Source organism: Asparagus officinalis, chromosome 2 (assembly GCF_001876935.1).
Source record: "Asparagus officinalis chromosome 2, Aspof.V1, whole genome shotgun sequence".
Classification (NCBI taxonomy): domain Eukaryota; kingdom Viridiplantae; phylum Streptophyta; class Magnoliopsida; order Asparagales; family Asparagaceae; genus Asparagus; species Asparagus officinalis.
The window spans coordinates 8,922,873-8,985,083 of record NC_033795.1 but is presented as its reverse complement, the minus strand read 5'-3'; the positions used below and the strand labels follow the sequence as shown (position 1 = coordinate 8,985,083).

The 62,211-nt window shown below is 38.6% G+C and overlaps 4 protein-coding genes across 4 annotated transcripts; 2 read left to right on the top strand and 2 right to left on the bottom strand.

Moving 5' to 3' along the window:
- LOC109830159 (2-alkenal reductase (NADP(+)-dependent)-like) lies at positions 20,313-25,747 on the top strand. The gene is made up of 5 exons (XM_020397332.1): positions 20,313-21,371; positions 22,167-22,344; positions 23,186-23,352; positions 24,344-24,426; positions 25,159-25,747. The coding sequence occupies exons 1-5, from the start codon at positions 21,123-21,125 to the stop codon at positions 25,535-25,537; spliced, it is 1,056 nt and encodes a 351-aa protein (XP_020252921.1). The 5' UTR covers positions 20,313-21,122; the 3' UTR covers positions 25,538-25,747.
- Positions 30,417-32,245, top strand: LOC109829390. Its single transcript, XM_020396514.1, has 2 exons — positions 30,417-30,598; positions 31,712-32,245. The coding sequence occupies exons 1-2, from the start codon at positions 30,537-30,539 to the stop codon at positions 31,998-32,000; spliced, it is 351 nt and encodes a 116-aa protein (XP_020252103.1). The 5' UTR covers positions 30,417-30,536; the 3' UTR covers positions 32,001-32,245.
- Positions 33,504-47,139, bottom strand: LOC109830158 (LETM1 and EF-hand domain-containing protein 1, mitochondrial-like). The gene is made up of 15 exons (XM_020397331.1): positions 46,911-47,139; positions 45,663-46,283; positions 45,258-45,570; positions 44,742-44,888; positions 44,560-44,648; positions 44,354-44,446; positions 43,327-43,453; positions 42,365-42,429; positions 42,115-42,286; positions 40,643-40,840; positions 40,484-40,531; positions 40,191-40,328; positions 39,180-39,262; positions 34,152-34,267; positions 33,504-34,071 (listed from the first exon to the last, which is right to left on the bottom strand). The coding sequence occupies exons 2-15, from the start codon at positions 46,220-46,222 to the stop codon at positions 33,989-33,991; spliced, it is 2,232 nt and encodes a 743-aa protein (XP_020252920.1). The 5' UTR covers positions 46,223-46,283; positions 46,911-47,139; the 3' UTR covers positions 33,504-33,988.
- On the bottom strand, positions 49,591-55,736 carry LOC109830792 (formin-like protein 1; the record flags this gene model as incomplete). The annotated part of the gene is made up of 5 exons (XM_020398159.1): positions 49,591-50,584; positions 52,239-52,483; positions 54,389-54,582; positions 54,662-55,280; positions 55,325-55,736. Coding segments are annotated over 5 exons (2,253 nt in total), but the record flags the coding sequence as incomplete, so codon positions are not given.

The following is a 62,211-nucleotide window of genomic DNA, read 5'->3' as shown; positions in this document are numbered from 1 at the left end:
TCTGATTGTTGTTAAAGTTGGTGTGTAAGTTTCTGAACTTAGCTCGTGTTGTTGGGTTGACGTTGTACTGATTATCTTCGTCGGGAATTCATATCTGAATCATAACTGAACTCCTTGGAATCATCATTTAATCCGAATTTTTTTTCTTAGCCTTATTTTGGTGAAATCGTTGATGAAACAACCTCGACTTTTACTGTAATGCGTTGATCGGCGTTAACCTTTGCTGTAACGCATTGATCTACGTTAATATAGTTTATACTCATATGTTTGCTGGATTTTACACAGTTTAAACTCTTAAGGTATTGGAGCATGGCGATCCCAAATGTCGGGGCTGTAGGACTAACTATTAAAGCTGATTCATCTGCAGGTATGGATCTCATCCTGAGGTTGTCGGATCTTTGAGTCACGAGACTAATTAATAAAGCTGGTGCATCAATGACTCTTGTATTTATAGGATTTTTGGCAAACCCTCATCCATCAACAGGTTTGATGAGCCTTTACCGACTACCGTTTTGAGTCGGGCTAGCGTGCAAATTGTTTAAATCTGTTCTGCACTTAACGTTGTGCTAAAAGAGTTAACTCTTTTAGTGCTATGATATTGAATACGTAGACTTCATCTTTCTCCTGTGAAAAGACTAAACAATAACGCGTGTTAGACGTAGACTTAGGATTTTTGGCAAATCCTCAGCCTTCAACGGATTTGACGTGCCTTTACCGATTACCGTTTGAATCAGGCTTGCATGCAGATTATTTAAGTCTGTTTTGCATGTGACGTTGTGCTAAGAGAGTCTACTCTCTTGGTGCTATGATATTGAATACGTAGACTTCGTCTTTCTTACGAGAATAGACTACCCGGCAACATGTGTTAGGCACTAACATATCCCTACTTAGGTTTCGGGATAAAAGTCCCCAGACTCGGATTCTAGTGTTTTCTTTAATCGGTAAAAGACTAAACCGGCAATGCATGTTAGGCGTTGATTTATCCCTTCTTAGGTTTCGGGATAGAAGTCTCCAGACTTGGATTCTGATGACTTCTTCAATCGGTGAAAGCCTAAACCGGTAACGTGTGTTAGGCGCTGACTTATCCCTACTTAGGATTCAGGATAAAATTCCCCATACGTGTAAGGCACGGATTATGATGTTATTAATAACAACCTACTATAATGTTAAATATATGAGCTTTTGTCCTTTTAATGGTCAAAGACTAACCAGTAGCACGTGTTAGGCGCTGACTTATCCCTACTTAGGCTTCGGGATAAAAGTCCTCAGACTTGGATTCTGGTGTCTTCTTTAATCGGTGAAAGACTAAACCGACAACACGTATTAGGCGTTGGCTTATCTCTATTTAGGAGTCGAGATAAAGTTCCCCACGCATGTAAGGCACAGATTTTAGCGTTATTAATAACGACTTGCCATAATATCGAATATGTGGGCTTTTGTTCTTTTTACAGTCAAGAACTAACCGGCAACGTGTATTAGGTGCTGACTTATCCCTACTTAGGCTTCGGGATAAAAGTTCCCAGACTTAGATTCTGGTGTCTTCTTCAATCGGTGAAAGACTAAACCGATAATGCGTGTTAGGCGTTGACTTATTACTTCTTAGGATTCGAGATAAAATTCTTCATGCGTGTGAGGAACGGATTATCGGTAGTGTCTTCTCTTGGGGTAAAGATGAACCCGATACTGGAGAGGAAGAATTTTATATTCTATCTCCGGGCCTTCTCTTGGGGCAGAAGTGAACCCGATACCGGGGAGGAAGAATTTTATATTCTATCTCCGGTTACAAAAGAAACTCAAAGTGGGATCTCCATTTTGAGAATCTACGAGGTGAAACTAAGAGTGAGATCTCCACTCCGAGAATCGAAAAAATTCAAATAATCCTAACTTTTATAGGATTGGTTACCTGACTTAAAGATGAGTTTCCGACTTCAGCCCTAACTTTTATAGGAGGATTGGTTACCTGACTTAAAGATGAGTTTCCGACTTCAGCCCTAACTTTTATAGGATTGACTGAAGGGAAAAGGATGAGAGCTTTTCGTTTATCAGCCCTAACTTTTATAGGATTGACTGAAGGGAAAAGGATGAGAGCTTTTCGTTTATCGAAAAGGAATCACGACTTTGGCCATAACCGTTCGATGGTTTTGACTGAGAGGAGCTATTGAGATTACCCTAACTTTTATAGGTTTGGTCATTCAATTGCGGTGGAGGTCTTTCGTTTATCGAAAGAAAAGTCTGATTTGAAAGTGGGCCTCTCATTCATTGAAGGAATCGAGAGGAGAATTTGGTTTTGGTCCTGACTGCAGGAAGGTTTGACCAAGTGAGGAGTTTTGAGATAATCATAACATTTATAGGTTTGATCGCTCAATTTGTGGACCTCTAGTTCATTGAAAGAATCGAGAGGGGACATTGGTTGTGGTCCTAACTATAGGAAGGTTTGACCAAACGAACAACGAGAGTGGGAGCACAAATTACAGTGGGAGCTTTGATTCGTACAAATCACTCAAAGGGAGTTCCTGTTGTTAAGTGACAAATACTTAACACGGAGGGGTTTGACAATTGTCAATGATCAGGAGATTAAAATTCCGAGTACTATGCCCGGACTCTAACAATAGGAGTGTTGAGTGCACAGACACAGTGTGAGTTTGAATATTCCGAGTACTATGCCCGGACTCTAACAATAGGAGTGTTGAGTGCACAGACACAGTGTGAGTTTGAATGGATTAAACTAGAAAGAATTTTAGTGAACCCACTGTCAATTAATTTGATTAGTGAGGGACTTTATGGTGGAGAACTATGAATCACAACACCAGTGGGAGTTTTTTATGAGGGAAGATTGATCCAACGATGTGATCAACTCTCATCTCAGCAAAAGAGTGCTCGGAAGATGGTAGAATTGCTCCCAGCATTTAGAGTCCAAGTGGGAGTTTCTTATTCATCCTATTTTTGTAGCGACCAGGTTATCCCTAAGAACACAATATATAGCATTCTTTCGGGAACTTCCCGTTACATCCACCCCTAGCTTTCTTTGTAAAACTGGGTCTAACATTATACTCAGCTGAATGATCGGGTTATCTTTAAGAATATTATATACGATATTCTTTCAGGAACTTCCCGTTAAAATTAGGAAATAGTTTAGACTCATATACTTGTTGGAGTATTGAGAAGCAGTTTATAGTTAAAATTAGGAAATAGTTTAGACTCATATACTTGTTGGAGTATTGAGAAGCAGTTTATACTCGTATACTCTTCGGAGTAATAGTTTAGACTCATATACTTGTTGGAGTATTGAGAAGCAGTTTATACTCGTATACTCTTCGGAGTGTTCATTCGGCTTAATTTAACGTTATGACACCAGCTTCAACCAAGGTTTGGATGTTATTCTTAAGAACAAAGCAAGCCTTGGTGGGATGAAGGATTCTCCTGTGATACACACAGTACTTCGGATCCGAAATATTATCAGTTTCCTTTTGATTTACGATAGGTGGTAGCTTGATCTTATTGTTTTTGAGGAGGGACTCGAAGATGGCTGGAACGTCTTCGTCATTGAAGGAGTATTCTTTTTGGAGTCTCGGATATGAAGTCTTTTGCTGTCTTTGGGATTACTGCTGTGACGTCTGATTAGTATCTACCACAGTTGCAGGGCCCTTCCCTTTACCGCGGGAGGCAAAGTTTGAGCTCGGAGGGTTAGCCGTCAGTTGGCTTCTCTCGGCTTGCTTCCTTCTGAGGAAGCGTTTGGCCCGCTCCCCGTGCATCTTCAACTCTTTTCAGGTGTTGGACGGTGCTACTCCCATAACTTCTAATACGTCCAAAGAGAGATTGTTGTGATAGGTTTGGAGGATGAAGTCCTCTGTGATCGGATCTCGGTAGTTCATCGCCTTATTCCGGAAGTGCTTGACGAAGTCGTCGACCGTCTTGTCATCTTCTTGTTTCTCATCGAAGAGTGTCATGATGGATACCTCGACGTCATCATCAAAGAAATTGCCCAGAAATGAGCTCTCCATGTCGTCCTAGTTATTGATGCTTCCATGCTCAAGACGGCGGTACCAATCGAAGACGGGCCCACGAAGGGTGCCAACGAATGACCGGACCATTAATGCCTCATTGCCAGAGATCATGCCCAAGTGAGACTTAAAGTAGATCAGATGCTGAGTGGCGAACCCTTCCCATCAAACGGCGTGAAGTTGATCAGGTTAAGCTTCGTCGGGTATGCTATTGAGTCCCATGTTGGCCTTCTTGTTTTGATGATGTTTAACAAACAATTTACCACTAATGTTGTTTGTCTACTATTTTTGTTTTCTTATTTATTATAGACAAATAATGTAGTTGGAGGATGGATGGAATCGAGCCTTAACGATCATATCAAATGGAGGTTGGCAGAATTGTGGAGTGAAGCAACGTCAATTCAAGTTAAAGATCCAATTACAAGCTTCTTCCGCAAAGTTTACCAAGTCATGCTCATTGAAGACCTTCATCAAGCTTGAGTATATCTAGTTTAGGTTTTATATTATGTGTGTTAAGTACGCTAAGCTCAATATCATATACACACACAGTTATTGGTTTCTTCATATATCTATATAGTTATATAGATATACATAAGTTTTGGTTTCTATGCATATATATAGTTATATATATACATGCATAGTTTTTGAGTTTTCATGTTTATAATATGAAATCACATATTTCATATTTACTATTGTGTTTTTGAAAACATTGCATAGAATATGCAATTTTGTGAAAATTCTATATTCTTAGTTTTTGGACTTAACAATAATCATATACATATTTTATTAAGTCTATATAATCATTGTGCAAAGTTTCAAAACATGGTTTAGCCAAAATATCAAAATTCACATGTTTACATTTTCGTGTTTTGAACTATTTTGCAAAATGATGATTTTTCACAAATGGGAAATGCAATTTGGAAAATTCTTTTTGTAACATGTTCATTTACATGTTTATATATATTTCCCAAAGTTTTATTATTTTTGGACTTCATTTGTTATTTTTAACAATTTTCCAAAGTCTCAAAAATTAGCTTTAAAGCCTGTTTTTCTGTAGTATCAGCTTTTGGTCGACTGCACCAGTCGACCGCTCATATGTTCAGTCGTCAGTGGGCAGCAGAGAGTTTGTCGGTCGACCGGTGCGGTCGACCGTGAGCTCGAAATTTCCATCGGTCGACCGCACCGGTCGCTGTTTTCTGAGTTTGGGATCTGAATCGCGGTCGACCGCGAATATTTTCGGTCGACCGCCGCGGTGTCAGATCAATCTCAACGGCTATTTTCTTAGAGCCGTTGCAGAATGGTTTTTTAGTCTTTTTCTTGGCTTTCTCTTTCCTTTGGGGTTTCATATATATACCCCCTTACCTCAGATTTTATAAGTAAGTAAGAGAATGGTTTAAAAGATTTTAACAAGAGTTTAAGTTTGTTTTAAGCTTGTTTAAGGGTTTGGTTTAAAGCTGTTTTGGTTTTCACAAGTGGAGGAGATTATCTTCTTGTTTGGGCTTCAATCTCCATCTCTCCATCTTGTTATCAATTGAGAAGTTTTCTAAACTCAAACTCTAGCTTTACATTTATATACTTGTTTGATTATCATTGCTCTTAAGCTAGATTTTATATTTGAGTTTAGTTGATTTTATTTTATTTACTCATTGTTACACACACCCACATGAGCTTATTGTATTTTCATATATAGTATATTTAGGTTGGTGAGAGTTGTAACATTGAGTGTGAGCTTTCATTGTGTTCTCATCTATAGTTGAGAACAATCAATTATTGTAATTGTGCCTAATTGTGAGATACACTTTGTAATACATTTGTACACCGAGAAAAGTGTGTGGCGAGAGTCGGGGATCATCCCAAGAGGAGTGGCGTCGGTTGACGAACCTAGGGAGAGGTTGTAACCAAGTACTTGAGGGAGACACGTCTGAGGGAGACACGTCTAGTTAACACTTGTGTGGGTGTAGAGTGTGATTGCATAGTGTTTGTTGTGTGAGAGTTTTCGGTGAACTTGTAAACCGAGTGTGTAGAAGTTCCGGCTTCCAAACCGGGTTGTGTTAGTGGATTTCTCCCCGGGAGTGGGGAGCGGAGACGTAGGACGGAAGGTCCGAACTCCATGATCATATCTTATGTTTGAGTGTGCTTTGGCGTTTATTTATACTTGTGTTTATATTTCTTGTCGCCATTGTCATTAGCTCATTATTTATATGATCCACTATCTAGTTCATATTGTTTACCCCTTGTGTTAGTTTATATATCCTTGCATATATTATCATCATATAAGATATATATCTCATTGTTCATATTGCTTATCCTAGCTTATATAGTTGTTATATTTCATACTTGCTAGGATAACTTGTTAATTAATTTTAATTGGCATTTAATCGGATTAGATTAGCATAAGACCCTAATCACCCTCCCTCTAGGGTCTAACAATTTGTATCAGAGCTTGGTGCTCTTTGATTTATGGTCTAATCACCTTGAGTAAAGATCCAAGTTATCTTATTATGCTAATCTTGTTTTGATTACATTTGTATCTTGCTTGCATATTTTTACAAATTATGGATATGAACGATGCATCTTGTTTAGGTTATGCCATCAATATTGCTCCTAGATTAGATAATTTCTCCTATGCCCAATGGTGTGTTAGATTTAAACTTTTTGTTCAATCTAAACACTTTGATTTATGGAAAATTATAGATGATGCTTATATTGTGCCCACTATGAAGAAATCCAAGTGGAATAAGAATGATCATCGTATGTTTACAATGAACAACATTTTGTTAGAATATTTGCTAAATGCTTTTAATTCATCTATGTCTAACAAGTTTGTTTATTTTGATAGTGCTTACAAATTTTGGAAATTTATAGAAGCACATCAAGGAGACTTGGAGGCGATCCGACAAGCTTTGGAGGATGATAATCATATTTTATTATAATTTTATACCCTCATTATCGATTTTATATGAATAAATATACCATTAATAATTGCTTTTATCTTTAATTGCAGGTTAATGAAGAATAAATCCCAAAATCCCATCTCTCAACAAAGGCCCTTGAGTAAATGAAGGAATAAGAGAAATTCAAGAAGCCAAATAAAATATTTGAATTTTAAAAGCCCAAAAGCCCAAATGTCCCAAATATCCATGAGCTCTCATTTGATTTGGACTTAGATGCAAAAATTGGGATTTTAATGACCGGACTTGATTGCTGGTGCTGCAGTTGGGCCGGACATGCTTGATGAATTTTGATTTTCAAGTGAAGCTCATTGGGTCGGACTTGGATTTCAACTCAAGTGGACTTTGGCTTGTTTTTTTACAAATGTTTGAAATGGACCAGACTTCATTGGAGATTTGTAGGCCGGTTGATTTTTCTTGGACCAAATGAAGACCGGACCTACTGGAGAATTGCTGCAGCTTTTGATTTTTTGATATATAGACCGAACATTGATGGGCTGCAAACTTTGAAAATTAAATGAATAGGCCGGACCTGCTGCAAATAAAGGAAGATGTGGGCTGCTGATTTTAGTCTTGAAAATGAAATGAAATGCGGACTTGAGGTGATTAAATGCCAAAAACTTAATTGCTGCAGCTCTTCAATCAATGAAACTTCATGGGCCGGATTTTCACAAGAAAATTGTGAATTCAAATGAACTCTCCAATGGGCCGGTTGCTGATTTTATTGTGGACTTGGCTTTTGCAACTTGGATTTTCATTTATTTTTGAAAATCAATTGGGCCTCCTATGTTTGGGCTAGAGAAGAACAAAAAGCAAATTCAAAGGTGGAGATTGTTGCTTGGGGCTCAAGACAAATCCAATGGCTCATATGTTAAACCCTAGAGGGGGGGTGATTAGGGTCTTATGCTAATCTAATCCGATTTAAATGCCAATTAAAATTAATTAATACGTTATCCTAGCAAGTATGAAATACAACAATATTTGTAAGCTAGGATAAGCAATGTAAACAATAAGATATATCCTATATGATGAAATATATATGCAAGGATATATAAACTAACACAAGGATAAACAATATGAACTAGATAGTGGGCAATATAATCAACAAGCAATATACAAAGGCGATATAAGATATAAACATAAAAGTAAGTGCGCCAATGCAATCACAAACAAACAATATGATTACGGAGTTCGGTCCCCACGACCTACGTCTCCTCTCCTCACCTCGAGGAGATCTCCACTATCACAACCGGGTTTTCTACGTTCACCCGAACAACGTTTACACCTCACAATACAATCACTATGCAATCACACCTCACACACTAAGTGTTGGTCCTAGCCCGTGTCCTCCTCCTCAAGTGCTCGGTTACAACCTCTCCCTAGGCACGTCAACCGACGCCACTCCTCTTAGATTCGACTCCGTCTCTCACCACATACTTCTCTCGGTGTACAAGTGTATTACAAGTGAATTCTCACAATTAAGCACAATATAAATCAATTGATTGTTCTCTAAACAAGATGAGAACTCAATTAAGCTCACTCTCAATGTCACAAACCCACAAACCTAAATTATATTATGAATGTAAATACAATAAGCTCAATAGGTTGTGTGTGAACAAAGAGTATCAATAAAACGATTAAACTCAATATAGAAATCTAGCTTATGGAAATTAAGATCAAAACAATAAATAGCTAGAATTGAGTTTAAGGAAAACTTCTCTATAGATCAAGAGTGAGAGAGAGATGAGTTGAATGCCCAAACACCAAAGAATGATCTCCTCTTTGCTCTTGTGAATTTTGCTTCACAAACTAAACTCAATCAAACTCTTAAACTCTTTTAAACAAAACTTAAACCCTTGATTAAAAACTTTCTTAAACTTGTTTTAAATCTCTCTTAGATTCTTTGAAAAAGAACAGCAATAGGGTATTTATACCCACTCAAAGATTCAGCCAAAAACCTGAGCAAAAGACAAAAACAGCCCCAAGGCAACGGTCAAAAAACTAGCCGTTGGAAGCAGAAAAATCACTCGTCGGTCGACCGGAAAATTCGTCGGTCGACCGGAAATTTTCATCGGTCGACCGGACCAGTCGACCGACAGGTTCTCTGTCGCCCAGTGAACATATAAACTCAGGTTCGGTCGACCGGTGTGGTCGACCGAATACTGATACTTCTGAAAAACAGTTTTGAAAGCTGTACATCTGATTTTGAAACACTGTTTAAAAATATCAAATAAATTCCAAAAAATGTAAAACTTTGGGGAATGATTGTAGACATGATAATAAATATGCTACAATGAAAAATAGTCCAAAACACGAAAATATAAACATGTGAATTTTAACATTTTGGCTAAACCAACTCTTGAAACTTTACAAAATGATATTATAGACTTAGTAAAACATGTATGAACTGATATTGAAGTCTATAAACTAATAAAACAATATTTTCACAAAATTGCATATTCTATGCAATGTTTTCAAAAACACAATAGAAAATATGAAATATATAATTTCATATATATAAAATGTGTGTGTATATGATATTGAGCTTAACGTACTTAGCACACATAATATAACACCTAAACTAAAGTTACCCAAGCAATGATCTTGATCTTCATTGTAGCTCAACTTGGTACACATGCGGATGAAGCTTGAACTTGATCTTTAACTTGAATTGCAAGGCTTCACCGACATTCCGCCAACCTCCTTTGGATATGATCGTTGAAGCTCTATTCCATCCATCCTCTAACAACGTTGTTTGTCTACAATAAATACGAAAACACAAATACTAGACAAACAACATTAGTGGTAAATTATTTGTTAAACATCATCAAAACAAGAAGGCCAACATCATATTCATTGAAGATTACTATAAATAGGAGTAGAGAGTGAGGGGTTAAGGGTGTGAAAATTTTGTAAACTCCTTTTGGAGAGGAGGGCTACTCTTAATTGAGAAGGCCTTCAAAAATTATAACTTTAGTTGCAATTAATAATAATAATTTTTTCACCACTTTAAATTTTTCTCTTCTTCTCTTTATTGGATGATGAAGATGAAGATGAAGATGGAGAATTATTTGAAGGTTTGCATTTCTTTCTTTTTCTCTTTTATTGCTTATTAGTTTAGATTTATTTCTATGCTTGTAGTTAGATTTTATTTTCTTGTTAAATAGCCAAGAGGCTAGAACCCTCTTGTCTTAGATTTATTTCATGCTTATAGAGTAGATTTATTTTCTTGCATTTAATTCTTGTAATTTTATTTTGTAGTTTAGATTTTGCAATTTATTTTATAGTTAGATTTTAATTTATTACACTATTCACCTTGAGGCTAGAACCCTCTTGGGTTTAGTTTTTCTTTTTGTTTATTTTTATTTTGTTTGATTCGCCTTTAGGCTAGAACCCTCTAGAGAATCACCCTTTTCTAAGAAGTGGGTTTAATTTTAGATTACCCATATCTATAATTGAATCCACTGTTTTCGTCAAAAGTTGTCTTCATCATTGATTTCATTAAAACTTCAAACGTTACACATGAATTCAAATAACGAAAATAAAAATTACAACTTTCTTGAAAATAAACACAAGATCCGTTTATCATCTCTTGCTTGCGTGGGTCTTTAGCCTGTGATGGGGACGTCGATATCCGTGGACTACCTGGCAATCAGATCTGATCCAGAAAAAATCGGACAGAGCTTCGTCGATCCGCGAGGAGATCTAGAAACTTGAAGCGCCTATCTCGGATAAAGCGAGATATTTGCTCTTCTTAGGATTACCGACGAGGGGTAATGCTAAGGAACGGATGCGGGTGATGTAGATCTGATGAAGAACTCTCTCTTGTGTTGAAGTGCTCGATCACTCTTCACTCCAGCAGGGCTTCGCCAATTCTCCAAAAATCCAGATCCTCAAAAAGTGAGGCCTAAGGTTCCTATTTATAGGCATGAGGGCACATAGGGCGTTGCGACACCCCTGGGGTGTTTCGACTTTCCCGAGACACCCCGGGTGTAGACACCCCTGGGGTGTCTTGGCTTTGCCTAGACACCCCTGGGGTGTTTCGACTTTCCCGAGACACCCCGGGTGTCCCAGTTCAGCCTGAGACGCTCCGTTGCGTATGTTTGATTGTTTCCGTCGTAAATTATTCGTCCGAACTCGGATTTGAGTGATTCCAAGTGCGTTGGAAGCTTGACGAAGAGTTCTATCCGCTATGATGGTTGGATTATCTGTAGAGTGAACGAGATATGAAGGGCATTGTTATTTTTGTGAACATCGCAGGGTTCCCGATTGGCCCGTGCCTTCGTTATTCCGAAATTCTATCAGCTCACGTAGTTCGTCGATTCACTTCAATCGTTCATCGACGTCAATCGAACTCCTGTGGATCGGATAGTGATGTTCATCGTCGCTCTTTAACACTGAGCCGTTCGTGGAGACCCATAGGCAATTTTCGATGCCTATAGATACCCCCTCCAAAGCGTTCCGGACTCGTTTCTTTTATAGAAGAGGCTGGAATGCTTTGGATGTGATTGGTCCAGCCTTCGGTCGGTGTAAAGGACCTATAGTTAGCTTCAACTCTTGGCTCCTTCGATTTTCGGTCTATTCAATGCTTTGACGAATAGCCGAAGTCCTTCCGGCGCTACGTTTATCGCCTGGCCGTCGTCGGAGTCTCGAGTCTACCACCAGTGAGTTGAGTTTGGCTCGTGTCATTGAGTTGACTTTGAACTGACTATCTCTGTCACATTGTGCTGACTTAGGGTTTCAGATCACCGTATGTTGACTTTTTGTCGCAACGCGTTGAGTGGCGTTGACCTAGGGTTACGTGTTGACCGGCGTTGACCCTAGGGTTTTGAACGTCGAATGTTGACTTTTTGGTCGCAACGCGTTGACTGGCGTTGACCTAGGGTTACGCGTTGACCGGCGTTGACTCTAGGGTTTCGAACGTCGAATGTTGACTTTTTGTCGCAACGCGTTGATTGGCGTTGACTTAGGGTTACGCGTTGACCGGCGTTGACCCTAGGGTTTCGAACGTCGAACTTTGACTTTTTGGTCGCAACGCGTTGACTGGCGTTGACCTAGGGTTACGCGTTGACCGGCGTTGACCCTAGGGTTTCGGACGTCGAATGTTGACTTTTTGGTCGCAACGCGTTGATCGGCGTTGACCTAGGGTTACGCGTTGGCCGGCGTTGGCCCTAGGGTTTCGAACGTCGAACTTTGACTTTTTGGTCGTAACGCATTGACTGGCATTGACCTAGGGTTACGTGTTGACTGGCGTTGACCTTAGGGTTTCAAACCGTCGTACATTGACTTTTGGTCGCAACGCGTTGACTGGCGCTGACCTAGGGTTACGTGTTGACTGGCGTTGACCCTAGGGTTTCGAACTGCCCGACGTTAACACAGTTTATACTCGTACGTTTATTGGAGTATACACAGTTTAAGCTCTTAAGGTATTGGAGCACGGTGATCCCAAATGTCGGAGCTACAGGACCAACTGTTAAAGCTGATTCATCTGCATTTGTGGATCTTATCCCTAAGTGATTGGATGTTCGAGTCACGAGACCAACTGACGGAGCTAATGCGTCAATGACTCGTATTTATAGATTTTTTTGGCAAATTCTCAGCCATCAACGGGTTTGATGAGCCTTTACCGACTACCGTTTGAGTCGGACTAGCATGCGGATTATTTAAGTCCGTTCCGTATGTGACGTTAAGCTAGAAGAGTTAACCCTTTTAGCGCTATGATGTTGAATACGTAGACTTCGTCTTTCTCCCGTGAAAAGACTAAACAGCAACGTGTATCAGACGTTGACTTAGGATTTTTGGCAAATCCTCAGCCATTAACGGATTTGATATGCCTTTACCGACTACCGTTTGAGTCGGGCTAGCATGCGGATTGTTCAAGTCCGTTCCGCATGTGACGTTAAGCTAAAAGAGTTAACCCTTTTAGTGCTACGATATTGAATACGTAGACTTCGTCTTTCTCCTGTGAAAAGACTAAACAGCAACGTGTATCAGACGTTGACTTAGGATTTTTGGCAAATCCTCAGCCCTCAACGGATTTGACGTGCTCTTACCAATTACCGTTTGAATCGGGCTTACATGCGGATTGTTTTAAGTCCGTTCCGCATGTGACGTTGTGCTAAAGGAATGAACTCCCTTAGACTTGATGCTACGACTTCGAAGACGTAGACTTCGCCATTGTTACGGGAACAGGCTACCCGGCAACGCGTGTTAGGCGCTGACTTATCCTTACTTAGGATTCAGGATAAAAGTCCCCAGACTCGGATTCTGGTGTCTTCTTCAATCGGTAAAAGACTAAACTGGCAACGCGTGTTAGGCGTTGGCTTATCCCTGCTTAGGCTTCGGGATAAAATTCCCCATGCGTGTGAGGCACGGATTATGGTGTTATTAATAACAACCTGCCACAATGTTGAATTATTGGTGGTCTTTTTGTCCTTTTACCGCCGGTCAAAGACTAACCGGCCACGCGTTGTTAGGCCGGTTGACCCTTATACCTACCTTTAGGCCTTCGGCGGATAAAATACTCCCAGACTGTCGAATTCTTGGGTGTCATACAGTACTTTTTCATTTCCTTTGTTTTTCGAGTTTTTTTTCTTGTTGTGTTTTCTTTTTAATTTTTTTTTTTTTTTTTTGTTTCTCTTTTTTTTTTTTCTTTTTTTATTTTTTGTATTTTTCTTCTCTTGTTTTCTTTCTTTTTTTTATTTTTTTTTTTTTTGCTTTTTTTTTTTTTTAGATTTTTTTTGTTATTTTTTTTTTTCCTAATGTCCTTATTTCTATTCTTTTCGTTCTTTTCTCCTTGTGTTTTTATTTTTTGTTTTTATCTTTTATTTTTGTCTTCTTTTATTTTCTTTTTTTTTTATTTATTGTCGTTTTTGATTTTTCTTCAATCGGTGAAAGAACACTTAAACCGGGCCAACGTGTATTAGACGTAGCCTTATCTCTACTTTAGGCAGTGCGAAGATAATAGTTCCCCGGCTGCATAGCCGAATGTACGGATTTGAAGGTTAAGAATTGCTGTCTTTTCTTCAGTGGCTAAAGACGAACCAAAATGGGAAGAGGCTAAGAATTTTATATTCTATCTCCCGGCACCGAAGAGGAACGAATTTTATATTCTAATCTTCAGTTGGAAAGGGAAACTCGAAGTGGAATCTCCACCCCCAGAATCCGGAAAGATGCAAACTAGGATGGGATCTCCCACTCCTGAGAAAATCGCGAAAGATTCAAGTAACCCTACTTTTATAGCGATTGCCGTTGCTTGATCCACACGCAAAAGCAGTTCCTTACTTTTATTGAGGGAAAATCCTATTTCGACCCCTAACTTTTTATAGGTTTGGTCCTGAAAAATAGAAAAAAAAATGAAAAGTCTTTCGCTTCTATCGAATGAGGGATAACTCAATACTTAGTCCTAACTCATTCTACAGGTTTGCACTAATTGAAGTTTGGTACGACAATCCTAACTTTTACTAGCGTTGATTGCATCAATTGAAAGGTGGCACTCTCCGTTCATGAAAGCGGAATCGGCAGAGGAGAATCCTGGTATGTGCGCCCTAACCTTTTCATAGGGCTTTGGACCAAGGACAGCAGTGCGAATGCGCGCCAGGGTTTGAACGATCTTACCTTTTATTAGGCTATGATCGTTCAATTTGAAAGTGGACTCTCGCTTCATGGCAAGAATCTTAGAGGGACTTTGGTTTCAATTGCGTCCTAACTATAGGAAGGTTGACCAGTCGTAGACAGTGGTGCTGGAAGCTACATAATCATTAGTTTGGGGGCTTTAAGTAGTGTTTATCACTTATGTTCGTAATTATCAGGTTATCCTTAAGAAAATTACATATAGTGTTCTTCCTGCTCGGAAACTTCCCATTACATGACTCATCCCACCCCCAGCTTCTTTTCTTTGGCAACCTGGGTCTGACTTTGTACTCCGTACATATTTTGGGTATCTTAAGAATATTAGCCGTAACATTTCTCTTCAGCGAACTTCCCATCAATGGTAGGAAACAGTTTAGACTCATATACATGTTGGAGTATCAGGGAGCAGTTTAACCTCTTATACCGGTCGGAGGATTAAGAAGCAGTTTATACTCATATACTCTTTGGAGTGTTTCCATTCTCATTTGGCTTATCCTAGCGTTATGACGCCGGCTTCAACCAAGGTTTGGATGCTATTCTTTAAAGTAAAGCAATCCTTGGTGGGATGAAGGATCCTCCTGTGGTATGCGCAGTACTTTGGATCCGTAGTATTTTCAGCTTCCTCCTGATTCGTGATGGGCGGGAGCTTGATTTTGTTGTTTTCGAGAAGAGACTCGAAGATGGCGGGAACGTCTTCGTCCTTGAACGAGTACTCTTTCTGGGCCTTTTGATCCGAAGTCTTCTGCTGTCTTCGGGACTGCTGTTTTGACGTTTGATCAACAGCCGCTGCAGGTGCCTTGCCCCTATCACGAGAGGCGAAGTTCGAGTTCGGAGAATTAGCCATCGGTTGGCTCCTCTCGGCCTTCTTCCTTTTGAGGAATCGTTCGGCTTGCTCTCCTCGGGCCTTCAAATCCTTCCATGTCTTGAGCGGCTCTACTCCCATAACATCCAAGATGTTAATGGACAAATTGTTATGACAAGTCTGCAAGATGAATTCCTCCGTGATGGGATCCTTGCAGTTCATTGCCCGATTGCGGAAGCGTTTGATGAAGGTATCCACCGACTCTTCGTCTTTTTGTTTCTCATCGAAGAGTGTCCTGATCGACACTTCAGCATCATCATCGAAGAAATGAGTGAGGAACATGCTCTCCAGGTAAATGACCGGACCATCAGAGGCTCGTTGCCAGAGATCACTCCCAAATGGGACTTGAAATAGATCAGGTGCTGAGTTGGCGAGCCCTTCCCGTCGAACGGCGTGAAGTTGATCAGGTTGAACTTCGCTGGATACGGGATCGAGTCCCACTCTTTCGGGTAAGGACACGGAATGCCGGTCTTCTTTACCTCTTGAGCAGACATTAAAGCATTAATTTTGCTCTCCAAGTCCTTCATCTTCTTATCTTCACTCGTATCCGTCTTCGAGTGGCTTCGGGGAGAGGTAACGTGGTCCTCCTTTGCATTATCATTCAAGGGACCGCCTCCGTTACTATTGTTGACAGGATTGACATTATCTTCTTCCCGTTCATTCTCATCTCGATTTGGATTATTGCGACGACTGGGTTCTCCTTGGTGAGTTGTCAGTGTCGCGATTTGCTGGTCATGCATTTCCCTCATCTGCTGCATGGCCAGATCCATCTCGAACTTGAAGCTTTCCTTCTGCTTAGCCAGTGCCTCTTCAAGCATCTTGGTTACTTGTTCGGCGCTGATCATAAATGACTCGTAGGGTTGTCCCGTGCTCGATGCCGTGTCATCGGACGCTATAGCCGAGCAAGAATCTGAACCAGCATCTAATACCTCCTCTTCCAAAGGAAGTCCTTTTTGCATCTTTTGGTAATTCTTTCGCTTATTGATTCCTGACCGCAACCGAGTCATACGCCGGGATACATCGGCAAACTGATCTGGGTTTAAGTGTTGCGTCGATTTCCTTCTGCCGGTCATATTGACGGACACTTCTGGAAATTCATCATCTTGGCGAATGGGTTTCCTCCTTTGGAAATGCCTTGGTTTGGCCTCGGACGCCCTGGTAGAGATTCTCTCAAACACCGAGACTCTTTTTGGGGTTTTAGAACAGCAGCATTCCGATAATACTGCTTTGATTATGTTGGCACACGGACAATGAGGCTCCGTGTCTCGATCATTTCTTTTCCGGGATTTATTCGCACCCCCAGCCCTATAGTACAGCTCCTCAGTTTGATAACTGGAGCAACCCATAAAGTGTTGGCACGCCTTCCCAGGTGTAACATCGTCATCAGACAAATATGTTTTCCTCTGGGGACGCGACACTTTATTTGTGTCTCCAAGAGTCACTCGTTCACTTTTACGCCTTTGAGAGCGTGAAAGTTCAACGGGCTCTTGAACTTCGACTCGCAATCCAATGCGGTCGGTAATAGGGGCTTTCCCTTTGTTAGTACGACCCCCAGTCTTGACTGTTGTTTGGGGACTTTTCAACGGTCCCAATCGCTCCTTGACGGGTGCTTTACCTCGATCTTCAGGATCGAGGCGACCCTTCAAAGGACCCCTGGATTTATTGAGATCCACGTTCTTTCCTGACTCCGTTGGAGGTACGGGTACAGGGGAAACGGGATCTGGATTTGAAATAGGCTGGACGATAACTCCGCCCACTTTTGCCTTAAGTGCTGGTTTTGTCTTTGGCACCCAAACTTGCTTGCGCTTAGGCGGCTTCTCCACTGCTTCTCCCCTCTGCATTTCTTTCGCTTTCTGCAAAAGGGCTCGGGCATGTGCGAGCAATGCTCGATGCTTCTTGATTCACTCCTCGAGGGTGGAGCGGGTCCTCTTTACACGAACCCATTCGTTCGTTTCTGTCTTGGAGGAGGAGTTGGTTGTTCGCCGTTGTTGTTCCCGGCGCTGCCTGGATTTTAGATCCACATTATAGCGGATCCCGTCCATCGGCTCCAAAGCCTTGGCCAGCTGACGGACGCCATTGGAGCGTCGCGGTGAGTAAGTGCAACGGCGGCGAGGGGATCTTGGATCTTCGATCCTGAGGGCCCGTGAGCACTCTTGGAAGATGAAATCTTCCTGTGCCTGTTTGGAGAGGCGGATCTGGAGGAGGAGGAAGAGAGGTACTCTTCAAACTTTTGTTGATCGAACTCGTATTCGATCTCTTCATTCACCCGGATCTTGAATGCCGGTTGCGTCACGACGGCCTCGGCAGCGAGGCCGTTGGCTCCCACTGTGGTCGCCAGTTTATTTTTGTCAAAAGTTGCCTTCATCATTGATTTCATTAAAACTTCAAACGTTACAAATGAATTCAAATAACGAAAATAAAAATTACAACTTTCTTGAAAATAAACACAAGATCCGTTTATCGTCTCTTGCTTGCGTGGGTCTTTAGCCTGTGACGGGGACGTCGATATCCGTGGACTACCTGGCAATCAGATCTGATCCAGAAAAATCGGGCAGAGCTTCGTCGATCCGCGAGGAGATCTAGAAACTTGAAGCGCCTATCTCGGATAAAGCGAGATATTTGCTCTTCTTAGGATTACCGACGAGGGGTAATGCTAAGGAACGGATGCGGGTGATGTAGATCTGATGAAGAACTCTCTTGTGTTGAAGTGCTCGATCACTCTTCACTCCAGCAGGGCTTCGCCAATTCTCCAAAAATCCAGATCCTCCAAAAGTGAGGCCTAAGGCTTCTATTTATAGGCAACACCCCTGGGGTGTCCTCAAAAATCTAAGACACCCCTGGGGCGTCCCCAAAAATCTAGGACACCCCTGGGGCGTCCCCAAAAATCTAGGACACCCCTGGGGCGTCCCCAAAAATCTAGGACACCCCTGGGGCGTCCCCAAAAATCTAGGACACCCCTAGTGATTCGAAGTGCGTTGGAAGTCTGACGAAGAGTTCTATCAGCTCCAATGGTTGGATTATCTGTAGAACGAACGAGACACGAAAGGCGTTGTTCTTTTTGTAAACATCGCGGGGCTCTCGATTAGCCTGTGCCTTCGTTATTCCGAAATTCTGTCAGCTCACGTAGTTCGTCGATTCACTTCAAGCGTTCACCGACGTCAATCGAACTCCTGTGAACCAGATAGTGACGTTCATTGTCGTTCCTTAACACTGAGCTGTTCGTGGAGACGAACTCAAATTTTTATTCTTGTGGTAAGGGAAAGACACTTGCAGCGGCTGCTGATGCTAATCAGACTTCACGACAGCAACCTCAGAAGCAACGAATGACTCCGGATTCGAGACTCCAAAAAGAGTACTCCTTCAAGGATAAAGAGGTTCCAGCTATCTTTAAATACCTCCTTGAAAATAACAAAATCAAGCTGTCACCTATTACGAATCAGGAGGAAGCTAACAACATTTTGGATCCAAAGTATTGTGCGTACACAGGAGGATCCTTCATCCCACCAAGGCTTACTTCACTATCAAGAATAGCATTCAAGCCTTGGTTGACGCTGACATCATAACGTCGAAATGAACCGCATGAGAACGGTCTCCTCCGATGAGTATAAGAGGTTAAACTACTTCTCACATTCCTCCGATGAGTATAAGAGGTTAAACTACTTCTCCCATTCATTCGACGGGTTTACGAGGTTAAACATCTTCTCTTATTTCCAATAACAGAAAGTTCCTGGAGAATATTACTCTTAATATTCTTAAGGATAACCCAACAATGTGGCCGAATACAATTGGATTTAGGTTCGCCAAAGAGCTGGGGGTGGGATACCTCAATACATTCTAAAGGGAAATCCCGGAAGGATACTACACATGGTATTCTTAAGGATAACCCAAAACCGATTATGCATGGTAAAAACCAGTAATCAGAATAATTTATTTTTAATCATCATTAAGAATCTCCCACTATGGCTATTTAATCATTTCCAAGATGACTAAAACCATCCTACTGTGATTTTCGGAGCACTCTTTCATTGAGATGAGATTCAACGACTGCATATAGTCAATCTTTCCTCACGAAACTCTCAGGTGTAATTGTGGAGTGCTAGATGATTCACGGTCCTCCACCACAAAGTCCCTCACTAATCAAATTACACTTTGATATTTAACCATTTTACTATATTATATTATTATCTATGGATATGATCCTGCATTTCGTGAGAGGTAATCGATAAAAATCTGCTTTTATTGATCCTGTGAATGGATATATTATCAGATAGACATAAAATACTCTTCCTGATAGCTAGTGCAGCATGTGATCGATCATTTATAATATAAAGGTGGCCTCTTTAACCAATTGTCAAAGAATTACTATTGTGATGAATTTGCTTGGGGTTGTCACAAACTTCAATATTCATTGTTTTCAAAAAAAAATCCTTGGCTTACTAATTATTACTTGTTGAGATTGTTGCCATATTGAATAAGGGACCAAATTTGATCAATATTTACTTTCATACTTTAATTAAGTTACTGTTGGGTGTTGGTGGTAGTGATCAATTAAAAATTCTTAGAACAAAAATAATTTACAAGTTTGCAGTAAATCAAACAATGATCTTAGCTTTTTAAGTCAAAAAATATTTGAATAAACTTAAAATTTTGAAATATTTTCTACATTACTATAACTAAAATTCATAATAACAATTACAATATCCCAGATACGTATATTCATCCAAGTTTAGCTTAAATTCATTTACATTAATTTTTTTAAATATTTAAATAAAATACTAATAAATCTTATAATTCAATTATATATATTTGAACTCAAGATAAATCTTACTTATTTAAAGTAATGAAATAAATATAAAACAAGAATTTTTTAATATTTAACCACGTGCATTACACGTGCATAGAAAATAGTATTAAAAAAAGCAGAGAGAGGGCGGGGCGTATTCAAAATATATCATACACATCACGTCACGTGCCTGTTTACACTAACCTCTATACATTAGAAAAATTAATACGAAAACCCCCCAAACAATTAATGATAGGATAATTTTTTGAAAACACCCGATTTTCAAATTTATATAATAAAATCGACTCTTTTTGAAAAAAATCAGTAAAATCGATCCTTTTCAGATGAAAATGATCGGTTTTGCTGCAGAAGAGTTTTTCGAACTGCATGGGACTAGCACGGGAGTCCCGTGCATTTCGTTTTTTGAACTGCACGGGACTAGCAGTCCCGTGCATTTTGTTTTCTTTTTGAATTGCACTAAGCAGATAGTTTTGAAATGCACAGGACTGCTAGTCCCATACAGTTCAAAAAGAAAACGAAATGCATGAGACTGCTAGTTCCGTGCAGTTTGAAAAACACTTCCTCAGTAAAATAGACCTTGCTTTTTTTTCAGAAAGGGTCGATTTTGCTATATCAATTTAAAAAATCGGGTGTTTTCAAAATTTTATCCTTAATGATAATTTAATGGAATTTTCTTTTTATTTTTCTGTATACACAGTTATTCCCCTCTTTATTTTCCTGCAATATTCGAGATATAATCTCCCTTCTGGATTTTTCTACTGTTGTCACGAGTGACCGCACTTCACAATGAGCCCCCTCATTATATCTTCTCCATTTTCACCATTTCCCTCGCAAAATCTCACCATATAACCTCAAAAAAAAAAAAAGGAACAATGGCGAATAATATCGGAGTTGGAGAGCTGAAACCCAACAAGAAAGTGATACTAAAGAATTACGTAAATGGGTTTCCGAAAGAGAGCGATATGGAGATCGTGAGGACCGAAACTGTTCGATTGAAAGTAGCAGAGGGATCAAAAGCTGTTTTATTAAAGAATTTGTACTTGTCTTGTGACCCTTATATGAGGAATCGCATGTCCAAGCACGAGGAGGCCAATTATGTCCCTGATTTCGTCCCTGGATCGGTATATTTGCCTTTTTAATATCTTAAATTTTTTTAGTTCTTTTCTAGTGGGTTCTGTGTATTGAGGTATTTGGGTACATGGGTTTGCTTGGTTTTGGGGGGAAATTGATTTTTAATTGTGTTAAAATTGTTTTATTATTATTATTCAGGTTGTAGTATAGCTTTAGAATATAAAATCATAATCCTTAACCTTCACTAGAATTTTAGAGTTTTGGAGTAATTGTTAGGAATTTTAGGGTGACATCAGGACAACTTAGGTTCAAATACGAATTTAAAGGATTTTTTTTTTTTAAATAGCACCGCCGCGTGTAATGATTTGGAACTTTAGAGATACTGTCTTAAATATTATAATGGATTTGTTCGTTCAAAAGTTCAAACTATTAGTTAATTGTTGGAGTTCTGACAATTGTCATATGTCTGTCACCCTTTGCCGAAGCAGGACACTCTTGTCCATATCTACTGATCAAATAATATATTTTCCAAGTGAACATGATATCAGAGTTTGCTTGTTATTTGATAATTACATTAATGACTTACAAGAAATGTTATGATATGGAGGTAGATGTAAATACTGTGGGTCAACCTTGCATATGATAAGTGCTACAACAATCTAGGAAGAATAAGATAGCATCAGGGTTCTATTTTCCTAATAACGGAGCTTTTCCTAGGAGCATTATTGTTTCTTAATGCAGCTTACATTGTAAAAGGACCCAGCATCACATCCATAGTCCTTTATTTTCTTTTACATGTTAGTTTCTTTTTTATGATGGTAATGATTCCTGTTGTTATGGCACAGCCTATAAGTGGTTTTGGCGTCGCCAAAGTATTGGATTCTGGGCATCCAGATTTCAAGGTTGGTGACTATGTGTGGGGGATAACTGGATGGGAAGAGTACAGCCTCGTAACATCACCGGAAACCCTGTTCAAAATTAAAGATACCGACATACCCCTTTCTTACTACACTGGACTCTTGGGTGAGTTAATCTACTTTGGGATTCTATTCTTTCTTTTATTTGATATAATTCTAGTTGCAAGTGCCGGTTTATATAGCTTGAATTGACTTCATTTATTGATGCCGTATTGCAATCAGTATCTCATTGAGATAATTTTTCAGTTTTTTATTTGAAAGAAATTCAATGTTTTATCTGTTTGCTCTTGAGTACTATAACTGTCAGAGTCCAAGTCGTTCTGAAATGGTTAATGGAGAGAGATTCATTAAAATGGGGGGCGTTTTTCACCATTAATTTAAATTTTACTTTATGGTATGCCAAACTTAATTGCCAAGTCTTCAGAAGTATTTGTCCGTTGAACTAAAACTGAGTTCTTTCTCTAAATGCTCTTCATAGTTCAACACAGAATGTCCGATACATGAAAAATCGATAAAAGTAAACAATTTCTGCTTCTATCCCGTAATTTTTTTCCTAAAATCGAACAGTTCTTTATTTGTTCTAATATGCAGATGCTCAAGGAGAAACCAAAACTGCTCGAAAGTGTGCTTAAATGCCTGTAGCTAGTAATTATGCACACAAGTACATACAAAATATACCGGAAGTGTGTAGACGAAATGAAGTGTTCACTTTGGAACCTGTGTATCTAAAAGAGAAGTGGTAAATTTAATAAACAAGAGAGTAAAGTTGAGATATTACCAAAAAATTTTTAACTTATAACCATAACGATGATTCTATACTAATGCTTCCAGCGGATACCAGCCCAATGTCTTATGCAACCAAAGAGTAGTTAGACTTTATGACTGCATAATCTCGTAAACCACTTTTGATTGGTAATAATTTCCTATGTTTCCACATTTGTCTGCAGGCATGCCAGGAGTAACAGCTTATGCTGGATTTTACAAGGTTTGCTCTCCGAAGAAAGGGGAAACTGTTTTTGTATCAGCAGCTTCAGGCGCAGTTGGCCAGCTCGTCGGACAGTTTGCTAAACTGATGGGCTGTTATGTGGTTGGAAGTGCTGGATCTGATGAAAAGGTATACGTGCTTGAGAGCTGCTTAATTTTATCCTCTTTTTTTCCTTAAGTGTGAACGACATGGTTTATTTTAGGATTATCTGTAGATGCACCCCTTGAATTATTCCCATCCCCCTTAAGTGTGAACGACATGGTTTATTTTAGGATTATCTGTAGATGCACCCCTTGAATTATTCCCATCCCTTGTATGAGAATGTAGCTACTTTAGGATTATCTGTAGATGCACCCCTTGAATTATTCCCATCCCTTGTATGAGAATGTAGCTACTTATTGTCTTTATTCAATTTTGAGTTAATTGTGTATAGACCCGCTGTGGTATAATATACTACCCCTCAGAGAAAGGGATTTTCTTTTCTTTTCTTCTTCTTTTTTTTGGTGAATAGACCCATCAGGGTAAAATAGTCAAAAAAAAGTCACTTAGGGGTCTGTCTACAAAAGCGAAACTAGAGGGTCCAAGACAGCTGTACTACAGGTGCTTATTTCGCAATTAACTCTTGTATTTTATTAACACATAGAGCCCCAACACTCATGACGGCATTATTTTCATGTTAGTTTTTAAACTCACATGAAAATCACATGGAAGTATTCTTGTTCTTGGGAAATGTCTACCTCTGATCTTGATTCTATGGGAGTTTAAATATTAAGGAGAAAATAGATGTCACAGGACCAGATGCTAATAAAACAGGATATTATGATAAGTAGGTACACCCCCATAGAATATATAGGTGATCATACTTTAAAATATCTGAAAGGTGGAGCGATAATTTGAAGGAAACATGCTAAAATTATTTCAACATCTCCTATTCATAGATCCGCGCCTGCCATAAAAATTAAGGTGAACGTATAAGATTAGTCAATAAAATATGTGGGCAGCACACAAGAAATAACTGCCTAAAACGGAAGCTTGTATCTCTGTGAAAAAATTGATGGGCATGTCGATTGCATAGTCTGAGCCATTTATCCTAAGCTTTTCCATGGATATATCATCTCAGGTTAATCTTTTGAAGAAAAAATTTGGATTTGATGAGGCATTCAATTATAAGAAGGAAAAGGACCTTAATGCAGCGTTGAAAAGGTCAGTTTCATGCCTTTACTTTTGATTGAACTGATATTTTTCTTTCAAGAATTGTGGTCGCTACATCATTCTAGAGAATTGAGCATTGTACTATAGTGAATTATGATTGCTTTGCGGTATATATCTTGCTTTGCGGTATATATCTAGTTTTATCTCAGTGAGATCCTCACTTAAAAATTTCATCGTGGCCTCATATTTTTAGATAGTAAGGGTGTTTGCTGACTAATCTAAGGAGACTCGCCTCGCTTTTTGCCTTGACAAAAAAAAGGGTGTCTGCTGACCTATCTCATTAATTAAAAGGATTAATCGCAGATGGAACCCCTGTATCGTTGTTTTATGTGCTACCTCACTCATTCTATTTTTGCAGATAAACCCCTTGAGTGACATTTTCTGACTCTTTATCCCTTGGTGAAAGAGAAATTTGTGACAGATAGACCCCTGAAGATAAAAGAGACAAATATTTTCGCTTATGGAGTCTGTGCAAAAATAAAACTAGTGGGGTAGTAAATTTGAAACAGTGGTGAGGCTTCTTGCCCTACTTTTTCCCCTTAAAAGAACAATAATACAAGGGGTCTATCTGCAATTAACCCTACATAAAAAATGAATACGGTTGGATTTGCTCTTGGATATGCCTCCTCTTAGTTTTCCCTTTAACCATTAAAAAACAACAAAGATCATTGGATTTTCATATGCCAGGTCACTATCTAAAGAAGAATTTCAATATAATTTCAGGTGCTTTCCTGAAGGAATCGACATCTATTTCGAGAATGTAGGCGGAGAAATGCTCGATGCTGTTCTTCTCAACATGAGGAACCATGGCAGAATCGCAGCATGTGGGATGATATCTCAATACAACCTTGATAAACCTGAGGGTGTACACAACTTGATGTTTGTTGTCACGAAGCGATTGAGGATTGAAGGGTTCAATGCGTATGATTATTTCCCTATTTATGATCAGTTTTTCCAGAAGACTGTGCCGTATATAAAAGAAGGAAAGATCACTTATGTGGAGGATGTTGTGGAGGGGCTTGAGAATGCACCTGCGGCATTGATTGGTCTGCTCTCGGGGAGAAATGTCGGGAAACAGGTGGTGGTTGTTGCTCGTGAGTAGGAGAGGGTTATACGTATGAAGTTTGGTGTGAATGAAAGTATTTTGATAAAACTTGAGGTATAGATGGTATTGAACCAAAAATGTCTTGAGTGTCGTCGCTGTGTGTGTATGTTTTTCAAACTTGGTGGTGCTTTCTTTTTATGCAATAAACGTGTCTTATTGACATCGTATACATCTATTTTGTTTGTTATGCTCTGAGTATGTCGATCATTTGGTCTTAGGGTTCTGGATTTATGCAGTGTGACTGATGCACCTATTGCTATCCACAAGAATTATGTGTTTTAAGTGAGGCGTACGATTCTTAAGCTTTTGACTGGATTTTGCCGGTAATGAGCTCCACACATAATGTAGCATGAGTATTAGATGTGCACAAATAATATCCGTACCTGAGAAAATATCTGCATCTATATCCGTTAGGATATAGATATGCAAGGTTATTAAAATCTGTAACTAATAGGATATGGTTACTGTTGATGTTATGTAATCGCACAGATAAACTGATAGGAACTGGGTTGATTAGGGGTTGCTAACTTCTGCGAATATCTTGTTTGGAGTTGAACTGTTCTTCCCTGCACATGTAGCAACTCGTATGAGGGCGGGGTCTAATTCCCCCGTTGTTCCTCTGACGATCAAGTTAGCAAGGTACTTAAGTGAGGGAAAATGGCTAACTGTAGCAGTTCTTAAATGCGATGGAATGGAGAAAAATGTAGAGAAATTGCTTACATTCGTGTTGGGAATAGTTTTCCCTTTTATGGTAATGAAGGAATTACATTTTGGTCTCTTCAGCCGAGTCTGGGCTAGCGGTTGAGTCAGCGTCGACTTTACAGGTGTCAACTGTGGAGTGGTCGCGAAATAGGTGCGGTCACTTTGGCATCATGAGACGGGATAGGCGGCATGCGAAGCCAGCGTGGTCCGATGTGTCATAAATAGTATCGGGGATGGAGAAATGATGGCACATGTCAAGTATTTAATATGATGTCGACACGCTGTCAGCGAGGGGCTCAAGGTCGCAGTCACCTTTTGTCTTGTATGGAGGGGTGTTGAGAGGTACCGCCTTTCGAGTCGGCTCTCGTGAGATGTCGGCCAGACAACTAGTCAAGTAGATTTGTGGCGAGTCGTCTTTGACTAAATGGCCGACAAGTACCGCCTTTTGATTAATTCATACAATACCTTCCTTGTGAGATTCGGTATTTTTTTATACTATAACTTGATTGTGCACTTGCAATCTCAACATATTCACAAACACACCACATCAGTTGGCAGAGTTCCACTCTAAAGTAACGCAATCGCAGATAAGGATGCTCCACGGGAGATTTGACATCCCTCAAGAGTATCAACTGATGGCGCTGACAAGATCGGAGGTCGTCTACGATCACGGACCGGATCGGTCTCCATTGTACCTAAGGAACCTGGAGTTCTGCCTACGATTGCCTTTGAATCCTTTCCTTCAGCAAGTCTTCACGACTCTAGGGGTGTCACCAGCACAGATAAAGTCAAACGTCATTGCGGCCCTGGCTGGGATCGTGGTGATCTGCCATTGGCTGGCGATAAAACCATCTCTGAAGGTGTTGGGCCGTCTTGTAAGCGTCAAGGTGAACCAGACCGAGCCACACTTTCACTTTCAAATAGTGGGCAAGTATAAGCTCATTACCAGCCTTCATGACTCAAACAAGAACTAGAAAGAGAAGTTCGTCTGGGTTGTGGGGGACGACTTGGAATTGGATTGCTCAAACTGGCCTGAGGTAAGGAGGGAGGTGCTAATGGCCAACGATCTGTCTAATGCCGAGAGGGATGCGCTGGATCCAACATCTCGATTGTGCCTCCCATCGCTAGGGACCAGGAGAGGGCTTCTGCAAGAGAGGTGTTGAGGACCGTGAGAGCGGGTCTAGGCTTCGATCCCTCCGTCGATCCCTCCTGTCGGACCAGTTGGAGCGGGAGTCGACTCTTGGGGGGTCTCTCAGCCACTCCTTCCTTTTTGGGGGCCTCTAGCTAACTCCGGTGTCGGCACCACTATCGGTGCTATCGCAGATGTCGACAGTGCTGGTGTTGCTGGTGTTTCTGCTACTGCTGCTACTACCGAGGTTGCGACCGTGGATGTTTTTGTGGTCTTGGCTTCCGTCTTATAAGCTCGGTCATCCTCCATGTCCATATACCTGTGAGCTTTGGCCATTAGTTGCTCATAATTGGTGACTAACATCTTGGCCAGTGAGTCCGCCAGATCATTGTTCTGCGGTCTGGCTACAAGAGTGGATATAGTTACCGAACTCCCTGGGTCGCTGACCTCTAGTCTCTTCACCTGGAACCTCTTGAAGTAGGCTTGAAGGCTCTCTCCAGGTTCCTGCCTCATCTGTATCAACACGTGAGGGGGTAGCTTCTGTTTGGTGTCAGCTAAGAAGTGGTGGATAAACTTTCGGTTGAGCTGCTGGAAGCTACTGATGGACTTCTTCTCAAGGACATTCCACCAGAGCTTGGTGCTCCCTGACAAAGTGACGAGGAATCACCGACAAATGATAGCTTTTGATGCCTGGAGCATGCGAATTATTTCATAATAGTTCTGGACATGCTCGGTAGGGTATCCTTCGTCTTTGTACTTCTCCACCTGAGGCATCTTGAACTTCTCACACGGGGCATTTATGAGGTCGTCGGTAAGGGGAGTGTTCCCCCGATGGCTTCGGCGACTGGTCTGTATACCCGATCATATTCAGACACCCCGATGTGGCTGAGGGGGTTGGAGAGGCATGTTGATGACGGAGAGTCTTGAACATCCCTCCCTCGGCGTGCTCTCTATGGCGGCTAGGGTTCTCGCCGGTGGCTTCAGAGTAAGGGAGGAGGTGCCGACAAGGATTCGCTGGGCGAGTTAACTAGTGTGGTGGTGGGGTCGTGTGCTCGTCACGATCCTTCCACTGCTTGACGGAAGCATGAGGAGTCAGGGGGGACTACATATTGAGCTTGTGAAGGGGGATGAGTCCCCGATCGCTAGTCTCATGAGGATGGAGGAATGATGGAAGTAGCTTGTTGCGGTTGTGTAAACTGGCTGAGGAGCTCAGTGGAGAAGGTAGTGAGTTGTTGTTGAAGGGATTGAGAGATCTTCTAAGCCGTCTCTTCAAGCTGGGCTTGAGTGACATAGCTCCGGTGTGGTTCTCGAGGGATGGATTGATCAGCCCTATACTCAGAACCAGACATACTTGCTCAAAAAAGAGAGAAGGTGCCACGGTGGACGCCAAATTGTTGATGTTATGTAATCACACAGATAAACTGATAGGAACTGGGTTGATTAGGGGCCGCTAACTTCTCTGAATATCTGGTTTGAAGTTGAGTTGTTCTTTCCTGCATGTGTAGCAACTCGTAAGAGGCAAGGTTTGATTCCCCCGGTGTTCCTTCGGCGATCAAGTTAGCAAGGTACTTGAGTGGAGGGAAATGGCGAACTATAGCAGTTCTTAAGTGTAGTGGAATGGAGAAAAATAGAGAGAAATTGCTTACCTTCATGTTGGGAATAGTTTTCCCTTTTATGGTAATGAAGGAAGGGTATTTTGGTCTCTTCGGCCGAGTCTGGGCTGGCGGTTGAGTCAGCATCGACTTTACAGGTGTCTGCTGTGGAGTGGTCGCGGAATAGACGCGGTCACTTCATCATTAATGAGATGGGATAGGCGGTGTGCGAAGCCGGCGTGGTCTGATCTGCCATAAATAGTACTAGGATGGAGAAATGACGGCGCCTGTCAAGTATTTAATGTGATATCGACCCTCTGTCCGCGGGGGCTCGAGGGTCGCAGTCGCCTTTTGTCTTGTATGGAGGAGTGTCGAGAGGTACCGCCTTTCGAGTCGGCTCTCATGAGATGTCGGTCAGACAACTAGTCGAGTAGACTTGTGGTGAGTCGTCTTTGACGAGAGGACCGACAAGTACCGCCTCTCGAGTCGACCCAACGAGATGTTGACTCGACGAGTCGGGTAAATCGGGACTCTGGCTATCCCAAGTGTCGAGTTGACTGAATTAGGCATAATGTGGGATACTTGTTTGTTGTTGACAAGAGATCACAATTTAACGACTGAAAACACCATAACAGTTACGGATATGGTTATGTAGTGAAATATCTAGATCCTTGTCTAAAATACCTGAGTATGTATTGATCATATTGTTGCAACAATTTTAATCCTTATAGTAATGGATTTGAGGTTAATTTTTGATGATCAAGATATCTCATTGTAGCTTTTTAGATATAACGAACATATTAATGAATTCTCTTGTATCATATCAACTATATTTTTTGTCAATATTGTCTAGCTTTCTCATATTTGTTTTGTATCCGCATGTATATTCGCTTATATATCCACATGCATAGCATTATCCATATCCGATTTTAGCGGATATGGTACGGATAGAATAAATATCATATCCAAGCCGTATCCAGACCGTATGCCTATTATGTATACAATGTTAAAGCATGAAACTATACCAGACCCATGAAAGTGACTTGGCTAGAATTTACGCAGACATCCTCATTGCTTTAAACTCCCATCGACTACTTCGTACTTGTATGCTTCCAAAGCTCCAGCGTACATCACCATACGGGGGGAAAAACAAAAAAACATAACATACTCGATTTATGCTCGATTTACATAGATGCTGTATAGAACCTTTATGTTCCCAGCATACTTAACTTTTCCAAATCTTTGTCGAAGAGTAAAAACTTCTCAATTACATGTGCATCTGTACGTCCAAAATCCTAGTAAATAATTATGAATACAATTATATACAAGCGACACTTGCTAAATAACTTTTCTGCCTACCCCCCGCAGTCTGTACGTATAATCACTTGAAATCGATATTCGATTTTTCCAGTAAAATGTACCAAACAGGAGAGTCGAAGTGTATTGTCGGTAGGCTTGTGTTTATTTCCTTTTCATGTTCTTGCTGAGTCTGGAATAGTGTCCTTTTTTTATTCCCTCTTGTCTTAAACTTATACAATTTTGTATTTTTTTCACAGTTGGAGCGGAATCCTGCATGTTACATATTCCTCCAAGTGACATGTTGTTAGAAACAAAAGTGGCAGTTCAATTGGAACAGTAAGTGTTAGTTTCAACATTATGCAGTTCCAACTCTTGCTGTTGGAACCCCCTTCAATCTGAAAAACAAGTTATATATGCTAGGGAAGATATGTTGTCTTAGAAAATGTCTATAAGATGGAGGCCCGACTTGTAAGTTACAATGACAATAGTTATTGGACACAAGTTTTATGAACGTAGTGTTTGAGGAAGCCTATAATATGGAACACCAAAGTGAATGCAGTGACTAAATCTGAGCAATTATGGAATAATGATGTAGTGTTTTTTTTTCCTTTGCTAAAGTTAATGTTATTCGGCTGCTTCCTCCACAATGACACTAGTTGTGGAGACTCCAATTACCACCTAATCGGGGAGGATCTGAATCGTTGTGGGTATTAGACCGTTAGATGGGGAATGAGCATCTGAGTATTATCCTAGAACAATGGTTGTGCCATATAGTTGACCATGTGATAATGGGGAATAATTTCCTATTATCTTGTTGTTTGAGGCCTTGATAAGGTTGCGTTGTGTTGAATTCAATCTGTTGTGGGTCAAATATTAATCTTAACTTTATTTCTGTATATGTTTCTAGTCTGACATATAATATTTCTAATTGTAGCCTGACATAAAATATCTGAGCTTGTAGTAAACTGTCTTTATCTTTTCCCTGCTTGCGTCGGCTATACCATTCTTTCTATCGCGCACCTCTTTTATATAAGTTCTTAATTTTCTTTTTAAAAACTTAAAGTTCTATACCATTCTTTCTATCGCGCACCTCTTTTATATAAGTTCTTAATTTTCTTTTTAAAAACTTAAAGTTATACACATGCTTTTCTTTTCTTATGCTTCTTCCTAGTTCAGGCAATCACAATGGATGTATTTTTCCTTTCTTCAAAGATACAGTTGTGTAGTTAGGCTCACTTGCACAAATTTCTGACTATAAGGTGCAGGCATTCTTTCCATGACTTTACTTGTAATTTAGTACTGTATTACCTGGTTGTGATGATGATAGATGTATGCAATATATGTATAAGACTCTTTTGAAGTCTGATGTTCATGTATGTGGGTGAGGGTGGATACACTAGGCGACCGAGCATTGTTTATCCCATTATAACTACAGCTTCTCCTTGCCAGCTTCCAATGCGGGGTTGCAAGAAGAACTGCATATATTATCCTGTATCGTTACGGGAGATACAGAAAGAAAAGGAGTTCCATTGCGGCAGGAGATCTATTTGAGGTGTCTGATTCAGAGACTGGAAGGTTGATTGATGACCGACCACATCAGGATGCAGCAATTGACATTGATTTGTCGCAGTTTTTTGGACAATGCAGGGACTTTGGCTCTTGCCGAGGCTGGACCATGGCAATCCTTACTGGGCTCGTAATGCTGGAAGGTCCCAATCTCTCACGAAGGCGAGAATAATGTCAGTTTGCAGCATTGCCTATGTAGCTAAAAGATATCATCAGTTGTTTTTGCCTCTTCAGTAAAGGGTCCTAACTAAGTTTCTAATTTTGTAGATTGATACATATGACTTTCCCTCTTCAGTAAAGGGTAATTGTATCAGATTTGTTCTTGCAATTGGTTGCATATTGCTTCATGAAACCATTCGAAAGGTTTTGTCTCAAATTTGTCATTGTTATAATTTACAACTAATATTAAGTTTCTAACTGTGTGGATTGTTAGCGTATGATTTCCCTCTTCAGTAAAGGTTAATCGTATCATATTTGTTCTTGCAATTTTAATGGTGAACTGTGAACTGTTTAATTTATGGGTTTGTTTCCGTATATTGCTGTTATTCGATGTTTCTGCAACCTTGAGAGTGAATGGAAAATGGTGTTTCCCCCCTTCTTCTGCATAACCCCTCTATTTGTTGGCCTTGTCCGTTCATACAAAAAAAATTACATACAGAGCATACAATAATAACAAGACATTCCCAACATTTCCACCTTTCTAAACTTCATAACAGATTATATGAATATCCCACCGCTCACAAAAAAGATTAAAAAATAAATAGACATGTTTAATAAACATGTCATTCGGGTTATATGGGTCGGGTCGGGTAACCCGTTTAGTAAACGGGTCGAATCACATTGACCCATTTATTAAACGGGTCGGGTCGGGTCACACTTATACGGGTCGGGTCACACTTATACGGGTCGGGTTAACTATGACCCGACCCGACCCGACCCAACCCGACCCGTTTGCCACCCCTAGGAAGTGTATTGTCTATTGTGGTCTGAGCATAGTGTATCATCTCAGCATGAGGAGTTATATGTTATGTTAGCAACGCACCATCTAGAAGAGTGGGGTATGAAAAGCCGCCGAAATGCAAGACGCGTGTATGTGTTGTAAAATTAATGTGTTCAATGATCTCTCTTGTTGATTAAGGGTATAATTGTTTGGACTTTCACCTACAAGTCAGGCTCATAAACTGTCATCCTGAAGTGCATTTCTCAAGTATTTGAGTGGCATTTTCTTCCAGTGGTTCACTGTATGACTAATCACCAGATCAACACACAAATCCAAAAAATCTACTAAACCGATGGACAGCTTATACCACATCATCAATCTAAGGGGCACAAACCACTGAAGGACCGATGCGTAGATATTTTCTCATCTTTTAGACTTCTAGCTCAATCCCAATGCTTGCATGTCTAAAACTTGAGAGGTAACTTTTTTTCTATGGAAAGTATGAAGACACCATGGAGTCTGTACCGCAATGGTAAAGCCTCTCGCAGTGGCTTTGCAGTACAAGATTCCATCTCCATAAATTTTGAACCTAATCAATCTTAACATGAAGGTACCAAAGCATAGAATGTGGCATAGGTTACTTTCGCTAAACGAACTCCCCGAGCTCAAGTGCGTGCACATTGCATTATCACAAGACAAAACTATAGTTGGCAAAGATCTATACAACGTGCAGTATCACAAGAAAAAACTATAGCTGGCAAAGATATATACAACAGACCATTCTTTCCCCAAAATACCCTCTTGGCCAAATTTTATTTAAAATTAAAACACTTTTTTATTACATTTGCATCTGCATGTCTCCAAAATCTTCATTAAATAACAGTATTCTAAGCACCATAATCCTTTGAAGGGGTGTGGGCATCATGAGTTAGGGTTGGCTGCTCAATAGACAGAAGAAACCCAATCTGTTGCGACTATAGGATCTTTGTAATCTGATGCGATAGAATCAAGTCCCTCGTGTTTCTGTGCACATAATAATCAGCCCCATCTCTAAATTTTACAGCGGCAAAAATTGCAACCATCATCCCTTGCATAAAAAATAGTGTGATGGTCTACAACGACTTATTCTGAAAATGTATTTTGTATGTGAGAATCCTCGACTATTGGGTTGTTATAAAATAAATAGAAGAGGATTCTACTACTGCCTTTGATTATAGCAACTATCTATTCTCAATCTCATCGTCATTGACCTCCTCAGCTTGGCTGGCCAGCTTGACAATGTCTTCGACAAGAATCTTACCATCTGTTGCAAGAATATTATGGGTGCAAAGAAAATCAGAATTGAGAGTATAATAAGATATGAGGAAATTTTTGTATGCTGACCTCTGTCTCTTGAAAGGTTATTAATGAGCTCTTGGACGCTCTCCTTGCCCAAGGTATCTTTAAGGTACATAGCTGCAGTGGCAACCTCTTCTGGTGTCACTTTGCCATCGTGATCCCTGACAATTACAACGTACACATGATTGGTAAGTGGAAAGTTTGACAGGGAGAATATATATCAGAAAAATTAGTATCCGGTTTCAACTCTAAATGTAAAGGCTATTACTCAGTTAGAATAAACTGCTACTGATCAGGTTCATAAAATTATAGAAATACTCGCTGTTGTTAAATGGTGTACTAAGACAAATGTTTGACAGACCTTAATTTTTCTATTAGCCAGAAATAGTTTAAAAGAAAGGCCACTGACTTACTGCCCTTTTCAATTACACTGGCTATTCCAATAGTTAATAAATCAATATTTTGACAACAACAATAATAATAAGTTAAGGCCATGCGGTGAGGTAGGGGTGCATTCGGTCCGGATACGGCTCGGATATGATGCTTACCATATTCATATCCGCTTACCCATCTCGGATACGGATATACTTCGGTAAGAAAAATTTATAATCATATCCGCTAAAATCGGATACGGTTACGGATATACATATGGATATATAAGCGGATATGCATGCGGATACAAAACAGATATGAGAAAACTAGATAATATTGAGAAAAACATAGTTCATGTGATACAAAAGAGTTCGTCAATATGTTCATTATAACTGAAAAGTTAAGATTAGACATCTTGATCATCAAAATTAACCACAAATCCATAATCTAAGAATCGAAACTATTGTGAGAGTATGACTAATATGTATTCGAAAATTTCGGATACGAATACGGATATTTCACTACAAAACCATATCCGTAACCATATCCTATCAGTTATAGATTTGAGTAATCATATTTGTATCCTAACGGATACGGTTACGGATATTTCCTCGAACACGGATACGGTTTAGAATCCCCAAGGTGAGGTCCACCTTACTAGTCACATCAAAAGGTGTGGCTCTCACCACTCTTATCTCTTAATAACTCATTTAGCAAAATGAGTTGTCACCTCATATCCATCACTCTAATAGGAGAAATTTTTGAAATAGGCCAATTTTGATCAATATTTAGCAAAACCGACCGTTTTGCTAAATATTTAGCAAAAATGATCTTTTTTTGCCAACTCACGAAAGCTGACCAAAAAGATGTCACTTTTGTTGAATTTGAGTTTTAAAACGCACAGTACTAGTAATCTCGTGTGTTTAGTGGCCACAAATCGGCCACTAAACTAAACACAACCCACGGAACTACTAGTCCCATGGGTTTTTTGTTTTAGTATTACAAAATCTGCGAGACTAATAGTGTCGTAGATTAAACAAAGACTTTGCTGGAGCTGCCCAGCAAATCACGGAACTACTAGTCCCGTGTATTTGTCAGGCATATAAAAGCCACAGTCATGCCCAAAAATTAGGGCACAGCCTCATCTATCTCTCTCCTGATTTCTCTCCCTCTACAAATCCGAATTGCATCAACCCTCTCCCAATCTCTCTCCCGCAATAACCCTAACCTCATTCCATTGATTCGCTTCCAAATCACCTCTTTCTCCCTCAATTTTCTCTCTTATTCTCTCCAAACTCATTCTCTTCAAACCCAAATTAAGATCTTCCCAAAAGTTCACTCCGACATTGTTGAACTCCGACGTCGTCTAGCCTCTTCGACGCAAACGAATTTTAATTCTTCATCAAGGTATCAATTCGAAATTTTTATAATTTTCTCTCTATTATTTAGTTAAAATTGTAGTTTGGAAATAACTATATATTTAGAATAATTTTTTTGCCAATTTTGATTAAAAAATTGATTTGGTTAAAATTTCATAGATTTAAGTTGATATAGATATATAAAAATTAATTGTTGAATAATATAGATAATTTGCATATGATGAATGTTAATATTTCAGTTCGAATGGCGAATAGAATACCGGTTATTTGCCTATTCAATGGGACACTGAGCGTTGGAATGAATAACATGCCTATATATGATAAAAGATCTAGAAAAATATTCATGCTATCTATAAATTGTAAGTTTTATAGAATGATGGAGCAAATATACAGAGTTACTAGAATTAATCATACAGAGTATGCCACTAAGGTCTTCTGTAATTGTCCGATAAATAAAAAAAAGAACGATTGTTGTAGAGATCACCAATGATCAAGAAATGAGTGACATAATACAACCTATGGAAAATCAAATCTCAATTGAGTCGTTCAGTGAAAATATTCTAATATCCGGTGTTGCCCAAGTTTCATATGCTCCTGAAGAGTTCTCCCGCATGCTTGACTTAGAAAATAATTCGAGTGAATTCATTTCATCTCCAAGTGTCGTGCACTTAGAAAATGACTCCGGTGCAATGACATGGACACAACGCTTCTATTCCCCGATTTAAGTAAAGATAAAGTACATTTGAGATAATATAATTATTCCTAATATTTAATTATTTGTATAAATTATTCATCTAAAATATCCTTTTATGACATATTTGAGGTAATACAACTTGGTATTCATATAATGCACTTTATTGGTCATTTTTGCTAGATGCATATAATACAACTATATGCATTTTTAATGTGAAAAGTGGCTACCACTTTTCCAGGACTTTGACACGTGCGGGACATTATCATGAGGTAGTGCTATTTTAGCATACCTATATAGGAAAATGTCAAAAGTTGTTTTTATGCAAAATAAAGAGCTCAATGGGTGTTTGATATTATACAAGTTTGGGCATGGGAGTGGTTTTTGAGACCAAGATTATGAGACGCGAGCTTTAGATGGATAGATTTCACTGGGCTGCAGGTAAATAATTTCGGGTCTAATTAAAGTAAATTTCATTTTAAATTTTAATTCTAGTATTAGAAGCTAAGCTTTTATCATTCACGCAGATGGAACGTCCAAAAATGCTATGATGGGGTCTCGGCAAAACAGTTAGATTTTTACAAAGGAGAGCTCGACTGGATGAAAAATTTTCAGGTATCGAATTTTAATTTAAGTCAATTTAAGCTACTGATATATTTCAAAGAGTTACTAATATATGGCATATTTTGTAGTTTGAGTAGTAGCCATATGAAACTTTTCTACCTCATCTACTACTGATTTGCATGGAGGGCACGGTATATGGAGAGGCAGAGTTCCTCTCATTTGCTTTGAAATTATGGAGATGCATGTGCCAGATTGTGTGCTTAGGCAGTTTGGTTTCGTGCAGCACGCTCCACAATTTATAGAAATAATAGAGAGAAAGACATCTAAGGGTAGGCATCAAATTGACTAGGCACTTGTGCATAAACAGTACATTGAGAGATGGAATTAGCGGCATTTGAGTATCGTCGAGCACATTTATTCTCCGATGGAGAAAACATATTATATAAGATGGTATTGGAGGATTACCAGAAAATGGATAATCATTCAAACCACCCCTTCAGTCAACGAACTCGAGATACGTGCCCAACAAGCATGATACGTACCAAGGGGTGTAGATGATAGAGAATGGATAAGTAAATTACTTAATTTCAAATAATTTCCATTCATTTTTAGTTTTTTAATCTCTTGTTAGCTTTTGGTTGCTTATATATATCCTTTTACATAATTGCAGATAAATGCTATGGATGAGATAGAGGGGATTGCAAATGAGAGAATAGCTACCGTCAAAGAAGATTCAGTACATGTATCGGTATTGCAACAGATAGTGCAGAGGGTTCGTGGAACTCTTCATCGAACTCATAGGGATCAGCATGATGATCGCGAGCAGATGGCGCGTGAGGTGAGGGTATATGTACACCGACGAAGACAAGGTGGATCTTGCTTGCACGATAATGAAACTGGTCTGTCACAGCCCCACATGCAACCGGATAGCGAGCACATACAAACTTAAGTCGAATGAGGACGCCAACGATCTAAGCGGGTATCAAGAGGGGGACAATGGGGGAGAGGCTGACCTTTAGGTTGTATGTGATAGTTTATTATTTTTTTCTGCTTAGATTCTATTTGTAACTAAATATACATGATACATTTAGATTTGTTGGGAGTATTGTGGCGTGTGGATATGCATATAAGGAATCTATTGTGTTGTGATTTGGTTTATTGGATTTGTTGGGAGTATCTTAAAATTTATAACTTATTGGATTTCTTGTGGTTTGCTTTATTGGATTATACTGTTTAGCAATGTATATGGGGTGTTTAGCAATGTATATGGGGTGGATTTACATTTTCCTGCATATGATACATTGTATATATGCAAGGTATAAATTGGGTGTGATCTGTGCCAGATTTGTGCATGATACTAGTCCCGTAGTTTTTACAAAGACTTTGGTCTCAGCTACCCAGCAAATCCACGGAACTAGTAGTCCCATAAATTTGCTGGACAACGAGACCAAAGTCTCTGTAAAACTCACGGGACTACTAGTCTCGTGGGTTTTGTAATAGTGAAAATAGTGAAATAGAAAACCCACGGGACTAGTAGTCTCATAGGTTTTGTGTTTAGTTTAGTGGTCGATTAACGGCCACTAAACACGCGGGACTACTAGCCTCATGTGTTTCAAAACTCAAATCCAGCAAAACCAATCTTTTTTTGGCCAGTTCTTGGTGTGCTGGCCAAAAAGAGGTCGGTTTTGCTAAATATTTAGCAAAACGGTCAGTTTTGCTAATATTTATCAAAACCGTCTTATTTCAAAATTTTCTCCTCCTCTAATAATAATAGTAAGAATGTTTATAGTAATGATATAACAAATTCAAAATGTATATAATTCCACCAGACGGAAACTGCAGTCTGATAAGAGAAGTATAGTTGAGGGGTGTGAGAAATTACAGAGGGGATGATGGTAGACATAGGACAACATCAACAAGCATATAAATGATAGAACCAGCCTCATAAAGAAAACAGCTTTCAACATAATCTCATTACTAATTCAAACACAAGTTAGCAACAAACCATGTAATAATTTAATAATTTTTCATACCAGTAGGAAGAAAAATGTAGAGCAATTTCTTTACCTATCAAGTAGATTGTAACGGTTACCGATTTTAGCATCAACATCATCAATCTCTTTTTCAAGGCTTTGAAGCATGCTGTCAATCTGAAATGCAGTCCAAAAAAGAAAACATCACTAAAAGACATCTATAATAGAATCGCAAGAAGTTAAAAGAGAAAAGATGCAACCACATATGTTCAAAACATAACAAAACTTTGACTTTCAGAGTAGAGGAAGTTCTCTCTAGTCTGCAACTCAAAAAACATGTGGGGACAATACTTCAAAACTCTTTTAAGAAAGCAGATTCCAAACTAAAAATTGTCAGAGCAAGGGAATGGAAGGTCTACGATCAGCTTCCAATGGAATAACGCAAGTAATAAGATTGTAGGATATAAGTTTTCCCATGCCCAATCCAACCTGCTGGCTAGTCATGATTCTGGGAGCTATGCCAGAAACAGGTCAGACTTTGAATGTTAAGCGGTATATAACCACATGACCGACCCTACTGGTATCTTCAGTAGCTCCTTGAGAAGTCACTGGCTTGTCGTGTTACTAACGCTTGGGCTGACATCGTCAACCCTGCTAACATCACCATCATAATATGAAGTCATCCATCGAAAATGGCAACTAACTATATCCTACGGAACTGCTAACATAGTCATTTGCAACTGAGGCTTCAAACCTGATATTGATAATAAAAGTACACACAAGTTAACTGCTGCAAAATTTTCATGATTTTCTATAGTAAAAACACATTGGATATGAGGACGCTACCCTGCAGTAACCAACCTTACTTACAACGCTGTTTCTCCCACCTTCGATCCAAAAACAGAAAACAGTGAATGCTAAGTTAAACTGGGTAAGGTCAAACTTTCATCCCTATTGATTTCATTTGTTTATTTGTTGAATTTACATAACATACTTGAGCCTTCAACAACAGAAAATAGCAGTACTAAAGCTGCCTGCAATTAAGCATATGGACAAGAAACATGCAAAAGAAAAAGTAACCTATTTTAAGTAATGGATTCCTCACCCTATCTTGAAGCGCAGATGTGACCTTATCTTCTGAAGCTACTTCAGTAGCTTCATCTCTCGCAGCTTTGTACAACTTCTTAGCTTCTTCCTCTCCATCAGTACCCTCTTTCTCAAGTAAGGCATTATACAATTCTATCTGCACTTAGCAAAGTTTATATTCTTTCAGCAAGTAAAAAAGCATGTTCACAAAATTAAAAAAAAATAATCCACATAAAAGCAGCCATGAAGGCAATATTGAAGTTAAAACAGAACTATCTGGCATAATGGCAGTGACCACTGAAAGAAATTTACCTCTTTGTTAACAAGGCTCAAAAACTCCTGACGCTCCCTACTGACTGACTGCAAGGAGTAGACAAACAGTAAAAAAAGCTCCAGAAGCAATAGATCATTTTTATTTTATATGAGGAGGAGCTTGAAGAAAGGAAAGGAAATAGTACAGTTGAGGCTTACAGATGCTGAGGCTAGAACAGCCAGAGCACGGCTGATTCTGCCGTATTGCTCTTGCTTTTCTGAAGTTTTTGTTTGTGCAAGCTCTTCTGCTTCTCGAGCAGTAGGACCAGTCATCTCTTTCAAAGCAATATCCTCCTCGCCAATTTCAGATTCCTTTATTTTAGCTTTCTCTTCTTTCTCTAGCTTCTTCTCTTCCTCCTAATAGAAGAATAAAGCATTAAAACAATCAGCTCAAATTGCAAAGTAAGAATTAAATACGTCAATATCCAAACCTTTCCTTATTCACATGTAACCTGCTATATAACTTGACAGAAGTCACATCCTTGGAAGGTTTTCTAGTCTGTACAGCTTTTTGTATATTTGATAAGCTTGAAATCAAACCTAAGCAAAGTATGTGCAAACTACTCGGATTATAGGCATGAAACATTCAAGATTGAGAGGACAAGCTGTCAGGTATCATTTATTGATGAAACTCTTTAAGCTCGTGCAACCAAGGATCCAACCAAAGAAGGAGAACTGCAAGGGTTATCTTCAGGTATTACATTTACATATATTAAAGAGTCAAGTTGACAAATACAGTTATCATTATCAAACATGTAAAATTCTGTCCTGCAATCGACTTGTGCACAAACACAAAATCATACCCCTAGACATATTTCTTAGCTAGTTAATGTGCTAGAACAGTCAAAAGCAACCACTTCGCTTCATATGAAAAATATATTAAGTACCTGAGAGGGAGCAATAAAAATCGTTTTTCAAAGGAGACTTTGTTTCAACACTACAGATGCAGCTCTCTACGTTGCCAATCAAGTGAAAGAAACAGAACAAGTACCACTAGAGGTGCACCACATACTCATCCTACCAGATCAACCACCATATAAATTAAGACTAAATAGCATATTCAAAAAGACAATTTTCATAATGTTTAAGGGTAAGGTTTGAAATTTGAAGTACCAGATAGTATATAGCCGGCTATATCGAATTTTAAGTGTCTGACAATGCGATCCAGCCAAAACCAATCAATAATCATAAATAGACTGATACAGTTAGTACAGAAGATAATCCAAGGTTGGACCAAGGTTAGAAGTACCAAAAATGATTTTATAGGATTATACTAGGGGAAAAGTATAAAAGAAACCTAAATGGAACCATGATAGGTACCAATCCTGATACACTGTCAAAGATAGGATTGAAAACTAATACAATCTACCAATAATCGTGATACATTGACAAAATCGCCGAAATCAATACCATAACAGTAAAAGAACTGCAATAGGTACCAAGATTTCAAACCTTTCTTGAAGGAGCTCAACTGCGCAGATGAACATTAAACTCGAGCTTAAGAGAATGCGTATCCAGAAATGTATGTCAAGCAACCTTTTAAAATCACTGTTCCTATTTTGTTTGCAGATGCTAGAGACAAAACATTCGTAATACTGAATGGAGTTTGTTAGAGCATAATATGCAAGTACCTTAATAAGTTCTTCTTGCATTTCAAGGAACTCCAACTTCCTCTTCCTTTCTGAGATGGAATCTTCAGATGGCAATCCAGTACCAACAGTATCTACAACCTCATCTGGTAGAGATGATAGTGTAGCTACAACAGCCTCTTCAGGTTTCAACTTCCCAGACACGGTGAAGGCTCTGAAAAATAGAATAGCATTAAAAAGACCCGCAAAGAGCAATAACAGAAATCAGCCAAGCTAAAAGAAACTAAATTACCTAGAAAGTATGAGGAGAGAAGATGGAACAGAATGATTCAGAGATAAATCCAACCAATCTCGCAGCTGCAAGAACATTAAAACAAGCAAACTTTAGTTTGGCGAATGCCTATTAAAGGAAACTCATTTTAACAATAAATATATGGGTCTTCTACCTATATAGTATGTACCACCCAAACAAATCACACATCACCCCTACAATTGCCCTAGTGGCTGGGGCTTGGGACCTTGGTTCAAAAGGCCAAGGGTCAATCTGTGTCTATGGCATGCCTATCCCCAATTTCTAATTATTAGGTATCGCAACACTTGTGCTATTCACCTGGATCTAAACTACAAAAGGGGTTTTTTTCCTTTCTTTTTTTTTTTTGTTTGTTTGGTGGGGGGGTTGCAGGCCATGGGGTTCACTTGACTGGTATTAAGCCCAAGGTTCCTCGCACTCAAAAAACAGAAAAACAAATATACTTTGAGTTACCCAACAAATATTCATACGTGACAATTTACCCTCCATTTACAGTTAGGCCTTTAAGTTAACCCTCAGATTTCTGTTCGAAAGTATACATGGTGACATATTTTGTTGAGTTGATAATTTTTTTAATGTGGATGCGAGTGAGCGAGCGAGAGAGCTAAAGAGAGAGATGGTCACCTCTCTTCCTTTTTATGGTTTTCAGATTTGTTTTTAATATTTTTCGGGAGGCAGAATATGAGGGTAAACTTTTTATCCTAATCCCATAATGAATCTAATAGAAGCAAGGGTTACATCAATGGGCTTGACATGATTTTGGGAATAAATTGGAAAACATGAAGATATAGGTTTGATTGTAAAGTTAGAAAACCATGAAAGAAATGGTTGCGTTTAAGACATGTACATACTGACATATTTTCACAAGGAAAGCATAAGAATTGGCTGAAATAGAATATCATAACCAGGAAGCGCTACTGTATATACATTCAAATAGATCGTACCTGCTGGCGCATCTCCTCTGTTGAGAGCAATCCTAGATGGCCTCGCTCACGACATGCTTGACGGAGTTCCTCTTCCGAAAGAGACTCTACACCCTCTGCTTTGATTAGTTTATCATCCTCCTTTATCCTAGGTAAATTAAATGGAGCTGTTCAATCCTTGGAGTCGCATCAAGCCAGCATTTGATGGGTAATTATGTGCATGGAGAATATAGACGAAAGGATTATCCTTTGATAATAATAAAAATACGATAACAGAAGCTAGTGTTGAAATAAATGTCTGATAAATTAACATAATAATAATATCTAAATCTAAAGTGGGCGAAACGGAAATGCAGATGACACTATAGGCTGGAAAATAGCTTTCTACCACTTAATTGTCAGAATTTTCCACATAGGTGATAGGTTATTCCAGCACAAAATCCAGTATGAAAATGTCGACATAATAATGAATATATTTTATTTGTGTACTGCAATGAATATATAAGCAAGAGAATTAAATTGATGATATATTTCATTTCATAATGACTATTATTCTATTTGGATTTGATACACATGGTAATATTACCCAAAATCAATACAGTACCAAGGCAAGTATAGGTGAAGATCAAGGCACATTAACTACTCCATGCATATCCAATAAACAGAAATGGTAATAAAAAAATGTCCTGTAAAGCGAAAAGAAAGCAGCAGAATATCTTTTTTCCCCTTCTTGTCGTTCAGCTGGTTCATGTTGGTGTGGCAGAGGATGTGATCAGGTAGTGGGTGGGTGGTGGAAGTGATGCTAGTGGGTATGTGTTGGCCGAAGGGTGTTTTATGAAGTTAAGTGTGTCAGGGCGTTTGAAGAGGGTGGATCAGAATGACTTTGAGGAGACAAGGTTAAAAAGATTGGTAAAGATCATTAAGCAACATCTGAGTACTCTAGTATAAGTAACATGTCAAAAATTAATCCAACTTGGAAATTTTCATTGCAATATAAATAGTTGGGGGAAAATAATTTTCTTAACAATACGTCAAATATTGAACTTACTGTTGCAATTTTTTCCGAAGCATATAGCGTAAATATTTATCAGTTCCATATGGTGGAATTCCCATATACTTGCACATATTGATCAATCTTGGCCTGCAAAAGAAAAGAAAAAAACAACACATAAGTCATGTAGATGAAGCATTTAAATGGATACCTGGAAATTAACTTGAAAAAAGGTAAAACATAAGTCATGTAGATGGAGCGACCTGCTGATGTTGTCCAGAGTCAACTCATCATTGAATAGTTTTGCAAAGCTTAAGATTTCTTCATTTGAAATGTTAGCACCAGTCCGGACCTAAATCCACAACAATTTGTCATAGAAACAGAAGATGTAACATGTTTCTACATAACCAAAGGAAGTTAGACCAATAGCAAGTTAGCAACTTACCTTGTTCAAGAATTCATCTAAATCTTCTGCTGTCTGTTTGATGTCTCCAGTATGGGAGAGCTGTACCTCTTTTGCCATTTCCTTAGCAGTGTCCTGCAAAAATTTTGCATACTCGATTCGGGCATTGAGTCTCCTTTTTAAAGCTTCCTGCAAAGTTAGTGACAAAAAAAGTACAGTAAGCTTCAGCACCCTAGCTGGAAAGTAGTGTGTATTCATGTATGTATGTATGCATGTATGTATAACATGCAAAAGAAAGCATGCAAAGACAGATTAACTAGACAGTGCTGGATACCAAGGAGCATATGCATCCCCACAAGCGCACTTGCTATAAGTTATACAACTATGAAACTCCCATGAGTTATAAAATAAGTGCGGGATATGTATGTACAACAAATGACAGTTCTCCTATGAGAACATCCAGGGTAAACTTTCATACTGAAAGACTCTGTGTATTGTTATAGCATGTGTCGATTAAATTATTCTCGAGAATAAAATTTCATGTGCTGCGCTTAGTACCTGTTCTTTCATTTTGTCTTGAAAAGTTGATGGCAGCATGTTCGGGAATAATTTAAGAAATACTGGAAGCAAGAATTCCATGAATGGGACAATGATAAAAACAGCAACAGGAACCAGCCTGAATATATCAGCTGTGGTACGAGTTAGTTGCTGCCTTTCCCTCCTGGAGAGACTCTTCCCACTAGCAAGTTTGAGCAATAATCTCGAAGAAATTCTGACATCTACCCAGAGTAATTTCGAACCCAGCCAATAATGCTTCAGAGTAGAAACAAATTCATCCTTCCAATGGCGCAACTTTACAGCCCAGTCAGCCCTGCAATCAGCCAATTCAGTGAGCACATGAAAGCTTGAGTAGAGATGGTCAGAAAAACTGAATTTGCGAAACCTTAAAGAAAGAGCCAATACCTGCTCATGGAAGCAACTGCTCTCAAAGCAGGACCAATACCCAAAAGTTTAACCCACAACTTCTGAACAATTGATTGAGAAACTTTCTGTGATTCTTGAAGTTTTTTGGCTTTTGCTTTAGCCTTTGCATTACTTAGGCCTTCAACTGCCTGGTCACATTCCTCCGGTGATGCTTCTTTTGTTTGTTTTTGATTCTGACCTTCTTTAACATCATCATGTTGTCTTATTTCAGGCTGACCAGCTGTAGCTGTTGACATAGCTCGTATGTATTGCTGCTGCAAAGTCCACCTAACTCCCAAGGGATGAATATCTGATCCCCCATACTGAGTACTGAAAGTTGGACGGCTAAGAAATCCTCTCGATGAAAAGTGCAAGTTCTCTTTTGGCACTAGAATCGACTCCTCCTTACTGTCAGAATAATTAAAACCCTGGACTTTTTTATCTGAGTCCTGACCAGATCTTCCGTGTGCAAAACTAGAAAAACCAGAACACGGACGAAAGGGACCGTTCAGGTGCCTCAACAGGCACTTTCTCCCTCTGACAATTGCTCTTGAAGCCATTTTCGGTTTCCTTTACTTCTATGAAACGAAATGCTATGGTCATATCTTTCCGGAGGCCTCCCTGCATTAATCAACTCACTTCATCTTATGAACATAGAAAGACCATCCTAGGTACTCTGCTAACTGTACAATGAAATTAATGGGACCAACTCCCTATCTAAAAACCCATATTTCCATTGAACCTTAAATATTCACACAAGCAGTAATATAGCATAATTTCCCTCTCTTTTCTTCAGAAACACCCTTTATGTACATGACACCAAGAGCGCGACAATCAAATTTCAAGCACATCTGCAAGTCGCGAGCTATCATAGAAACTAAGAACTAAAATACCGAAGTGACCTTAGGGTTTTGTCGTGTAATAAAATAAATAAATAAAAACATGCATCTCACATACCCTAAATTGTAATACACCCTCTCCTACTTGTATCCACTAATTGAGACAACACAAAATGAACCAACCTCTCCACCAAAAACTTCCTATCAATCTTTTCTGACATAACAACTTTATTTTTAGGGTTTAAAAAAGTTCATCTACCGTCAAAAAAACACGTCTTTTCACGCGAAATCTCAGCTCAAGACCGTCCAGCTGTACGCATTTCGACATAAATCGAGCACTTGCACCCAAAACCTCAAACTAAGCGGAATAACATAACATTTCAAGTAAAAAACAAACAAATTGACCAACCAGATTAGAGCTTGCATCGACTCTAGGATTCGCGGCGAATAATACGGATCAGAGACCGGAATCGAGGTTGAAATTTGTTCGGAAATGTGAATTTTATGAGGGGGTTTAGGGTTTTGAGAGGAGAGAGAGAGAAGAAACTGGACGCGATTTGGGTGAAAAAAAATGAGGAGAAGGGGGGAAATTTTTGACGGAGTGTATTTATCTGGGGAAGAATATGCGAAGCGAGCAAATGGGAAGGGACTCTCATTTTCTCGGGAGGACCAAAATATAGGATCAATAAAAGGGACAAGTGAGGTGTTCTTCTCTTATTGGATAATGAGTTGGTCATCATTAAGGATGATCAACTCATTATCCAATAGGAGGGGGATATCTCACTTGTCCCCTCTATTGGTCTCATATTTTGGGTCCTTGGGAAATTTTCCTTTTCTCGGCATCCCCTAAGCCCTCTCTCTCTCTCTGACAATCAGACTGAGGGTATTTTTGTAAATAACATTGAGTTATTTGGGCTTGTTTAGTGGTGGGCCTTCTTGAGGGTAATTTTGCTGGGCCAAGAGTCTCGCCCAAGTTTACGACGGCCAATTATCTCGAACTACTTTTGGTTTTACAGATCAGCAAAAACTACAGTTTCGTTTGGATAACATTGTGTTTTTTTTAGTTTATTTTTGTTAAAAACATCATGGCGTTATGTTTTTCTCTTAAAGTGTTTTTAAAACACTATGTTGAGTATTTTTGGTCAACACTAGTTTGACCCGTAACAGCATAAGTATTAAACATACTATTAATATATTATATATTAATTATAATAAAATATATTATAAATAAAACGTTATAATATTTATTTTACATTATTATAGTATTATAAATATTAAATATAATACAATATAATATTATATAATGTATGATAATGCTATATTGTAGTCTAATGTGTTATATTATATTATAATTATTACATATTATGTTCAAATAATAATATATTTAATTATTTGGTATATCAATTTGATATTGTTATATTTTATATAATATTCATAAAATAATATTATTGTACTATTAATATAATATTATACTATTATTAATATAATATTACATTATTAATAATGTTAATATTATGCTTTTACTAGTATACTATTAATAAACTAATATATTAGAAATATGTTCATATTATATAATATATTATGGTTTCTAATATTTTAGAGTTTATTAATAATACTTTAATAATATATTAACAATTTATGATATAAATAAATATTATTATATTATGAATATATTATTTTTACACTAAGATTTGTTAGCAACAAATTATTTTACTTTATAGTATGTTATATTATTTATTATGTAATATATATTAAATTTTTATATATTATATTACATTTACTATTCAATATATTATTATAATATTATTATATTATTATATTATGATTAAATATGTTACTATTATATAATACTTTATAATTATTAATTTATCACAATTTATTTATTAAAAATTTAATAATATTATTATATTAATATTTTTTATCAATAATTTTTTATTATCTTCTATTAGTTTATTTATATTTTATTATTACTTATTATTATATTATCAACATATTTAATACTAGTATTTAATAAGTTATTATATTATTATATAAGATATCTTAATTATTATATTTTTATATTATTTAATAAATACTTCTAATATATTAGATTAACTATAATATAGTATAGTATAATATAATATAATATAATAAGTATGTTGACAATAACTATGTATTAATTATATTTAATATATTATATTAGATATTATATTAACACCTTATCAAACTTAAAACCAAAATATCAAACTTAAAACACTTAAAAGGTGGTTTGAAATAAGTGTTGTATTTTTTGTTTGAGCATGATTTAGCTCAAAAAACATCATGGTTTCTAAACGCATGGTGTTTTGTTTTTGGCAAAAACATCATAGAAACAACAAGTAAAATGTTGTGGTATCGAAACGGATCCTAAATTATATAGTTTTACAGAAAAAAAGTTATTTTCCGTTATCACCCCTAAAGAAGACTATCACAAACTTTGGAGTCAGTAGAAAATGTTTTTAAAAAAATATCTTTATCATGTTCTAACATTCACTGGTGATAGTTAGTGATAAGTGGTGGATCCAAAAAAAACATTCTTAGGGAGGCGAATGACAAGTTCATATTTATCCAATAATTAAAATGTAATATTATAAAACAACATCATACAAATTGGCTAAAATTTTCAACTTAAATAGGCTAAAACTCGAGTGAATGCAAGTACTTTTTAGTAACAGGGGGCAAATTGCAAATTCACAATACTAAAGAATGTAATTTTGATTAATCTTAGGGGTGCAAGTGCCCCCTAAGACTATTACTTTCTCTTATAAAAAAAATAAGGTAAATTGCACGATATCTCCGGATTGATTGTCCAAAACATAATCTGTCATTTTAGACAACTTTCAAAACTTAGATGCGCCGGAGTTGCGGATTCCTAAGTTTTGGATACCCAAGTAGACATCTAGAGTAGTGACTCCTTGCAATTCTATAGAAATACCACAAAATTCATTTCGCCTAATGGATGTCAACAATTAAATCCAAGCACAAATCCCCATGTCCAATAATCCAATTGTTAACATCCATTTGGTGCACAATAAATGCCACGAACCGAAACCATTTGATACTTTCCCCACTTAAAAGATGAGCTCTAACCAGCGGTTGCTACAAACCAATGCATTCAAGTACATAAACCTAGTGTAGTACAAGCTAAATACTTGCTAACAATTTACAAGATTTCTCCAACCCTGGAGCTTACTTCGGATACATGCAGTACAGTATATAAGTCATAAAACACACCTAGGTAGCCCTTTGGACTAACATGCACAAAAACATGCACCAAGCGACCTAAGATGACAATGAGGATGTCGAAGAACTCTCATCATCAGAGGGGAACACCGGTGACCTCCCAGGGCTCACAGTCACCGGGCACTGGTGAGCAAAGCTCACAAAGCTTCTCTCATTAACCCTACCTACATCTTTGCAGACATGATCAAGAATTGCTAAGAAATCCCTGACTACCATGAAAATTCTGAACGGGTGTGCTTCTTCCTTAGCCAAGTCCCCATGGAAATACTCAGTTATCTCCTTTACAAGAGATAGAGCGACACCTTCTTGGCTTTGGAGCTTTGTAATCTCACCTTCTGCTTTTCGCAAGAACACGATCATGGCTTCGTGAAAACGCTGACTGGTTTCATTAAACCTCATGACTTCTCTGATCTTTTCGATACCTATGGAGAGTTTTGAGACATAGTTGCTGAGGATTTCAGCGTCCATCGTGGCTGCCTTTTTTACATTGCTGAGCTCTGACCCAAGTCCTGAAACTACATGAAGCCCGAGCTTTCTGCAGTCGAGATCATCCCTTAGGGTCTTGTTTTCGTGTTTGGTGGTGGACTGATTCATAGCGAAGGCACGATAACCTTCAGTTCTTGACATTTCTTGGACGACGAAGTGAAGGAGGGTGGTTTTTCCATCTGTGCCTTTGACATCAACGAGCTTGAGGAGAGTGTCGAGCTTGAAGGCTTGAGCATCGCCACGGTTTGTTCCGACATTCATTCGGTTACCAGTTTTTAGCACAGCATCGAGAAGTTTCCGGAATAATCTACTATTCCTCAACTCTTCACAGGCTAACTGGAAAATTAAAGAAAATTAGTAAAGAAAAGTTGAACCCAACATAATTTGAATTTATATAATTTTTTAAGCTATGGTGCAAACGATGCAAAAGAAAATAATTTTCATGGCATGGTGCTGTAACAAATATCGAATTCCAGGCAACCATACAAATTTGAAACTGACCGTTAAATCTATTTACAAGCATAATTCATCATGTCACAATAATGTTTCATATAATTGTGAAGGAAATAGAAATGTTAATATTAATACATAGTAATATCATATTGAATGCTTAGATGAGATAGTAATATCATATTGAATGCTTAGATGACATATGGGCCAATGATTCAAAATTTTCTCCAGTTTGCTTCTCATGACAATTGCTTATCCTAGCAACCCAGAGTTAGGACAGCTGCATTTTTTCACAGAATGTGTTTCCTTTTTTTCTTAATGTTTTTTTTTTTTTTGGTGTGTGTGTGTGTGTGTGTGGGGGGGGGGGGGGGGGCAGAGGGGGAAATCCAGGGGTTTACTGCACGAGTTTCAGGGTGTTTTGCAAGATTAAGCCCCAACATTGACAACAAAAGATGGCCAAATTAGAGATTTTTGCATGCCTTTGCTTAAACATGCAAACCAATATACAAAGCCCTTAGGATGTGAAACTCTGTAATTTTTTAAACGTACTGAGCACAATTGAGAAGAACATAACATGTGAGAAATACCATGAGGAATACCAAACATCAAATTTCCAAAACCACATCTGCGTAAAATATTCATTTCATGTAGTGGTACGAACAAAGAGTCAACAAACTGCCGTCTACTGCCCACTTGATGGACTTCTGAGAATTTGTTTTCTACATTTCCCTTGTAATACTCCAGACAATTGTGTGTGGCACTGTATAATCCTTCTCAAATATATAATTCCATGCATGGACAAGTCACAATGGACCCATACATATATACAATAGATGCCCATAACTTCAAATTGGAAGATCGTATCTACCAATCAAAGCACTAAAATATAAATGCAGTTACCAGCCTCCAAACAAGTAACAGTAATTTGTTATCAAAACAGACTTTCATGCCCTTTATCTTTAAAAGCTTCCACCAGTTCATAACTGGGAAGCTATAATTAACAATCACCAATTTTTGCCTAAGTGCAGTTACCAAACAACCCTTTGCTCTATCGAAGCCCTAATTTTTATTGAAAGATTAACTTCGTCCTCCAACTAATACAAAAAGAAAAGAAAAGGGAAAATTGAAAAGGCATAACCATTGACAACAATCTTGCACCACTGGATGTAGCTTTAATTGGTAAAACAGTTTCTTTTTATCGATCAAAACCAGGATACCACGCTGACCTATTTTGTTTATGTTAAGGAACGGCGAGCACTAAATTTTCAGGTTTTCCAGTATATCGAAAGTTCAGATAGAGAACAAAAAACTAACATGAAATTTATGTACTCTGCAAAAAATATCATAAATGTCTTTTATTAAAGGAAACAAGTATGAATTTTCAAAAATTTTGAAAAAAAAACAGTTGTACGTGTAAAATTTTTTGCTAAGGTGGTTAACAGTTTGGACAAAAGGTATAACTTTGAAAACAGGAGAGGGTAATAGAAAAGATATAAAAAGTAAGGACAACATTCTCCAAAAAAAGAAGAATTAGACTTACCTCAAGAGTTTCAAATGAGCTCATAAGATAATGAACCTCGGATTCGAAATTCGTAATATAAAGCATAGCATCAACTCTTTTGAAAGCAAATGGTATATCAAGCATCGCCTTGAGAAATTTTTCTGCTGGTCCAAGCTTGTATGGGGATTCATCGTTGTATTCCCTCAGTTTAATTTCTTCTTCTTTGCTTGGAGCCATTTTTAGTAATGTTTCTAGGAGTTCATTTCCCAAGCTATCAGTATTACCTGTATTCAACGATAAGCATCATGTGAACAATCAAAACCAAAAAGGCAGATTTTCAGAAGCAAATGCATAAGAGAGCTCGATGGAGATAAGTCTCAACCAAAAAGGTGTACAGTCCTTATAGAGTATAATGTAGGCCTCATTGAAGTATCACAGATGAAACATACAATAAAAATTACAAAATAGGCCCTTTAGCTCATAGATCATAACATAGGCAACACCCCCATGGGGCAGAGTTTATTTAACTAGCATATAGTCACATATTATCTTCAAAACTTCGATCTAGAGATGCATATTGAACTTTAAATACCTATTATGAAGTTAGCATGGAAAAAGAATCCCAAACACCAATAGTCCTCACTATAATATCAACATCCGATGGCTCTTTTAGATCATCAACCTTAAAAAAGAGGCTATTTTTTGCAGTGAAATAAAAAAACATGTCTTTCAAGCAAATAATGACTAGTTATTCACAACTCAGTAAAATTCAAGTCTATGGAAGAGCGACCGATGATATGTTAATAAAAGTCTCCAAAGTCTGTATTCAAATAATAATAATATTTTAACAAACATATCAGACCAATTTCAGTAGCTCCCAAGTGTCTGATCTTGAACTGAAACACAAGTGATGACATAAAGAATAGAGATAACAGGAGGTGGCTTATTCACATGAGAATGTTCAAAATCTTGAATGTCATAAAAATAGGGAATATATGATGGATAGGCACAGTGAACTCACTAAAGACATCTAAAAAGAATGAAGAACAACAATCTCAGAAAACAATATTGCATTCAATATTTACACAGCCTGGCCAAGTGATGGTATGACAAAAATGTCCAAAAGGTGAATAAAATAATGCCACACAGTAACTCTAGAAAATCCCTCATTCTTGAATTTAAAACATAACATTCTTACCCCCAAACTCCATAGGTTTATTTACGCAAGCTAGCAATAAGCCTAATGGAAAACGGTTATTCTTTGCAAGTTTTCACAAGTACCACAAAGCACCGGAGAGCGGAGAATATTTCGTTGAATTTTTTTCATGAAACAACAGGCCTCATTCATATTACTATTAAGGTCTTGAATGGAAGTAATGTAGAGAATATGCGCTTCTTATTAAAATATAAGGAATACAGCTCTTGCAGTTGTGTTGACAGCGACAAGTGGTCCATGAAGGATCAATAGCTTAAGTGAATAATATGTACAACCAATATGCAACTATTTTCAACCGATCTACTTAAGTGCAGCTCTATCTGCAATGAACGAGAGAAACTTGATAGAGCATTATTGATGAAAACATGCTATTGTCTCTATCGTCATCAAAACTATACAAATTCCCAAAAGGAAAAAAAAATTACGTAAATATCAGTAGATAACAACGTCCTTCCTCTTGGTCCTACCTGAACCTATGCGAAATTATTGGAGACATGATCAAGAATTAATGCTTCAGAAGGTAAATACATAGAAAATAATTGCATTTTCTGGCATGTTTCTCCTTGTCGAAATGTATGCAGTAATCATGTGGTCAGTCATCTGATAGACAAATCATCCCCGAACAAACTCCTCATCAACTTGAAATATCAAATAGCCAAGGAGCAAGATATAGAACTCTACAAGAACAAGTCTAGGAGAGGGGTCTGCAATCATTGTATTGGCTAAAAAGGAGAGGTCATACACAAAATCCACTTTGGCGAATAGCTACATATATCCTATTGAATATGATAGAAATGTGATGGGATATCCCACATTCTAAGAGCAGTTAGACGAATATATGGTTAAATATACTTGAACTCGCAACTCAAATAGGATAATCCCACGGCGCAAAAAAGAAAGCCAAACTGCACAAGCATTGCAAAAGGTTGACATATATTTGAATCATAGCCACCCAAGGGAGGAGATGATTCACCTTCCAAAAGTGCTTCACAAACTTCCTCCTTAGTGACATTCAAGGCCCGCAACAAAATAGCAATATTCTGTGATTTCTTCGCATCAAGCACTGCATTCTCCTGCACTGAGCTTGACACCACCTTCCTCCTCCCATTTACTACCCCATTCGTTGAATCACAACCAAACAGTGTCTCCATCATCTCCTCATTCAGCCTACAACAACCAACCAAATTCAACAATCAACAAAAACACAAAACACAAGCAAAATCCTAGAGACCCTCAAGCTCCTTACTGGAATGAGCTTGACTTCAAGTGATCCCAAACCATTGCCCTCTCCGAGCTCGCTCGAACCTTGTCCCAATGCAAAGGCTTCAACTTTGGCCTTCTGTACTCTTCGAATTTGCTCCCTTCATCTGAATTCTCCGTTGATCCATCAGAAACGACCTCGGCCACCGCAGATTTTGGAGGAGTGAGAACTGGTGGCTGTAAATTTGCGGTCTTTGGTGCCTCGCCACCCCAGATTTGCACAGGAGGGGGAGGAGGCGGAGGTGGCGGAGGCGCTTGCCTACGTGGCGGACTGGAGGCAAATGGGTAAAATGGCTGCTTTTGCTCATTTTTTCCTAAAAAGAAGCGATTTTTTGGCGGAGGCGGGGGAGGCGGAGGAGGGATGAAACTCGCCGGCGAGGAGGTCGGCGTGCTCAGCGTCGACGCCGGAGAGTGGGACCCATATTTGGGCTTACGGGCCCCAGCACCGGGGGACCTACCGTCCCTGGGCGAGTAGAACTCCTCGTCAGAGGAAAAGCTCCGGCGAGCCTGGCGCGGAGAGAGGCCGGCAGGGGCGGAGCCTCCGGCGGATTCCGCCGGCGGCGGCGGGGCCGCACCTCGCCGGAGGTGCCAACGGGGCCGCTGGGCTTTACTAGGGTGCCAAGGGTACAGGAACTCGTGCTGCGCGCGCCTGACGTGACCGCTAGCTTGCTCGTGTCGGACGATGACGTGGCGTCGGGTGGGACCAGCGGCTGATATCGGATCCTGGCGTCCCCGCCACCCTTACGAGCTCGCGTTTCCGGCGAAGGACGAACGAAAGGTGCGCCGTTAAAAACAAAGAGAATGAGGCCGAGAACGGGGAGGGCTATTATGGGAATAAGTTTGGAGGAGAGGGGGGTATTACGGGAAGGGGAAGCTATAGAAGACAGATTCGCTGGGAAAGTGGGGAGAGAAGGGGTAGGAGGAGGCGGAGGAGGAGAGGGGTATAATGGGAAGAATGGGGACCTCGTAGAAGTGGAGGAAGATGACGAGGGGTGTTTTGGGAAGGACGAAGGAAGGGGAGGGGAAGCCGAAGGAGGGCTGAGTCGGAGGCAGAGGAGGAGTTAATGCGGAAGAAAGGCTGGTGAGGGCTCTGCGGCCCGCTGGGGAGGGGCATTGTGGGAAGAGATGGGAGAGAAAAGTTTTGCTCTTCTCGGGCTCTGAGACGAAGAGGGAAAAGGAGAGGGAAAAGGAGAGGGGTTTTGGGTTTTGTCTTTTGCTGTAGGGTAAGGATTTTGTAAATTTCGGATTTGTTGGGAGTTCTGTGAGAAAGTGAGGAATTGAAAATCGATAAAAAGGTTGCAGTGGGCGATGGACTAATTGTGAATCTAAAATTGATTATCTTAACTGATCATGGGATTTTCAGAATTTTGTTATTTTTTTTTTTTAATTGAATCTAATATTTTTGAGCGAAGCAATGTATTCTGTTGACCATTGTGGTCAAATGGGACGATGGGCCCCGCACACTACTGCTACACGCTTGCAGTGTTAAGTAGAGTGCTCGTGTTAATAAGGTTGCTGCAGAGGAGACACAGGTCACACAACTCTATATCTGCTTATCAATTGACCATTTGACATTGTAATCTCCTTTTAATAGGATTTAACACGTGGATAAATTCCACAATTAGAAGTGTTATTGTGGGTGATTTTTAGTTTTTCTTTTTAAGGTTTTTCTATAGAGTACTCATGGGTACTCTATAAGGGAGGAGAGAGATAGAGAGAAATGAATAGTCCATGAGCCCCTCTGATTTGTATTAATTTCTGTGCATAATTCATTTCTCTCAATCTCTCTCCTCCCTTATAGAGTGCCCATTGGCACTATATAGAAAAACCGTTCTTTTATAACCCCAACCTGAGATTGAACTAAATAATGTGGGAGGTATACTAGAACATCATAAATGTTTGGATCACCAGGGATTGGTAATTGTAGTTTTTTTTTTTTTGGAAGAATGCTAAGAAATTTCACTTCAGAAAAACATGATCCGTACTTTTGAAAAACAAAACTTCATGCTAATTTAATTGTGTCTTATCTAAAATGTTATTAATAGGTATTAATACATAGTTAAAAAAAATTAGATATCTACCTCTTGAATGTTGGATAGCAGGTTCCTAATATGTTTCCTAATTTGTTTTGATAACAGGTTATTGAGATTTCTAATCTGTTTTGGTAACATGATTCCAAATCTGTTTGGTAACAGATTATTAGGATTCCTAATCTGTTTTGTTTTTTATTTTAGAATTCCTAGTATGTTTATAATTTTAGGATTTCTATATATATAGAACAATTGGAAGAGAGAATTGATAAGAAAATTAGGGATATTTGGAGCACAGAAAAAATGTATTTTCTGAGCTATTGGTTAGGGTTTTGTTTGGAGAGAATTAGAGATTCGTTGGTGAGATTAATTGGTGAGTTTGAGTGCTTTGTAATCTCAGTTTGTACTCTTCTTCATTATTAGTGAAAAACCATATCCCCTTCTTGCCCCATGGTCATAGGCAACTTGCCGAACCACGTTAAAATTGATTGTTTGTGTTTTTGGCATTGATTTGGTTCGTCTGGCCTTCTCTCGACGTTCGTTTGATTTGATTTCTCGTAGCACGTTGGTTTGATTGTTTGGCTTCTGCAGCGCACAACAAGTGGTATTAGAGCTCGGGCTACGCTTGGGCTATTTGGAGGAGTAGGTCGTTTTAGAGGCTCGCCCAGGGCTTCGTTTGGTGATAAAGGTGGGATCTTTTTGGTAAAGACTCTTTCCTTTTTAGTTTTGGATCTATTCTTTATTTGTTCCGCAATTATTTTGGTGCTTTAAGAAAGATGGTTGGGAAAGAAGGAGTTGTGGAGGGTACTTCCGGCGTGAAGACCGTCCAAAATTTGAATATTCACTTTATGAAGATAGATGTGGAAAAGTTTAATGACACAAACAATTTTGGTCTTTGGAGATGTGAAGTCTTAGATGCGCTCAATGCGCAAAATTTAGAAGATACTTTGAAGTTGGACGAGAAACCGGACGACATTGAGGAGAAGGTTTGGAAAAAGATGAATAGAACGGCGTGTGGTGTGATTAGATCTTGTTTGACTTAAGATTTAAAATATGGTGTGATCAATGAGACTTCGGCTAAGAAGATTTGGGAGATCCCAGAGGGCAAGTATTTAATCAAGAGTATAGAGAACCGCTTGCATTTGAAGAGGATGCTTTATTGCTTCCAATTAAAGAAGGGATCCTCCATTGGTGATCACATGAACCACTACACGAAGCTTCTTGCGGATTTGGCGAATGTAGATGTGATGATTGAAGATGAGAAAAAGGCGTTGTTGTTGTTGAGTTCCTTGCCTGACGAGAAATATGAGACATTTGTTCTTACTCTTATTAATGGGAAGGCATCTCTTTCTTATAGTGAGGTCACCGATGCACTTGTGAATTATCAGCTTCGAAAGAAGGATAAGGAGATTTCAATTGAGCCGGTAGCGGGGGCATTGGTCGCAAGAGCAAAGAGTCCAAACCTTGATAGAAGGTCACAGTTTAGAGGAGCACATCTTAAAGTTCGTAGGAATCAATGTGCCTTTCGTAAAGATGATGGACATTAGAAAACCGAATGCCCAAAGTTGGTTGATTGAGCCGGGAATAATAAGGGGAAAGCTATTTAAGCTTTAGAGGTGAATGTTGTCAAGGCTAGTGGCAATAATTCAGATTCGGATTTTTTGGGCTACTCGTTATCTGTCCTACTGTCAGTTTGTGTTGCCAACTCTACAGAGTGGATGTTAGATTCGGGTGCTTCTTACCGTATTTGTCCTATGAGGAATTGGTTATCCAGCTTTCAGGAGTTGGAAAGAGGGGAGGTCGTGCTTATGGGTAATGATCATGAATGTCCTATTGGTGGTATCGGTACCCTTCGGATCAGGATGAGTGACGGAGTGATTCGGGAGTTGGTTGGAGTGAGGTTTATTCCTTAGTTGAAGAAGAACATCATTTCACTTGGAGTTTTAGAAGCAGCAGGCTATAGAGTGGCCTTGATCGATTCACGTTTGAAGGTCATATTGGGGTCCATGATTGTGATGAAGGGCGTCAAGAGGAATAATTTGTATTATTTGATTGAGAGCACGGTGTTTGATAGAGAGCTGACGATTTCTTTGGATTTGGCTAGACCGTGGCATTTGTTGAGGCCGGATTATTTGATTGGTTATGTCGTGTATAGTTTGTTGAGGAGTGCTTTGACCTGCAGGTTGAAGTCCTTTGAGCACATTGGCATGAGCAAGAAGATCGAGGTGGAGTTTGGCACATCTATCCATTGATCGAGGGATCTTTTAGGTGGTGTTCAGTCAAGCATTTGGGGGCCTTCTAAGGAGGCATCATTGGGAGGTAATCGGTATTTGGTTTTCACAATTAGGGATTGTTCTAGACATTGGTGAGTTGCAACCATGTCCCGTTGTTGTGAAGTCCTAGAAGTCAATAACAATTGGAAGAAGTGTATTAGCATAAAAGTAACCCGTTGTTCTAGCTTTGATAGGGGTTCTTTCTTGCATTTGTGTCGAGCTCGTGGCAGTTTGAGATACTTTATTGATGTGGAAACATTAGGACAACGAGATGAGATGACAGTTTTGATGGGTCATTCCTTACTGGAGGGGATCGACGTTGGTTGTCGAGCATTGTTTTTTGTTTTGGAGCTTCGACATATTTGGGTCATCTTGATCATAGGTTGTCGACTGCTCCGTATGGAGATTTAGATCTGGTGGAGCTGCTTCAGATTTTGGATTACGTCGGATATTTGGTTGCCCAGCATTTGGTCACATCGAGGATGTGAGATTTGATCCGATTGCACGTTTGAGATATTTGGTTGCCCAGCATTTGGTCACATCGAGGATGTGAGATTTGATCCGATTGCACGTTTGGGATTCAGAGGTTCGTTTGATTATCAGTTAGGAGCTTCTGATTTTGTTCTGAGCGGGTATGTCACATTTGACTCTCGGCAGGTAGAGAGTGTCGATCAGATCATTAGGATATCACAACGGGCGGAGGGTGATGTTACTTCATATTGGGTGGAGATTACTCCACATACTCTAGATCATACTGCATCGTTTGGGATTCTAGCTGAGGTGACACAGTTTGGAGATCATTTGGATTTGGATACAGATGATGAGTTGGTTTTGGATTCGAATGCAGCTAGTGGACATGTTTTGGATACGACCATTGGTTCACCTCAGGTGGATGTATTTGATTTATTTCAGTTTGGGGCCATTGGGAGCGCTATCAGTTGCAGATCCATTGGTGATAATGGTGAAGAGTTGTAAACTTTTCTATTTGATTAGGAGCCTTTGGAGGCCGTTTGGGTAAACTACGTGAAGGCTTGATTCCTTCGGTAAGAGGATATGTAGGCAGTCATTTATGATATAGCCGGTTTGATGAGTTAACACCGACATTGGAGTTTGTTCGCATTCTCGTTTTGGTTCTCGACTTATTGTGGATTGAGTCCGTTATCGTGGATTTGTTCCACTTTGTACTGGACGCAACAAGTGAGACGTTTGGTTGGTATTGGTGTCGACTCAGTTTTGGGAAAACTTCGCCGAGGTGGAGAATTGTTGGATAGCAGGTTTCTAATATGTTTCTTAATTTGTTTTGGTAACTAGTTATTGGGATTCCTAATCAGTTTTGGTAACATGATTCCAAATCTGTTTTGGTAACAGGTTATTAGGATTCATAATCTGTTTTGTTTTTTGTTTTAGAATTCCTAGTATGTTTACGATTTTAGTATTTCTATATATATGGAACAATTGGAAGAGAGAATTGAGAAGAAAATTAGGGATATTTGGAGCACAGAAAAGAGTTATTTTCTGAGCTATTGGTTAGGGTTTTGTTTGGAGAGAATTAGAGATTCGTTTGTGAGATTAATTGGTGAGTTTGAGTGATTTGTAATCTCAGTTTGTACTATTCTTCTCTATTAGTGAAAACCCCTATCCCCTTCTTGTCTTGTGGACGTAGGCAACTTGCTGAACCACGTTAAAATTGCTTATTTGTGTTTGTGGCATTGATTTGGTTCGTTTGGCCTCTCGTAGTTCGTTTGATTTGATTTCTTGTAGCACGTTGGTTTGGTTGTTTGGCTTCCGCAGCGCACAACATCGAATAGTCTAACAAATGTTACTTGCAGTTTGGTACTCTAAAGTTTATATCATGTTAAACGTTGATACCTTAAGAGTTTTTTTCACCACTTTGATATCCTACATTTCGCACAATTTTTAACATTGATACCCTAAAATTTAGGGTAACAAAGTGTCAAAAACAAAAGTCTAGAGTGTCAGAGTTTAAAAGGTTTAAGACTTTGGATGCCAAAGTGTTGGGAAAAAACTTAAGGGTATCAAAGTTAAAATATGTGTAAATTTTGGGTTATCAAAGTGTCATAAAAACACTTTGAGATATTAAAGTAAAACAATAGTATAAACTTTGGGGCACCAAAATGCAAAGAACCCTTTAAAATATATGATATTTCTTCTCATTCAAAAAACTGCCTTTTGTCGATAAATATAAATTTAAAATCCTTTGCATGCAAAAACTCTTATAATTAATGTAAGATTTGTGAAATATATATCTTCAATAAGAATATCCCTCCTTTATATATAAAGTGTAATTGGTGGTATTTCTAAATACACAAAAAATTGATATGTGTCATATTATAAAAGACACAAAAAACTGATATGTATTATATCATAAGTACAAAATTTTCCCTCTGTTCTATCAAAAGATGACAAGCAGACATCAAATATTATATTCATCTAAGAATTCTCATCAAATAACTTGTCCGTAATTGAAAAATTCTAGTAATAAAATATTTGGTAATTCTCATCAAATTATAACTATACATATTTTAATGAAAACCTTAGAAACATGTATTTAAATATAAAAATATATTCACCAACGAATCCTTATCAAATTAAAAATAATAAAATATTTTTTAATCCTTATTAGATTAACTATCTATATTTAAAAAATATATCATAATCATATATTTAAATATAGAAATTAAAGAAAAAAACTCAGAAAGCCTCTTAACGGGGTTGTTTGGTTCGTGGATTATTTTTTATTCATACTATGGATCTCGAAAAGTCCATACTTAAAACCATATTTGTTTTTTAATGGATATTAAATTATATTTGCATTGTGGATAAAATCTAATTAAATGTTGTTTGGTTGCACATGTATTTTGTTGAGGATATATGACTAAAATCATAAATTTGAGTGAAATCAACATTCTTTTAGGTGATTACATTTTACGCATATACCCTACGTGTCAACCTCAAATACGAGACATGAAAAGTAATAAACAAACAATGTATTTGATAAAAACCTAGAATTTTAAGATTGTGGGTCCCCTTTTTTGATACAAAACTCATGAAATACATGAAAACAAACAGCCCCTACATGAAATCATGGTAAATTTTAAATACCAGCCTCATCCATTTTAATTTGAGAAAACTCCCTTCAAGTTTGAGCATATATTATAGATAACCCCCTCAACTATGAAAATTTGAGATAATTCTCTAAACCTTTCTTACTT

Excerpts from the sequence above, each read along its gene's own strand:
- LOC109830159 (XM_020397332.1), top strand. The coding sequence starts at position 21,123 with ATGGCGAATAATATCGGAGTTGGAGAGCTGAAACCCAACAAGAAAGTG. Across the intron at positions 22,345-23,185 it reads TTACTACACTGGACTCTTGG|GCATGCCAGGAGTAACAGCT; the intron begins GTGAGTTAATCT and ends ATTTGTCTGCAG. Across the intron at positions 23,353-24,343 it reads GTGCTGGATCTGATGAAAAG|GTTAATCTTTTGAAGAAAAA; the intron begins GTATACGTGCTT and ends ATATCATCTCAG.
- LOC109829390 (XM_020396514.1), top strand. The coding sequence starts at position 30,537 with ATGTTACATATTCCTCCAAGTGACATGTTGTTAGAAACAAAAGTGGCA. Across the intron at positions 30,599-31,711 it reads GTGGCAGTTCAATTGGAACA|CTTCCAATGCGGGGTTGCAA; the intron begins GTAAGTGTTAGT and ends TCTCCTTGCCAG.
- LOC109830158 (XM_020397331.1), bottom strand. The coding sequence starts at position 46,222 with ATGGCTTCAAGAGCAATTGTCAGAGGGAGAAAGTGCCTGTTGAGGCAC. Across the intron at positions 45,571-45,662 it reads GCAGTTGCTTCCATGAGCAG|GGCTGACTGGGCTGTAAAGT; the intron begins GTATTGGCTCTT and ends GGCTGATTGCAG. Across the intron at positions 40,841-42,114 it reads TGCAAGAAGAACTTATTAAG|GAGGAAGAGAAGAAGCTAGA; the intron begins GTACTTGCATAT and ends TTCTTCTATTAG.